Below are 72,089 nucleotides of genomic sequence, written 5' to 3'. Positions count from 1 at the left end.
ATCTGGCCATCACTAAAACGGCATGGCCGGGTCGGGAACAGAACTTGCTCCAAAGAAAAATTCTCCTTCTTTGCACCATTGAGTTTTTGGAATGATTTATGGGTTTGAATAAGGTAGAGAGAGAGTTTGAAACAACCTCACTAAAAAAAACAATGATGGTGGTGAGGTGGGGGCAGTGGCAGTTCGAATTCTTTGATTGTTGGATGTTTTCGGTGGTTGAAAAGGTATGAAAATGGTGTGGGAGAGGTTTGGAGAAGATTTGAAGTTGATTTGAACTTTGGGCATGGGTGTATTTAGGTTTTCTTTCTTTTTTTTTTTAGTTAGGGTTTAAAGCTTTGTTAATGGCGGAAGTGAAGAAGGAAAACTCGCGAGCTGTTTGGTTTGGAAGATGGAGACGCACATGCATGCGAGATTGGGCTCAAGCCCAATTCGATTTTTGAATTTCGTCGATTTTTCGCGCAACTTCAAACTAAAATTGCCGCTTCATTACCGGTCCGATTTGTGTGAATGAGATATAGAAATGATCAGGAGAGAATTTCCAATCCAATGATCTATAAAACACTATATTCCAACCGACGGTGACATATAAGAAAATGGAGAATGCCTCAAAGTGCGTGCATGACTTAAGTTATGCGAACGAATGAAATCTAAATTCATAGATAATGTCAACCTGAATCGAAATACGATTAAACGGCCTAAGCAACACAATTGGAAAGTTGAGCAATCAAGGATGGAAAAACGAATACCCCACCCCCAAACAAATTTCATACAACAGAGTTTAGAAAATTGTTTAAACGTGGGTCTTTTAAAGTCAGATTCCCCTGCCTTCCTAAATTACTATTTTTATGGATTTGATATGTTTTACTTTTTATGAATAAAATTTAATATAAGAAAAACGAAAAACAATAAGGACATAATTTACACCATAGAGGAACATGACTCAAAAATCGAGAAAACATGCAAGAGTGGAAAATGTGAATTATATTATACGTAGACTTAGGATCCGGTACTTACAGCCACACACTCCATAGAGAGGGCCCGGTTGCCTGAATGGTGCACTTACCAATATATAGAATTGTAAGGAAGTACACCAAACAACAAAATGAGTTGTTTATAGTCAGATACTCGAGACTTTAACAAATAACTGGATATATATATACCCTGCAGTTTTCCATATATTAACAACCTAAAGAGTTGTGGGTCTTTCCATAAATAAATAACATGGAATGCACCCACAAATAGAATCAAGCACCAAGATTTTCTATGACGCAACTTATTGAAATGAAAGCGAAGTCTGATAGATCTAGAACGTAACCAAGCATGCACCTTCTTTTTCATCTTTAAATGAGACGGTGTCCAAGTGAATGATCGTGAGAAAATGGATGTTTGTGGAAGATATGTTGGATATGGATAAGTTTTAGAAGTAAGGAATAGAAAAAATGAGAATGTGGGTTTAGCACAAAACTCATTCATGGTGTAGGTGGGAACTGTCTCAATTCTAAAAATGAAGGTGTCAAGTGCCTTTCCCTTGGGAATTATTTCTGTATTAAGAGGATTTTGAAAATCATTAAGCACAGAAGAAGCAAGAGGGTCAAGCACAAACTCCAGGTTCCTTTGAAAAGGTGGAAGGTGGGGAAAATTGGTGATGGAAGATGAATGAGTATCAGCTAGAGCTCTCAGGTCTAGATCATTAGAAGCCTTGAGATATGCCAGACATTCCTCAATAGGTGGGTCAAAAGAATCACTGGGATAGAGGGTGAAAAATTCATCTTCCGTCATAGCGTCAAGGGATGAATGGATGTTGGCAGGGTGGGACTCGCGAGGTGGCAAGGAAGAGTTGAAGGAAATCTTCCTCAATTTCATCTACGTCCAAGGAGTCCTTGTCGAAGTTGGAACTTCCAAAGGAAAGGAATTTGTGCATCTGGTCATCCGAAAATGTGGTTTTGAAATAATCACGAGCTAAGCTCTCGATCATGCTAACCTCTCCATCGATATTCGTATCAGGAAACTTATTTGATCATTTTAAAAACATTGACCTCAACAGAAAGATGGCCAAAGGACAATGACATCGAACCATCGCGGCAGTTTATAAGCGCATTGGCAGTTGCCAAGAAAGGGCGCTCTGAAATGATCGGAATCAGAGTCGTTAGTGACTTCTGTATCGAGGATAACAAAATCCGCAGGATAGTAGAAATCCTGAACCTTAACCAGCACATTTTCCAGTACACCCTTAGGATACTTGATAGACATATCAGCTAATTGCAATGTCATTGTTGTAGGTTGCATTTCCTGTAGACCTATTTGTTTATATAAATAATGAGGGAATAAGTTAACACTCGCCCCCAGGTCAAATAAAGCAGTGGTCGTGTGAGTATCCCATAAAGTGCATTGTACAGTAGGACGACTAGGGTCCTTGTACTTAATAATTCCATTGTGTTCCGTTAAAGTTGGAAATTGTTCAGTTAAAAAGGCGTCTTTAGGAATCTTTGTCTTACGCCTAGTAGTGCACAACTCTTTGAGAAACTTAGCATGGTGAGGTAACTTTTTAATTGCTTCAAGGAAATGTAAGTTTATCGTTAGATTTTTAAAAACTTCTCGAATCTCATCAAAATTTGTATCCTTGTTTAACATAGTTAATCTCTGAGGAAATGGTGGTTTCTCTCTATATGTAGCATATGGATCAACAGGATGTTTAACCTTGGCTTTCTGTTTCTTAGGTTATGGTGTAACTGGTACCTCTACAGGGGTAGGATCTTTAGTTATCATTTCGGTATCTAGGTCGATATCCGGTGTAGGGACTACTTGTGGTGTAACTATAAGCATAGTTACATTACTATCAACCACTCTTTCAGAACGGAGAGTGGTGATGGCATTTAGCTCACCTACGTTTACATTATTCGTACTAGTATTACCGTTTACCTCAAAGGCTGTGTTTGTTGTTTTAAGATTAGGTATTGCTTGACCCGGAAACACACCTTTGGGTTGTACTTTCTCTTGTGCTAACTGCTGTAAGGAAAGTTGGAGGGCTTGTAAAATCTGTTGTTAGGTTTGCATAAAGGCATCAAAACGATCCAGTTGTAGAAGAGTGCTAGCTATAGGTTGTGTGACAGGAACTATGTCACGTTGATTATTAATGGGTGGATTTTGATAGTTATTATTTACCAGAATGATACCTCTATTGTTTGTTGGCCTAATATTTTGGTTATTAAACCTTGGAGGTTGTTGATAATTTTGCCAACCGAAGTTGGGGTTTTGTCGCCAAGCTGCGTTAGGTTCGCTATTATTGGAACAAACATTATCTTGTTGTGATTGTTGGTGTTCATAGGCGAGAGGACAATAGGAGTTGGGATGCTCTGGACTCAAACATAAATTACATGGATTGGTGTTGACATTCATGACGGGGATAGGCTTTTGTTGAACATAGATAACCTCTACCTTTTTAGTTAGAGATTCGATTAAATTTTTTTGTTCAGGATCGGGTTTCATCTCAAACATACTGGTAGCCTTAATTGTTGAAAAAGAACTAGCGTTGCGGGAGATATCGTCACTCCCCCCCCCCCCAGTTATTATTACGCTTTGTTTAATCTTCTAAAAATTTATAAGTCCTGAGGCTCCCTTACTGAGGAAACTATCCCCATTCATTATATCAAGCACCTCTTTGTGGTGGTGTAATAGTCCCTTGAAAAAGGCACGAACTGGTGTGGACACTCTATAAGAAGATCGGTGAAACGATTCCAAGCCTCTAAAAATGATTCATAAGGATTTTGTCGAAAGAAATGAATCTTGGAAAGCATTTCATCGGTCTTCAGTGGTGGGTAAAAATATTCTATAAATAGTTGAACAAGTTTGGCCCACGAGTTTACAGAATTAGGCGTTTTGGCAATTAACCAAAACGCCACCTTATCGGCTAAAGTGAAAGGAAACACCCTCAGTTTAATTTGTTCAGCACCAACCGTAGAATGGTGGAATGTAGTATGGACTTGGTCAATCTTATGCATGTGCTGATAAGGCTTTTCATGGTCTAACCCATGAAAAACGGGTAACAAATTAAATATATTTGGGGGGATTCGGAATCCCCCACTGGGTCTAATAGAACGATGCAAGATTTGGGCTATCGTTCAAGGCTTTGTAAAAGTCAGAGAGAGGAGACTCTCTTTCTTCAGCCATTATTTCAGGTGTGGTGTATGGTATATTAGCTAGAGGTGTAGTGAGTGGTATACTAGAAAAGCGTGTTTGTTGACGTTACCGGTTGATTACGTTAGGCATTTTTCTTCGGCTTGACCTTAATCTCATGCAAGGCTAAGACCAATCTTAACTAAACACGACAACACTCCAAACAATCCTGATATACTAGTATGAACCTCTAACAGGTGATGCAAGGTGTGGAAGAAAGAAGTACCTAAATGCCTCCTTGCTTCGCTTATAAATAGCGTCTTGTATATGCGAGCTCAGTGTATTTAACAAGTTAGAACACTGAATAACTTGAAAGAAATGGAAGTTTGAACTAACCTGTAGAAATCGGGCGGTTCAGAGTAGAAGGCGCAGGTCGCGCTCAGAATTAGCCTAGGTAGGGCGGGTAGCGCCAGTCCAACTACTCCAGCGCCTGGGGGCTTCGAAGTTTTGCCTTGGTGGTAAGCAGGTCGCTATTTTTAGGTAAAACTCAAGTTCCAGCGCTTCAACGCGGGTATTTCGAAGTTTTGCCTTGGAAAGGCGCGGGTCGCACTCTGGTAAAGCTCAAGTTCTAGGCACTTAGGGGTCGAGTTTTGCCTTAGTAGGACACGGGTCGCACTCCGTGTATTCTTGCGAGGAAAAATTCAGTTCTGAAACAAACGACCACAGTTAGAATCAAACAAGGGTGGGTGGGTTATGGGACTTTTGAAGACTAACAATACTAAAGAAAACAATACTAACGGGAATTAAGATGGCAGCGGCGCCATTTGATAAATGTAAAAATGAATAGTTTTACCTACGAATAAGCAACGAAAAACTAAATGCAAGTAAAACTAAAACTGAACTCGTGTTTGTTTATCAAAGATTTCTACTCTCGATTCTATCGAAATAAAGTTGGAGTAAAAGATTCGTTCCACTCCTAGTTTCTTAGTATTCAATATTTTCTACGACTATCGGTCTATCCAAAGTTAATGAGAGTATGACGAATTTCATACTACGATGCAAATTATACTAACAAGATATGAATTTATACGACTACGGAATACTAAATTGATACTAGATAAAGAATTAGGGGGGATTGATTCCACCTTAACTCGACTTAATTAACTAGCGAATATTCGTCATAATCCGAATTGCAATGCTTTTGCATAGCAATTGGGTGTTCCTAATCCCTAATTGTTCATGATAATCTCTACCAACTAATAACTAGCATATGAAGCAATCAAACCTATTCTAATGGTGAACTAATCACTTTCTAGATTGGAATGGAAAATTACGACTATGTTACGCTAATAACAATCAAGCTTTCATCAAGGCTTCCTCAAACCCCTCTAATGGAGGTTTAGCCTAGAGTCATTAAACTATCATTTCCAATTGAATTTAAACAGGACATCATATAAAGATTATAAATTTACTAATTTCAATTCAAATGGAAATCTAATCATGCAATATTTAATTGAAACTAATAATGATAAATAACTAAATCTATGAATTGAAACTACAATGATTAATGAAAATGAAACTAGATTATGAAGAACTAATTAACTTTATTGATCTAATGAATAGCAATAACAATAATTCAATAACTGAATTTAAAACAAGATAGTAAAACTAATTAATTAATGGAGTCTAAATCTAGATCTAAAGCTATGCTTTAATGGCTACCTGCTACCTAACCTAATTCTTTCTTAAGAGTTAAGTCTTCTCCTTTGAAATTGAGGAGACCAAATCCACATTTTCGTGCATGGGATGAGGAGCCATGTTTCGGACCGGAAAATCGAGCCTAAAACCCAATTTCTTCAGTCCATAGAGGCCTTTTCAGCCGGATTTGACTTCAGCAGCCTTTTCGTCCACTTCTGCTCCTCTGATTGGGTCCAAAGATACGGTCTTTGGAAGTTCTGCTGACTTTTGTGTGCTGTTTCTACCCGCGTTGACTTTGACTTTTCAGTTTTGACCGGGCTTTGTAAAGGCTTTTTCTCCTTGAATCTTGGCTTTTAATCACAGAACTCCTTAGCAACCAACCCTTGCTCCTTTATCTCGCCAAAGTGATACATTTCTACACATAATTGACTTCAAAGCCTGAAATACATAAAAATATGTAATCGGCATTAACTCTTATTTATTACTCGCATAATTGGTCTAAAAGTATTATTGTTAAGGGGTTAAAACTACAATTTTGGACTCTTATCAAGCACTAACTGTAGGATGATGGAATGTGGTAAAGGACTTGTTCAATCCTACGTATATGCTGATAAGATTTTTCATAATCTAACCCATGAAAAACGGGTAACAAATTAAATATATTGGGGAGATTCGGAAATCCCCCACTGTATCTGCAAGAACGATGCAAGATTTCGGGCTATCGTTCAGGTCCTTGTAAAAGTCAGAGAGAGCAGACTCTCTTTCTTCAGCCATTATATCAGGTGTGGTGTGTGGTATACTAGTTAGAAGTATAGTGAGTGGTATACTAGAAAGGCGTGTTTGTTGACGTTGACGTTTGATTACGTTAAGCATTTTTCTTCTACCTGACCTTAATCTCAAGCAAGGCTAAGACCAATCTTAACTAAACACGACAACCGTCAAAACAATCCTGATATGCTAGTATAAACTTCTAACAGGAAGTGCGAGGAGTGGAAGAAAGAAGTACCTGAATGCCTCCTTGCTTCGCTTATTAATAGCGTCTTGTATACACAAGTTTAGTGTGTGTAACAAGTTAGAAACACTGAATAACTTGAAGTAATGGAAGTTTGTACTAACTGGTGAAAATCGGGCTACTCCATAAGAGGGCGCGGGTCGCGCTCAGAAATAGCCTAGGTAGGGTGCGGGTCGCGCTCAGGAGGAACTTGAGTTACAGTGTTTTAAGCGCAGGTGGCGCTCAAATTTTGCCTTGTATGGGCGCGGGTCGCGCTCCTTCCTAGCTCGAGTTACAAGCATTTCAGCAGCAGGTGGCGCTTAACTTTTGCCTTGTATGGGCGCGGGACGCATTTAGGCTTGTTCTTGGAAAAAAAAATTATGAACCAAACAATCACTGTTAGAACCAAACAAGGGTGGGTGGGTTTAATGGGACTTTGGGAAGACTAACAATACTAATGTAAACAATTCTAAATAGAACTAAGATAGCAGCGGTGCCATTTGATAAAATGTAATACAATTAGTTTTACCTACGCATAAGCTGCGAAACTCAAATGCAAGTAAAACTAAAGCTAATTTCACGCTATGTTATCAAAGTTTTCTACTCTCGATGCTATTGCAATATAGTTGGAATAGAAAGTTCGTTCCACTACTAGTTCTTTAGAATTCACGTTAACTAAGATTATCAGTTCTATCAAAGTCAATGAGAGTACGGATTATGTAATTATGCTACGATGGTAATTTAACTAATCAAGATACAATAATTCAACTACGGAAATACTAAATTGGCAATATGATAATGAATTAGGGGGATTTGATTCCACCTTAATTCGACTTAATCAACTAGCGAGGAATTGTCGTAATCCGAATTGTAATGCTTCCGTATAACAATTGGGTGTATCTAATCCCTAATTGTTCATGGTAATCTCCACCAACTAACAACTAGCATGTGAAGCAATCAAACACATTCTCATGGTGAACTAATTACTTTCTAGAATGGAATAGAATATTACGAACTATTCTACGCTAACAATAATCAAGTTTTCATCAAGGCTTCTTCAAACCCCTCTAATTGAGGTTTTTGATAGGGTTATATACTAAAAGCATTACTTTTGTATTAACTCTAATTCTTTATATTTTGAATGAGAATCATATGGGCAAATGTTATGCATATTATATATGTTATTAGTTATATGCATGTGTCTAATATTTTATGTTGTAGATGATATGGTGTGAACACACAGAAGATCATATCATCAGTACCTTATAAAGTATAAGTAATCCTTCACAACCTAGATGGATTTGGAGAAACCATTGGTACAGTTGTAGTATAATCTGGAATTAGTCTATCTTTACTATAGGATTACACTAGTACACATTGTGTGTATTGAACAAGACCAAGTGAGGTTGTTTCTTTTTATACTGACTATATAAGATAACAAATGCCTCTGTTATTATGGATACTTGTCCTCTTAATCCGGATATAATAACGGGCACTTACGTGCATTGTACATTGCTTTAAATCATCAATGAGTGAGATTCATTTGTGAATCAACAAACTCGATGGATTAGATAATGACATTGTATGTAAGGTGTGCTATTGATTATAGAAGGAATCCGTGTTCCGCAAGAAGTCGGGCTGATTATGTCCCCTTGAGGAGCTCATAAGGATTGTCATGTAAACCCTACAGGTGGATTTGATCTAAAATGATAATGAGGTTGAGTGGTACTACTCAAGGACATAAGAAGTTGATTGATGTTGTTGTCAGTAACTTGACTTAATCAACAGACAATTCGATATCTTAAACATGGGGAGATTAACGAGCATATAATATGGAGCCCATAAACGCTAACACGTAATTTGGGATTAGGGCGGTAGTGCAACAATGGCTTTTAGTGGAATAAGCCATTTGTTGACGGACTTGGGCCGGGTGTTTTGGGCAAACATGGGAAGCCCAATCCCGTCAGGAGGCCCAACCCTAATTTCTCCTCATGGTCCCTATTGTAGCCTATAAATAGAAACCTTTCTTCTTGGCCAAAATTCACTATTCATCTGAATTGAAAAGAGAGGCAAGAAAAGATAGATCCAAAATTGGTTCTAGCTTTGTGAGAAAGAAAGGGGTCGTTGCCCACACAACGTCCAATCTATTGAAAGGAATACAACAGAAGATCAAGGGGTTGATTGTTGATTCGGATTCATAGCTATTGGATTCTCAGAGATATCAAGAACCGGATTTACAGGTATGTTTTCCTATCCAAAACCGTGAACCCCATTAATTCCGCTGCGCGTGGTTTTCACGGTTTGTAGAAATATTCATTCTGAAATAACGGTTCTTACAGTTTTAGCCTTGAATCATTATACTATCATTTCTTAAACAAGAACAAATATAACAAATCATTATTGGATAAATGATTAAACTTTGTAATCTAATTTAACAATAGTCTAAGATTCAAAATGGATTAAACTGAATTTAAAACTAATTTAGAACTAAGATTATGAATACTAATTATCAAATTAAAACAAACTAATTATGAATTTAAGACAACTAAATCTAAATAAGAATTGAATCAATAAACTAAATTGAAATAAAAAAACTAATACTTTATTATAAAACTAAATATGATTCTAAATAATCATCTACTTTGTTCTAAAACTAATTAATTGAATGTCAAAACTAGATCTAAAACAAGTTATTCGATAAAAACTGCTAAGTAAAATGCTAGATGCTTAAGAGCTAAGTTTTGTGTCTTCAAATGGAGAAGACAAGATCCACTTTTTCGTGCATGGGCAGAGGAGCCATGTTTTGGGCCGAAAAATCGAGCCCAAAACCCAATTTCTTCAGTCCACAGAGCGGTTTTCAGCTGGATTTGACTTCAACAATCTTTTCATCCACTTTTGCTCCTATGATTGGGTCAAGGCTTGGACCATTAAAAATTTTGTTCTGAGCCGGTCATTTTGACATAAGGTAGGCCCAATTCCGAGGTCTTAGTCCAAAGATATGGCTTCCGAAAGTTCTGCTGACTTTTGTGCGCTATTTCTGTGCGATATCTCCTTGGATCTTGGCCTTTAATCAAAGAACTTCTTAACAACCAACCATTGCTCTATTATCTCGCAAAAAGGGCGCATTTCTGCACATATTCGACTCCAATGCCTGAAATATATAAAAACACGATAACAGTACTAACTCTTACTTATTAATCACATAATTAGTCAAAAAGCAATATTGTTAAAGGGTTAAAACTATAGTTTTGGGCTCTTATCAGCAGTGGAATAACAATCTTTTACTCCTACTTTAACTAATTTTGCTAGGAAGAAGTAAAGCTGATTTTTAGTTCTTTATATCAAAATTTCTACTCTCGATTATCATATAATAAAATTGGAGTCAGAATTCGTTCCACTCTTAATTATTAGAACATAACTAATTCTACTTGTGATTAACAATTCAATAACTTGAGAGTAATTATTCTAAATATAACTAATATGATGAAAACTATGATTTGGTGTATTCTAAATTTAACTATGACAATGAAATAAAGATGTGAATATGAAGAAGGAATTAGGGAGATTTGAAATCCACCTTGATTAATCCCTAATATGCTAGTATAGATTTGTTGCAACCCTAATCTTTATGTTTTCACACAAGGTTTAACATAAAGGTTAGGTATTTTTATCCCTAATTATTCAAGGTATCTTTAACCAACTAATAATTAGCATGAGAGGCAGTTGAAACCCATTCTCATGGTGAATGAACTACGCTATAGAATTGAAACTCTTAAATACAACTATTTTATATTAACACCTCAAGTCTTCATCAAAGTTTCAATCAAACCCCTCTAATGGAGGTTTAGTTATGGATCATTAGACTATCATGGAATAAATAATAAGAAGAAGAAGACATAATGAAAGAACTACTCTACTAAAAATAACTTGAATTGAATTAATGGTAGCTAGGCTAATAAAACATAAACTAGGTTTTAAATAAAGAGAAAAGCTAAGAGACAAGAGGTAGGAGAGGAGTACTAGAGTTTTGCCTTAGTCCTCTTTATATAGGAGAGGGCTAGGTTTACAATTTCGTGCATGGGCTTTGGAGCTATGTTTTGAGCCACTAAATCAAGCCCAAAACTTTTTTTTTTTTTTTTTTAATAGAGTAGAAGGTTATGGCTGACCCCAACCTGCATTAGTTAAAATCTTAAGTACAACCTCACATTCTTATCCTCCTCAGTTATAGTCGTGAAAGTTAAGCACAAAGCACAAAGGAGGGACAAAATAGTTAGTTACATAGTCATTTTCTTGTCCTGTAAGGAAGTCTGCAGCTTTATTCGTTTCCATGAACACATGCACAAAGCTTACTGATGTAAAATAACCTAGTGTAGCTTTAATAGCAGCAACTAAGTTTGCACATTACCATGGCACCCTCTCCTTGTCTTGGAGAATTCTTACTAATCTCAAAGAATCAGAAGCCACTATAATCCTTAACTTTTGAAGCATCTGGCATCCTTTCAATCCTTCATAAATAGCTCTCAGTTCTTGGAAAAGAATTGTCCTTAGTCCACCACCACCAGAGTATGCGAGTAGGACTTGGCCCAAAACCTAATTACTTAAGTCTAAAAAGGGTTTTTCTGTTAGAAATTACTGTAGCAATATTTTTGTCCACTTTTACTCCTCTGATTGGATCAAGGCCTAGACCATTAGAAATCTCTTTCCGAGCCGATCGTTTTGACATATAATAGGCCCAATTCCGAGGTCTGAGTCCAAAGATACGCCCTGCAGAAGTTCTGTTGACTTTTATATTTTTTTTTCTACCCACGTTAACTTTGACTTTTCAACTTTTGACTAGGCTTTAAAAAGGCATTTTCTCCTTGAAACTTGGGCTTTAATCATAAAATTTCTCTAGCAAGCAATTTGACTCATTTCTCTTGCAAAAGTGACGTATTTTTTCACATAATTGAATCCAAGGCCTAAAATACACAAAAATACGTAAAAATTACTAACTCTTATTTATTATAAACATAATTGGCCAAAATATAATACTATTAAGGAGTTGAAACTACAGTTTTGAGCTCTTATCAAACTGACCAAGAACGGATTAACTATCGATTTCATTTAACTGCTTCTCTTGATGTTATCCGATTTCTTTTGCACCAAGGATTAGCTTTTCGTGGTCACGATGAATCTGAAAGCTCTAAAAACAAGGGAAACTTCCTTGAGCTTTTAATATTCTTAGCTTTTCATAATAAAGTAAGTTGTTGATAGTGTCGCCCTTAACAATGCTGCGAAAAATCTCAAATTGACATCACTTGATATTTAGAAGGCTTTAGTAAATGCAGCTGCTGTTGAAACTATTAATGCTATTATGAAAGACCTTGGAGAAGAATTATTTGCCGTTTTGATTGATGAAGCTCGTGATACGTCGATTAAATAGCAAATGGTTATTTGTTTGCGATATGTTTACAAGAAAGGTTGTGTGATAGAGCAGTTTGTAGGCATGATGCATGTCCCTGATACTACATCAGCTTCACTCAAGACTTCACTTGAAAAATTCTTTGGCATACATGAATTGATGATAAAAGGAAAAACGATAGTTTTACCTATGAATAAGTAATTAAACTCAAATGTAAGTAAAACTAAATTCAATTTTATGCTAATGTATCAAAGATTCTACTCTCATTATTAATGCAATATTTGGAGTAGAGAATTCGTTCCACTCCTAGCTCGTTTAGATGTGAACACTTCCTAGTTTATGTGATTCTAACAAAAATAAGTGGGAGTAATGGAATTAAATTTAACTACGATGGTGAATTAACTAATCAAGATGTTATAAATCGACTACGACAATTCAATACTAAATTGACAATATGAGAAGGAATTAGGGGAATTTGATTCTACCTTGATTCGACTTAATAAACTAACATAGAATTGCTGTAATCCAAATTGCAATGTTTTCACATAACAATTTAGACTTTCTAATCCCTAATTGTTCATGGTAATCTCTACCAACTAACAATCAGCATGTGAAGCAATCAAACCCATTCTTATGGTGAACTAATTACTTTCTAGAATGGAATAGATGATTACAATCATTTCTACGTTAACACAATCAAGTTTTTATCAAGGTTTCCTCAAACCCTTCTAATGGAGGTTTTAGCCTTGATTCATTAAACTATCATTTCTAAAACAAGAACAATAAGAACAAGACATTATTGAATGAATAACAATTACTCTATTAATCTAATGAACAATAGTTTAATGATTCAAAATGAATTAAAACTGAATTAAAACTAATTTAGAACTTGAGTTTATGATTAACTAATTATGAAATTAAGACAAACTAAAGCTAACCAAGTATTGAATTCTAAAGATCTAAGTTTATCAATTATCTAACTAAATCTTAAGAGCTAAGCCTTAGTCCTCTTTATATAGAAGAAGCTAGATCCACAATTTCGTGCATGGGCTTAGGAGCCATGTTTTGGGCTGGAAATCGAGCCCAAAACCTCATTACTTCAGTCCACAAAGGGGTTTTTAGTTGGAAATAACTTTAATAGCCTTTTCATCCATTTCTACTCCTCTGATTGGGTCAAGGCTTGGACTATTAGAAAGTTCGTTCCGAGCCGGTCGTTTTGACGTATGGTAGGTCCAATTCTAAGGTCTGAGTCTAAAGATACGACCTGCAGAAGTTTTATTGACTTTTGTGCGCTATGTCTGCCCGCGTTGACTTTGACTTTTTAGCTTTGACCGGGCTTTAAAAAGGCTCTTTCTCATTGAATCTTGGCCTTTAATCATAGAACTTCTTAGCAACTAACTTTTGCTCCTTTATCTCACAAAAGGAACGCATTTCTTCACATATTTGACTCCAATGCCTGAAATACACAAAAAACGATAACATTACTAACTCTTACTTATTAATCACATAATTGGTCAAAAAATAATATTGTTAAAGAGTTAAAACTACAGCTTTTGGCTCTTATCAATTGAGTTTCTTGAGACTACATGGTCAAGGGTATGATGGGGCTAGTAATATGCAAGGGTAGTTCAATGGGCTAAAAACGCTCATTTTGAATGAGAACAAGTCTGCAATCTATGTACATTGTTTTGCACATCAATTTCAGTTGCCACTTGTCCATGTCGCAAAAGATATCAAAGAGATTGCTTCATTTTTCACCTTTATTAGCAATGTGGTGAATGCTGTTGGGGTCTCTTGCAAGCGTAGGGAGAACCTTCGAAAGAAAAAAGCTGCTAGAGTGTTTGAGCAACTTAGAAATGTTGAACTATCAAGCGGTAAAGGACTAAATCAAGAGCTTAGTGTTAAAAGACCTAGCAACACACGTTAAGGCTCATATTATGGTACATTAGTTAATTTCATTGTTATATTTCCCTCTGTGGTTGAAGTTCTTGATGAGGTGATGGAAGAGAGCTCAAGTTCAGATAAAAAAGGAGAAGCACACGTTTTATTAGATTTGATGCACTCGTTTGAGTTCATTTTCATCTTGCATTTGATGAAGAATCTATTGAGAATCACTAATTATCTTTTGAAAGCATTGCAACGAAAAGATCAAGATATAGTGAATGCTTTAGCTTTAGTAAAAGTATGCAAGGAGCGTTTGCAGAAAATAATGGAATGTGGTTGGGATTCGCTACTAGGCAAGGTTTCTGCATTTTGTACAAAACATGGTATAGACATGCCTCAAATGGATGTTAAGTTTGTTCATCGAGGAAGATCCCGAAGAAAAACATAAGTGGCAACTAATTTACATTATTATCAGGTTGGATTCTTTTATGGTTGTATCGATAAACAACGTATTGAGCTTGATAACTGTTTTGATAAGGTGAATACGGAGTTGCTTCTTTGTATGGCTTGCTTAAACCCTAATGATTTGTTTGGTGTATTTGATACTAACAAGTTGATTCATCTTGCTGAATTTTATCTTGATGATTTCTCCGAGCAAGAGCATATAGTCCTTCAAAATCAACTAGAGATTTATGAGATTGATATGAAATCCAATGATGCCTTTAGAACACTTAAAGGAATTAGTAGTTTGGCTAGAAAAATGGTTGAGTTGGGAAAATATATTATTTATAACTTGGTATATAGGCTTATAAAGCTCTCAATGATATTACCGGTTTCTATTGCTACAGTTGAGAGATCATTTTCAGTTATGGGCATAGTGAATGAAGAATCGTCTAAGGAATCGAATGGCAGACGAGTGGTTGAATGATTGTCTAGTGACATACATAGAAAAAAATATTTTTGATAACATCAGCAATGAGGCAATCTTGAAGCGTTTCCAGGATGCGGATCGTAAAGGGAATTTATAACTTTCATTTTTAGAATTGTTAGAGTTCAAAAGAGCAAAATGTATTTTGACAACTTTAGCTTTTTTTTTGTATACTACAATGGTAGTCTTTTTGCGAAATAAAATTGTGTGTTGACGAGTTGTACACTAGTACTTGCTTAAAATTAGAAAATTATTAGCATATGAGTTAGTGAGTGCCCTAGGTGAGGTAAATTCCTGGCTCCGCCATTGCTAATGTCGACAAGTTTAATTTGTGATACACCATATGCATTTTAAAATGCAAAGCAGATGGTTGGTTATAAATGAATTATAATATTTTAAAATGCATTGTAAAACATTGGGATCAAAATAACTTAATGAATTTTAAAATGTTGAGTTAAAGTGCAATAGTAAATGTTTACTTTCAAATGCATTCTAAAATTTATGAAATTTTAGAGATTGTGGGAGAGGAAATATAGTTGTTCAATAGGTGCAAATAATTAAAAGAGGGCATTTTTGTCAATTGTTGTAGAAAATGGGTTAATATGTGTCAAATTATGGTTTTGGTGTAGAAACTAAAAATATTATGCCTATGGCTTTTGAATCCAAACAATTCTTAACTGACTCCCTTAAACTAATTTTTTGAAACCTAATATCAGTCAATCAAGAACCGGACAGTAATAATAATATGTAAGCCTAAACATCAGTAAATCAAGAATCCTAAAAAGAGTATAAATTAGACAAAACAACAAAAGAGTAGATTCACACCCCCCCTAGCCATCGAACAGGTCTCAAGCCACAGTCCAACAATTTCATAAATATCTTGTACATGACTATGTGTGGACACCCGTGGACGCGAAGTACATGCCCTTTTGGATTCCCACGACAATTGCATTGGCAGCACTTGGTGGTATACTCGTCCTCTTATGTGTATTGTTCATTTTATACCAAAAGTATGTTGCTACACGAGTAAACCCCCATGTGTTGAATTATAGTCGAAGCAATTCCAATTCTTGTCTGAGCATCAAATACCACTTCCTCTTGATGCAAAAACTTGCTCCATCTGTCTGGGAAGACTTGTCGCCAGTGCCGAACTCACAATTCTAAGTTGCAAGCACTCATAATGACATCCAGGAGAGACATGTTTATCTCTCATTGTGGAAAGTGGATGGTGTTGGTCGTGTCCCTCCACCGCTCAACCAAACAATAAAAACCAAGAAATGGGCCTCAGCCCCCTCATTTCGGTTCAGTTACATGTAAACCCCCTGCTTACAGACGTATCCATAAAACCTCCCTATTATTCACATCCAACCAATTAACCTCCCTGCTTTCTATAATGGATGCAAATCTTGCTATAATTTTTATCTCCATACTTATCTGTTTCCTTTTTTGCCCTTCTCAATAAATAACCACCATATATTTTTTCTTTGTTGAGTTCGCTCTAACGAAGAAGCCAACGAAAACACTGATTTTAACTCCGTTTCTTTCCCATTGAAGAGAGCCACTAGTATTTGATTCTTATGTGAAAATACTCTTTACCACATACATCTTCATGATGATATTTATAAGCCAATAAGACATTTTAGGGACTTTGAACCAGGGGGTTATTAGCACTTGATGATTGATGAGAGATCAGTAGATTGAGTGGAATTTGTTTGATGAAATGTTTGTAGGAAATAAGTTGGATTTACGTGATTTGAAGAGGTTAGTTAAGTAGCTAGGAGATCTTGTATGGGAGAGAATGATCACTTTAATCTACTCAAAAGTAATGGGTAAGGAGAAACCAAAGCAAATGCAGAGACAAAATTGGAGAGTTGAAATTGTCTGATGCCTTGACAAAATATATGTAAATATATATTTACATAGTAACTTGACATATGTAAATATAAATTATCATATGTAAATGCAAATTCACATATGCAAATACAAATTTACATATGAAAATAGAAATTCACATAGTTTATTTAATTTATATGCAAATACAAATTTGACATATGCAAATTTGAATTTACATATGAAAAGTTAAGTTTACAGAGTAGTTTGATATAAGCAAATTGGAATTTACATATGAAAATTTAAGTTTACATAGTAGATTTATGAAACAAAACAAGCCTAATGAAAAAATGTATGAAAATTTTATATTTTCATAGTTGTTTAACTTATGTAAATTTGTATTTACATATGAAAATTTAGATTTTCGTAGTAAATTACTAAAATAAAACAATTCTAATATCGGACGTATGCTATGAAAATCTTAATTACATAAAAGATTAACCTATGAAAATTTTAACCTGCATAAAATGTAGAAGTTCTTTTTGTTCAAGATTAACATGAATTTTCACAAACGTTTTTTTTTTGTCATCTGACAGGTGACACACAGTCTATACAAATCGGAATTTACATATGCAAATATGAATTCTCATAAACGTTTTTCTAACATGGCTATAGAAATCTGACAAATTGACAAACCCATCAAGCTCATTTTTTGTATTGCATCCAGAATTCAAAGATCAAGAATTCAAACAAAATTAGTATCCAAAAGTTACATTCAGAATTCAAAAACAAACTGACATTACATAAAAGATCAAAGATTTATATCTATAATTCAAACAAAATTAGTATCCCAAAGTGATGTTTTATGTATCATCTTTCTTTCTTTTAAGTTGTACATCGAATTAGGTTTTCCCACTCCATTGTCCTCTTCCTCCCCATTCAACTAAGTCTCTCTAATGTCCTTTAACAAAAACCATAAAAAATGTGTCCAAAAAGAGTTTCTTTCGCCAAGGGCGATATGAACATCTCTAATTCTTCCTTTGAACTCTTGCAAAAATGCTAGTATAAACAAAGCAGTAGAACGGAAATACCTTAGTAGAGCTAGTAGGTTTTATCTTGGAAGAAAGGAGGCGGCGAGAAGAAAGAGAGAAGAGAGAAATTTGAGATCTAGGTTTCAGGGGTCAATTATGTGTGGGGGTATTTTAGTCAGTTCGGGTGTTTTAGAAAAAGAGGGGGTTTTTATGGGTTAGTCGGTAGTGAAGGAGTTTTTATATAGGTTGTTCATGAACCAGGGAGATCACATCCAAAACCTACAATAAAAACATGATGGTGGTTGCACATACATGGGTTTTTATGGCCCAACCATGTTTGATAATCCAATTGGCAATTCAACATAACCATGGTCCGCAAATGATCTGACCCATGTAAACAGTGTGTCTTTTACTTTCCCCGAACCCTAAACGGCTAAACCCTCTTAAAAAAACGTTTCTCTCAAACCGACGACGGCTTCTTACTTGTTTACGTGCTGACATGGCAGAAACAGAAGAAGAACAAGTTAACAGCTACAACGTTGTTGTAGAATCGAAAAAGGACAAAAAAAGAAAGAGAAACAAAAACAAGAAAAATAAGGATGAACCTGAAACACTTGTCAATGAAGTGGAAGAAGAAAAAGAAGAAGAGGTTGTGGAGGAAGTGAAGAAGAATAAGAAGAAGGGTGGCTCATTTGGAATAATGAGTACAGAGACATTTTCTCAGTTGAATGTTGGTGACCATACTATGAGTGCTATTCAAGAGTTGGGTTTTCAATACATGACTCAGGTACTTTACTGCCACTTTTATTGTTATATTGTTTGGAACTTTACTACTATAAATTATTATTCACATTTGGGTTTGCAGTTTGCTATATGTAGAAGAGCATTGTAAAAGGATTGCATTATTCTATTTTTGCAAGTTTGATGTTTTTTTGGACACATCCTTAACATATCGTTAGTTTCGTTGACCCCGGAGGGTGGGAAGGATGTTTTATTCTCTGGTGACATACCGTTTCAAATCAGTTTGAGATATGTGGTGGATCATTTGAATAGAAAGTTGATGGATGGCAGGCAAGGGGGTAATGAAGATTGGTTTGTTCCCATTAGTGTGTCCTTTCCAATTTTACAGTGTATTATACAACTTATAGGATTGAGAATATTATCATGAACTTTCCATTTTTGAATGACACGAGGAAGGGATTTGCAACTGTTTGTTCTTTATGTGCAAGAATTCTGTTTAATCGTGTAATTGAGAATCTAACTTTTAGGTAGCAGAACTTTCAAGGCTCCTTGTTCAATTGGGGTGCTTGTATATTGCATTTTTGATGTATTGATTATTGTAATGGGTCTTGGGGGTATTGAAGGAAACTAGAGTAGAGATGCAAATGACGAGTGGCTAACGGGTGCAGACCAAGTTGTGATGTCATTGGTTTCGTTTTATTTTTCCAAATCTCATTGATTGGAGAGTTATTACATGTAAAGCTGTGGAACTTACGTTGCTTACTACATATAGCTATCATCATTCTTGACAAACTCAGAAGGTGGTGGTTATGTCTCATGATCAACTCCATTTTGAATCTGACCCTAATCATCTGAAACATGGTTAATATGACCTCCATCAATGAGATCTCTAAGAAAAAACTATACAGTGGGTTATAACTTGTAACACTGGAAAAGTAAACTTTTTATCATGATTCAGTCCTCTAATGAGGAAAACAACGAAACAGCCCATTAGTCCCATGTGGATGCCTGTTTGTACCCTATCTGCTATCGTTGAATTTTTAAAGGTTTCATCAAATGAACTTTGTATTACCAATCAAAAGTAAAAATTCGTCATAAAGAATTAAATATACTTTGGGCTCCTTGGGGCAAAAAATAGAGGTGTCTTTTGAGGACTACCCATACACTTGTATGCTTCTAGAAAGTGGATCTGGAAGTTTGTGGTGGAAAGGGTCAATTATGGATGAAAGTTGTCTGTGGTTTGGTTTGTCTCACCTTGTTTGGGAGAGTGGACCTCTTTTATTCCATTATGGATGTGGGTGTATGGACGGGAATTACGAATATTTTTATTTATGAAAAGTTGGTTTACGTATAAGTTGGGACATGGGACTTGGAGACAGTCATAACTGGAGTGATCCTTGGCTTGAAATAGACTTTTAAAGGAGAATGAGACGTTGTTAAACACATGTGATCTTAAGGTGCACACAATCAGAAATTGGATGGTTAGGCTAATGGTATTTTCACTTGGAAGTTTTGTATTTGATTTCCCAACAAGGGATTAGCTTTCTCATGGCTTGGCTCAACTGTATTGATATGAACTGACAGGATCATGATTAAGTGGTATGTTAATCTAACAAGAAAGTTATTTTCTCCAACAGGTTGTCCACTCCATGCTTCATTCTTGATTCGCCCCATTAAAGGAATTCTCAGTCTCACATTATCTAACTTTGCTATGGCTAGGATTTGATGAACTAAAGTCCATACTGTAGGGCATTAGGACCACTCCCTCTGTGGACCGTGTTCCTTCCAATGGAAACCTTAAGAATACCTTTTTAGGGGTATCGAGTTGGAGTTTTCAAAACAGAGGAGTTGTTTATCCACGTCTTCTTTGTGCTGCCCGTTGTCCTATTTTTCACGGGGAGTTTGAATTAGCCCTCTTTGGTGGATCTCCTTACTTATTGGTGCACATGGACTTCTTCCTCCAAAGAATGTCGATTTGGAGCTTGGTCCAATTCCAAATTATTCTGGGAATGCGGTTAGAACGAGACAAGTACCACTTAATAAGTAACGTGCGGGATTCTGAGGAGTCTTAATGGCTATTTTGCTCTTAGAGTGAAGTCTTTGGGGGAACAATATAACGATTGGTTATTTTGTCCTCATGGGGAAGTTAACTATTTTCAGTAGTAAACTTGTTGAAATATATATATATTTTTAGGGAGGCAGTATGGATAGGATTGTTCAATGACTTACCCATATGAGCGTAAGGTAGTACACAGGTTCAGCGAATCCAAAATGTTGCAAACTAAGTTCTTTTAACTGAAGGAGTCGACTATTCTATCTTCTTCTTTTTAAAGTTGTTTGTGATTGAACTTTTCACTGGAGCAATGAAAATGGTCAAAGCAGAGCATTATATTTTCAGCCCTTGGTAGATTGATGGAATTTTACGTTCTTTAAGAGGATTTTACCCAATTGGCATTTGCAAAGAGTAGTTATGCTTGCAAGTTGTTTCTTGGGCTTGTATTCTACAGCCTATCTCGAGTTCAGCAATGATTTCTCATATGATGGTTTCCATGAATTTCATCTAACCCTTGTGGCATTATTTGTCATTTTGAACTGCAGATTCAAGCTAGGTCCATTCCACCACTTCTTGAAGGGAAAGATGTTCTCGGAGCTGCAAGGACAGGTTCTGGAAAAACCCTGGCCTTTTTGGTTCCAGCTGTTGAACTATTGTACAACATACAATTTTCTCCTCGTAATGGAACTGGTGTCGTTGTTATCTGCCCAACCAGAGAGCTAGCTATACAGGTATGACACTCTATGTGGTGGCCAGCATATCGTGCTCTATCCTGAGGAAACCTTCACCTTGCTCGGGAAATTTTCTTTATTGTAGTTTAAGAATAAGACACTTATACTATCAAATATTCTGAGGAGGGGCATTCACTTATAAAATAATGCCGTAGTGGGTTTTGACTATTTCATGTTTCCTTTTTGAATTATGTGCATGCATAAATTATCATTTGAAAGCGATGTAGGTTAATTAACCATAATTTGTGGTGCTTTCTGCACAAAATAAATTTGGTTCATGAGATTAATTCTTTGATTGAAAAGTGCAGACACATGCTGTTGCACAGGACCTTCTCAAGTACCATACACAGACTCTTGGCTTGATCATTGGTGGTGCAAACAGAAGGGGAGAAGCAGAACGTCTTGTGAAAGGGGTTAACCTATTAGTGGCCACCCCTGGTAGATTTCTCGACCACCTCCAGAATACTAAAGGTTTTATATATAAAAACTTAAAGGTAAGATCTTCTTCTTTTTGTTTTCCTTTTCAAATGAAAATAAAAATAAATAAATAAAAAGAAATCAGATCATTGGCTATCAGAATCTGGATACTCATTCTCTTTTTTATTTGGATTAGTGAATCTTCACTGCTCTCCTCGCGTTGTGTGTGTGTGAGGAGGGGGGGGGAGTAGCTTTTTTACATCTGTGAACAAGACTTACTCTTTCATCATGTTATCTCGTTTAAGTTAAACGCTCAACCATAGTTGTATATGGTATTGTTTGAATTAGATTTTTGTACTTGTGTTAATATTTTTTCTTAGTCACATGGACATGGGTTCACATGTCAGTGTCCAACATTGATACGGAGTGTCCGACACGGAGACCTATATGAAGTAGGACACAGACACAGATAATTAAAAAGAAAACTACTACTATTCTTTAGTTACAAAACTGATTCTTGGGCTCAAGAGTTGAAACTTCCTTACAAATAACATGATGTATCTTGTTAGCGGAAACTTCAACAATTGATAAATATCAATAAGATTTTATAAAACAAACACCTAAAACTAGAAGAACAATTTTCTTAGAAATAATAGTCAATAAAAACCAATCTAACAATGAAGGCTTAGATGTCTTTATATAAGAAAACAACTACTAAATCTAATTGGATTCCAAATAGAAAACCATCCTAAATCGTATTCCTAATTGAAGTAGGAAACCGAAGAAAATAGAAACTACTAATTAATTAATTAATCTATGCTCATGCATCCTAACATTGCTATGGAAGTGGCATATTATGGAGCTGTAACTATGTTGATAGATTATCTTCTTAGTCTTTTAAGATTTAAAACCCTAGTTTGAAATCTTAAATGCATAACATGTCTGTGTGTCGGACATGGATTTTATAAGAATATGAAGTGCCCATGTGACAGAGTAATTTTTTACAGACTATATTCTATTGTTTTCTTAATTTCTTGGATGTGCAGTGCCTCATTGTTGATGAAGCTGATCGAATTTTGGAAGCAAACTTTGAGGAAGAAATGAGGCAAATTATCAAGCTTTTACCTAAGGTAATTGTTATCAACTTTTTACACATGTATTATTACTTACATGAAGTGAGACTTGGAGAACTATAAACCCAAATTTTGTCATATCAGTCCTACGTCTAGCCTAGCTGTTGTTTCTAAAAAGCAAGTGCAGTGAGACTCATGGACTAGATGATTTTTGCTCTTGAGATTCTACAGTTCCTTTCACCTAGGTTGTTGTAGTTTATGATTTGGACTTGATGAAAAAAGTTTTTAACTTGCGGGGATTATAAGAAATTTCTTCATTAGTTACATTTTCATAATCACGTGGTATTTTCAAATCGTTGGTACCTAGGAAGGAAATTTCAAATTTAGAGAGGAGAGGAGCGCTCCGTTAGCTTTGTTCCTGGTATGGCAATGAAAAGCGACAGAGTTCTCAGCTCTGTTAAGATACAGACTGAAGTTGGGTCACAAGAATATGCAGTAGACCAGTAGTTTTCAACGAGTTCAGAAGAGGTGAAATGTTGCCGTGACAGATCCCCATCACATGAAAATTGGAATTTCATCTAGTCTCAATGGTGGAAACACTTACACATTACCTCATTCTTTCTTTGTTTTATTCCATCTTGCGATCCATTCATTCCAAACTCACCCTTTATGCTGTATTTGCTCTGCTTAATAAATATTTTTTGCATGTTGTTGTATATTGCTGGTTCTGGTGTTGTATTGCTAATCTTCTATTTTCTCGCAGGAGAGGCAGACAGCTCTTTTTTCTGCTACACAGACTAAAAAGGTCTGTAGATACTGTCCAAACTTTCCTTAGTTACTGGCTTGTGTGATCTAGGTTGGCATTAATTATTTCTACCTCTGCTAATGAACTTTTTGAAATTAATACATTCTACAGGTTGAAGATCTTGCACGGTTGTCATTTCAAACCACTCCAGTCTATATTGGTGTGGATGATGGGAGATCAAAGGTAAGACCATGTTGAAAAGTACAAATTTTTTTGTTTTTTTTTTTTACTGGAAGATGCCGACAGAGGGCTTTCATTGTAGGTCACTGTAGAAGGGTTGCAGCAAGGCTATTGTGTGGTACCAAGTGCCAAGAGATTCGTTCTTTTATATTCTTTCTTGAAAAGGAATCTGTCAAAGAAAGTGATGGTTTTCTTTTCTTCATGTAACTCGGTCAAATATCATTCGGAGCTTCTCAAATATATTCAGGTGGATTGTTTTGATATCCATGGAAAGCAAAAGCAACAGAAACGTACCTCCACCTTCTTTGACTTCTGTAAGGCAGAGAAGGGCATCTTGTTATGTACTGACGTTGCTGCTCGTGGGCTTGATATTCCTGCTGTGGTATGCTTTTTCGACATGCTGCTATTTGATTTTGATAACAACCATTTTGTCAACAAGTCGGATTACTCACTTTAACAATTTCTTTAATTTTATCCAAATACGTAGGATTGGATTGTGCAATTTGACCCTCCAGATGAACCTAAGGTGCTTACCCCTTCCACTGCATTTTTTGTTTTAATTCTTGTGGTTTGATCTCATCTTAACTTATTTTTGACTTGATCTGCTTCAGGAGTATATTCATCGGGTTGGCCGAACTGCTCGTGGTGAGGGTGGAAAAGGACATGCTCTACTCTTCCTAATACCTGAAGAGTTGCAATTTCTCCGTTATCTTAAGGTCTAGTACTTTCTGCTTGATGAACAAGTCGTTGTCAGCAATTTTCTTTTTTCATGTAATTACTGATAAATTATTTTTTGTATATATTTGGTATATACTTGCAGGCAGCTAAAGTACCGGTCAAAGAATATGAGTTTGATCAAAAGAAGCTGGCAAATGTGCAATCCCACTTGGTAATAGTTTTGGTTTTCTCTTTTCCTCCTTGTCCATTCATGAGGTGATAGCATGTTTTTTTGGGAATTGCATGTTTGTGTTTGTGTTTGTGGGTGTGGGTGTGGGTGTGTATACCATGGTTGACTGGTTTTCTTCTTCCAGTTTATGTTCTAAAAGAATAACAGAGTTTTAAAAAAAAATCAGTAGGAAGTGGGAAAAATAATTTGTATAGAGCGAACTTTTAGGCTAAAAAAAGCACGAACATGTTCACGTAGTGGAAGTGAGAATATTAAGGTGGGTGATCAGTGTGATTAGAAAAGACTAGGTTACAAATGAAAGTGAGAACAAAATTAAGACGGTCACCTACTGGTGAGAAAATACGATAATGCCGATTATATGTTTTTACCTATGATGCACGGATACGGCACTTTATGCCTTGTACCTGTGTGACACGGGCACGATACCGATACGGGTATGGGATACAGGTCGGGTACGGCACATATACTTCCCTCAGGAAAAAGAAAAAGAAGAAAAAAGAGACAGGAGGAAAGAAAGAAGAAGATAAACAGGTGCTTTCATCTGCAGATCTGGAAGAAGAAGACGAAGTTGTTGTCAACTGTCAACTGGTGCTTGCAGATCTGGAAGAAGAAGAAGAGAAACGTGTAAAGTGAAACATAAAGATGCCCACGTGACCAGATTATATTCAGCCCAATTGTTTAAGTTATAATGAGCCCATTTGTTTAAGTTATAATAAGCCCATTTGTTTAAGTTAGCTTTCAAGCCCATAAAATTAATTAAAGCCTGTATAATAGATCTGGACATAGGCCCATTACAAATAATTAAAGTCTGTAGAACAGATCTGGACATTGATACATAATTACCAACTTTAAGGCACATTCAACAGATGGTTCAATATGAAAAATCAACATGTAGTTGTTATTTTAAATAAAAATAAGATTATTTACATTAAAAATAGTCGTATCCGACTACCGTACCCGTATCCTAATTTTTAAAAAATCCCGTATCGTACCCCGTATCTGTGTCCCCGTGTTTGTACTCGTACCCGTATCCGTGCATCATAGGTTTTTACCACTAGCAAGGAAATGTTTTGCGCTTGTGCTATATGCATCCCCATGTTCCTCGGATTTTCTTTTTTTGACTTTCTTCTAAATTGGGATTCCCTAACTTTGTAATTGGGCACTGGTGCACCACGTATTTTAGTCTTTTAATTTGGTTGTTATCTTTTTGTACTTGGGGGTTTCCTCCTTGGCAGCCTTGCTGAGGAGGCAACTGCTTTGTATGCGAGGGTGAATGGCCATGTGTTCATACTTGATCTATATCATCATAGGCATGAAATATTGTTTTACTGATAAAGAAGAATGACCAGTTTCATGGTTCAAACGGTCCAAGGCTCCTACTAACCATAGCTGCATTTTAGCGCTTTATTCTTATCTTTCTCCCTTCTTTTCACCTATAACATGGCTTAATATCAGTTTATAATCAGCATTTTCACATTCCAAGAGTGGCAAAACTCAACATGAATCATCCAATCGAAAATATTGCATCTATAATGGGCAATCCAACCCAATTGAAATGCTTCTGCATGATCCAAATGCTGAATGGGTTGGTATTGCTCCTAAGCTTGTAATAATCTAATCCGAGAGGACTGGAAACCAGAGGTTTAAGGTGTCTGGTTTTTTATGCAGGAAAAATTGGTGGAAAACAATTTTTATCTGAAGAAGTCGGCAATAGATGCATACCGGTCATATATATTGGCTTACAATTCTCATTCTATGAAGGACATTTTCAATGTTCACCGTCTTGACCTTCAGGTATTTTTCACTGCTAGTCATCTTCTCAAATATGTATCTTATTGTAATTATGGTATATCTACAAAGATTATTTACACTATGGCCTTTGTGGATTCCTCTTGGTCAGGCTGTTGCTACTTCATTCTGCTTTTCTAGTCCTCCAAAAGTCAGTCTGGGCTTAGACAGCAGCGCATCAAAATTCAGAAAGAAAGTACACAAAGTTGAAGGAAGGCGACATGGGATTAATGAGAGCAATCCATATGGAAGAAATAGAGGTGAAGATGATAAGCGGCAATTTGTAAGGTATTAGCAGAGTAGGACTTGTGCAAAAATATTGGTCTTTACTAATTTGAGCGGTGCCCCAGATTAGTTATTATCCAAAGATCACAATGTTGTGGATTTAATTATCACCGTAATCAATTTTGTCTCCAGATGCAAATTTCTTCTTTTTGTTTGCCCCATAATTGACATCATAGTGTGCTACTCTGCTACTTTGTCTTTTTATTTTATTTTTTAATTAATTTGTTTACAACCCTCTTTGGGGATATATAGGATTCTTCTTTTGCTGGTTTAAGATATATTTTAGGGTGAACTAGTGTTACCCCCTACTAGATGAGCCATTTAGGATTTCTCCCCCACTCGATGGGAAATTAAGGTCTCCCCCCTAAATACACACAAAAAAATTTTGGTCAACCCACTTTGACTTTTTTTTTTTTGTGTGTATTTAGGGGGAAGACCCTAATTTCCCATCTAGTGGGGGAAATCCTAATTGGCTCATCTAGTGGGGGTTAATACTAGTTAACCCTATATTTTATTTGTTTCTTTAACCTTTCTTCTGATTGGGTATGTACTGGTAAGTGATGGTAACGTTCTTATAAATTGCATTTCGCGTTCATACTTTATTAAGCTGATTAGCGAGTCAGGATATTACAAATTAGAACAATCTGTAGGCTGTGGAGTTAATATCAGCTTGAAGAAGTAAGTCGTATGAGTTGAAAGGGGCAACTTGTACCTCTTGAAGTGAAACTGCAGAAGTGCTTCAGAAATTTTCAAAGAATAGTTATACTTGAAAAAAAACTATGCAATGAGTTGAAATTCAATTGTTTTGGTAGACGAAAACATGTTAGAAAAAAACTTGATGTGTGAAATTGTAAATTTAGTGACAATATATTTATTTATTGAATTAAGTTGCATTTTCATTTGGTTTAGTACACTGCGTGATGTTCGTTGCTTAGTTTGTGCTCACGAGTGCACCAAAATTATGTCTCCATCAGACAGCCTTAGCAAGTGTTTTGATAATTAACGCATTAAGCTTACTCCTGAAGAAAATAACATCAGATAGAGACGTACTTGCTAATTGGTACCCATGAAATGGAAAACCTTGGCAGTGCTCCATTCGATATGTTGTCTTGAGTCTTTGATACAAGTCTTTGTTGATAAAGTTTTAATGGGTAATTAGGACTGTAGGCTTTCAGAAAGTCAATGAAAATTTCCCTTAGATGCTTCTGTCAATTGCGTTTTAGTAGTAACTTTCAAGTTTTTAACTCTAAAATGTATACCCCCTACATCCAAACTAGTCAAGCAGATTATTAAGCTTAAAACTCTCCAGGACAAGTACTTCAGTTTAAGCTGCCAAATACAGCCCAACTGGCCACACACTGGTTTAGGACTTCATTGTAGGATAGATTAAACTGTGAGATACTGAATCACTGATTTATATAGAGATCCCATTGTCATCCATGTCATAACAGATAATATTTCATAAAATCATAAAACAGATTTTAAAATATATAAAGTTCATCACACCAGTCACCAGACATTGTAGAATAGTTAGGCTACTGTTTTTTAAGTTTGTCTGTCAAAAGAATTGGCCGGAGAAACCAAGCAGATATATAATTCAATTAGAACAGAACATCGAATGTTAAGAAAGAAGGCCTACTTATGATATTGATTAATAATAAACTTCTTGCAAATAACTCAGATGACTCTCTAATAGTCTTAGTAGTTCTTTCACAATACCATAAGACAATACATTGTTTCATACTCTGATACTAAATAATAACAGACACTAACCAATACACCAAAACAAAAAAATAATGGAATTCCTTACTACGAACTTATGCTGATATCCTAACAGTCAATTTTAGACCTAAAATTGGCAATTAGTTCATAATCTAACCTACTGCTACCAAGAAACCTGAAACACTTAAGAAAACATGAAACCAGAGAAGAATAACATAACAAACTGCAGGCCAACAAGAAGAGAAGTGCTCCCATCCTTTAGAGCTACACCACTTTTGTGGTTTGGATCGACTGGTGCTGTACCATTCGTTCCGCCAGGAGGAGTGTTTTCAATATCCAACACTTTGATGATCATCTTAACTCCTCTCTCACAATGTCCACTGACTCCGCTTATGAAGTAATACAGGTCCGGATTATCAAATTTGAAATCAGTGTCTCCATTGTTAGAGAAGAAAAGAGGGTGAACTGAACGACATCTATCGTACTCTTCTTCACTCACAACCAGTACTGAATCTTTATTGTACTTGAAATCTGTAAACATCAAAAATAGAGAAAACCTGAATAAATCTGTAACCATCCAACTGCAAAATGAAGGAAAGAAAAGAAACATTTAAAGAGATAGCACCTTGAGAATATTTTTCTTGCTAATTTGTTAATAATAAAACAGTTCAAAATGAGTTTGCTCAAATTATACTCTCTATTCACCGTGTAAAGTATAATAGACAAACTCTTACAAACGAGCAGGCGGACTGACTTGGACTGCAAGATTTTTCTCTTATACTGAACAGGACCTTTTTGTATTAGAACGTACATATGCATGTTAAACCAAAAGAAAAATAAAACAAAATATAGAAACAACCTTCAAGATTGCTCTAGGGGTTAATTTTTCTAATGTATACTGGTTGTACACTTTGGTACTTACGGATGGTATCACCGACTAGGAACCTGTGCTTCGACGCCCACTGGTTAAAAGTTTGATCATTCTTTGAAGATGGAACAACCCAACCATTGTCATCACCAACTTCAAACTTCACAGATTGCACCAAGAGGAAGTGAAGGGAAAAGAAGACTGTCAAAAAGAGAAGAACATTGCAGGAACTCATGATGGAAAACGAGGCCATTGCTATAGTTTCAACTTGCTCTAACTCTCTGTTGTGTGTGAAGAAATGTTCTTACTCGGTTGGACTGTAAGGGGTTATAAATAGTGGACGTGATAGTAGTGGTGCTTTAGAGTTTGTTAGCAAAAAAGAGGGGGGAGAGATATATGGGGGAAGTTAGATAGGTAGAAAATGGGGAGAGTGGGATCGTTGGAGGTTACCATTTTGCTAAGGGCCTATCCTTGACTTGGTCCAACTGTTTTCAAAAATTGAAAATGGTTAGCATGGTTGCCAAACGATCAGCTTCTCGTGAGTTGTGAACTTATGGTGTGCGCTTATGGCAGTTTGGATTCTACTATTCAACCCTGAACAAGGAGTTTAATTTGAAATGACCTCATTTGCCAAAATGCATAATTAATAGCAACCCAGTTCAATAGTAATAGTTTTTAGTGATGGTATTAGTGATATTACGAATGAATAATGTATTGCATGGTTGAACCAGTGTCATGATTTTTGTTGATAAAAAAGATTTATGCACAAGTTACTTACTCGTTTTCAAATGTTACTTTGTTTTCTCTTTCTGTCTTAACCGCCATTCGGTTCCATCTTTTTTTCTCTCTGTTCGCCACAAATTTTTGCAAATAGTGCCAATGAAAATGATACATCAAATTTTATAACTCGAATTTGAAATGTAGTCATGTGCAAGGTACTACAGTCAACGAGGCTTCACAGTGCTGTTTTGTGCTTTTGTATGATCTAATTTGGAACTAACAAGTTGCATAACCTTCGCCAAAAAGGTTTATAAAATTAAAAGACCATGTATATATATGGCATATTTGCATGTACTGTATTTTTCGGGTAAAATTCTTTTGAAATGTTGAAGTAACAAACCATTGAAAACATGAATTAAATAATTTTGCCACAAATTTTAAAAATCAATCAACGACAAATGACGCAAATGTTGCCAATGCCATCTGGCATTGTGCAGTCACACAACAACAAATCCAGATTCATCATGACATTTACCACTGAAAATGGTGATACAATTTATTTTTAGATAAAAAGAAAACGCTTCCAAAATTTAGGAAGAGCATCCTACAAAGTTTACATCATCCACACATATGACATAACTTGAATATGAGATTTTGGCGTAGTAGGATTCAAACTAAAAAAAGGAGCTCGCCTACCGCTACTATCTAGTGCATGAGCAGCAAAACTAGAATCCCTACAAATAAAATGAAAAGTACAAACATCCAATAATGCAATGGAGACAAAAATGGAGAAGGGCATACAAACAACTTCAAGAGGTGCGTATCATGCACACTTACAGAGAAGTGAACTTTGCAGCTGATGCAGTAGCTAAAAAAGGTTCACAATTGGCTAAAGATGCAATTCTCTGGAGTTGTACTACGCTTGACTTTGTGAAATCTCTTGAATGTCCGTATAGAACTTATTTTAGGTTTACCTAAATATGACTGAATGATGTAAAAGGCTTTCCCTTTCTCTGTGTCTATCTCTTTTTCATTAATAAAATGACCTTACTTGAGTGGAAAAAAAATATATCCAATAGTGTAAAGTACAAGCACAAATATCATGTGCTAGTGAGGCAGCTCCCAAAAATAAAGTTGTTATCCTGTGTTGCAAAATTTCAACTAAGTTTTTGGAGTCCGTCAAAATCTGACAGCCTTATCAATCAATTTCTGCTGAATGGTGATGCAATTTGTCATTACCACAATTGCTATCAAATTGCTGTCAAAGACAACTTTATCAATCAACCGCATAGTTCAAGATTTTGGAATTGTCGAAATTTTTCGATAAATCTAAAAACCGAAATTATGTTTATTATTCAGCTATATTCCGAGTGCATTTCCAAATTTTATATTTTTTGACTCTTGAATCAGAATTCCAAATTTCTCAAAAACCATAATATTTATCGGAATTCCATCGAAATCACGAACTACGACCGTAAGGCATGAGAAATAGTCAATATATTTAATTTGGTGAATTTTTTTTCCATCATATGCCGATTGAATTGTTTTTTTAAGGTAAAGAATTGAATTGTTTTTGCTTTCTTTGCCATTAAATTGAATTAAACCAAAATTACAAAAACAAATAAACTACAAATGAATTTTACCAGGAAAAAAGTTATATATGTCTATCAACAAATAATACAAACTCCTCAAAGAAACTCAAGAATATTGTATAGGACTCCGACAAATTGGGCACATCCATTGAACAATTGTATACTTCCACTTAAGAATACACCGACTATGAAAAATATGTGCGCACTTCAAACGTAACAACTTCTGCTCTTTTATCAATTCGTCCAGACAAATTGCACATTCACTAATCTTTGATAATGAATTAATAACTAATGGATCATCGATGTACGACGACAAAGTTGGATTTCCTTCTAAGTTTGCTTCAAGATCAAGTTCCTCAGTTTCTGATAATAGAGGACGAGCTGCTTCAGATTGATCATAATCTTGTTGATCATACCAACCAAAAAGACATGTGATATATATATAGACAACAAATAGTATCCCTAGAATGAACAAGTACAACTTCAATTTTTCCTTGTCATCAAGATGATAATCGGCAGACAAAAAGGAGTAGATTGACGACATTGAAAACATTAATTCTACTTATGGTTCTACGTGTTTAATTTTGCACATAGAAAATAACATAGTATTCGATTGATTACTTTAAAATTGTACTACGATACACTAGTCCAATTTGAGTTTATAGTTAAACACCAGGGTAAGAGTTGTAACTGAACTTGGACAATTATTACCGCTAAACGACTTGTTTACTTGTTTCTATTTGCACATGCATGGTTCAATAGAATAACGGGTTAGCCCGAAACCCAACCCGAGTCCAGCTCAAAAAATTTGGGACTTGACACCAAATTCCAAACATAAACCCCGACACAAAAAGCCTGCTAATTAACCTGAATGCAATTTGAGCCCGAGTAGTTGACTCGAATTTGATTAGTTAATGCACTCCTCGACACTTTTTTATTATTATTATTATTATTATTATTATTGACAAATCTGTTTTAAATGAGATCAATAATTTTTTGATGCGGGATTTGAGTCCTAGACCTCTAGTATCATCACCCAAAGATTTTATCGACTTTGCTAGTTGGCATCTGCCACTCTCCCCACTTTCTGATGTTTTATCCCCACTTTCTGATCCCCTAGAACCCAAAGCGGGAAGTGTTAAGGGGGAAAGTGGTAATTCAAGAAGAGCCGCCAATGCCAGAAAAGATGTTGGAATCCTTAAAAGAGTATTGGAGGAATGGACAATATATAAATGGGTTGAGTGGTGAACATGCTGGAAAAATGTCTTTTGTTTTTGCATCTGATGTAGCTAGCGTGCTGAATAGGCTTTCTTTCCAATTGAAGTTGAACAGTTTTAAACTGAAATAGAAAAGATCTATGTACAGGAGGATTAAATAAAAATGTTGGTTATTGTCGATAATCATGATTACTTTCCATCATTGACATTCAAATATTGTGTGAGTGGATAGAGTTCGTCAAATGACGTGGAATTGAACCTAGTGTCCTTGAACTTGAAATCTGGTCACTTCGACTACAAGAAGAACAAGATGGAGAACAGAAACTATGGGCATCATTGTCCAAGGAAGGATGATTAGTACAAGCAACTTCCAGCACTAGTGGAGGCAGCGACGAGGCTATCACAATTGGTGGCAATGGCTAGTGTCTAGAATGCGCGAGACATAATCAGATTCTTCTGTGTATTTTCCCAGGTTTTTTTGTTTGTTATTTGATACATTATTTTTCAGCCAAGAAGTGTGATTGATCAGGATAGGCTGGATCTAGGTGTTTGATAAACTTCAGAAGTTCAGAGTTTGAGATGAGCTATTTACAAAGACTTCCAGTTTTGTGTCTGTTATGTAATGTAATGGCACATTGACACTGTTTCTGCTATAACGGAAAAAACAGTATGTCTTGGTAAAGAAAGGGATGCGTATTCTCCTGTTTCTGGCTTTACTGTCCTGTCTCTATTGATGGCCCAAAATATGGAACTAAAATTTAAATTCTTTTTCCTATTTTTTTTCTCCTCAATTAGAGACAATAATATTCCTATTTTTTTTCTCCTGAATTAGAGACAATAATAACTGCTTGTGATCATACAATCCACATTATCTGTTTATGCAATAACTGAACTTCAATTCTAAAAGTGGCCTGCCCTAGCTTGTGTGAGCGGCTATTTTATCGAAATTTTAGGGAGTTCAGTCAAAACATTCCTGAGAATAGGAAATTTCCACCGCCTCTGCGGTGGCCAATGTTTTCGGATACTTCACTTCTTAGTGCGATTAAGCCCAAATAAACGGGGCATTGCTGGTGAAAGTTACTCGCTCCTTAGAACTTGGAGAGAATCTGGACAACTGTCAAACTGAAAGAGTATCTGACTTTACAACAGTGTCAGAAAAGAAGTAGAACAACAATTAGCTCTGTCACTGGTTTCCTATTTCTTCAACATTAAATCTTTCCCCACAGTTTCCTATTTCGATCACTTCTCTTTCTTTCTCTCATTCCTTTAACACAAAACACACAAGAAATCTTATTACTTGCACTTCAAGAAACCCTATTTCCTCTCCACTACTAGTTTCCTACTTTCATTACAATAACTTCTCTAGTTATTCCTTCATTAGTTCATTGCTCACCAGTTTAATCAGCTATCAGTTCTAGTATGAATTGTAGAGAGAAGATGGGTGATCTGGATAGCTATTGGGAAGCTTCTTTAACTCTTACTGGGGATGAATTTGTTGAGATTACTCAAGCAGAGGAGCGCAAAGTCAATGGCCTATTGCCTACAACAACTTCATTACAAAGATACCAAGTAAAGGCCTACTTTGACTGCATCGATGGTACTGGAAAGCAAAAACAGGATACCAGAAAACATAAAACAGCCAAGAAGGTTCAAACCCTTCAAGAAACAGTAACCGATCCCCCAATTAGGGCAAAGAGAAAGCGAACACAGGTTACTAACAAGCACATAACAGAAAAGAAGCTACAAGTCGTCTCTCCCACACCCACATTGCAAAATCAGCATCAAAACAACATATCAAGAAACAAAACCCCAGAGCCGCCAATTAGGGCAATGTCATTCAATGGGAAGGACAATGCTGTGACTCAAGAAAAGCCAGTAATGCCGAAAAATATGAAGGAAACAATAGAGAGAATAGGAGGAAAAAGCATCACATGGTTGCACAGGAAAAACGTATTCAAGTCTGATATAGACCGTGGACAGAATAGGTGGTTGTTTACTGTTACAAGAGAAATTGAAAAAATTCTAACTGATACTGAGAAGATTTGTTTGATGGGTGATAATAATTACGAATTGAAAGTGTCAGTTGTCGACAACCTTGGTGAGTTTCCATGCCTAACTTTTACGTATTGGGGTGGTGCTGAAAAATTTGTCTTTAGGACTGAGTGGATGAACTTCGTCGAAAGGCATGGGCTGAAACGACCTAATCTCCACGAACTTCAAATCTGGTCGTTTCGAAAAGAAGAAGAACAAGGTGGAGAACAGAAACTCTGTTTTGAAAGACTAGTCGGAGCAGCAAGCTAAGAGTACTGGCTATGGATAGTGTCGCAGATGCTTGAAACATAATGCAGTTTCATCTCATTCATATATGTGTTTATTAACTTCTCCTATTAGGGTTTCATTCTTTTGATTATTTTCTGTTTATTTAGGTTGAGGTTGAGGTGGTTTCGTTGTCCCTATACAGTTATTCATAGTTTTAGTCTTTTAGATTATTGTTTATCTCAAGCAAGAAAAGTAATTAGGATTAGGATTTGATAGTCTCTTGTTAGTCGTTGTTTCCTATTTTAGGGATTAGTAGAGTTGTTTCTCATTTTCTGTGAAGAGGAAATAAATAGATGAAGTTTAAAAGGTACATACATTGTCGTTTTATAGTGTTCTTTCAATTTTATGTACATACAACTTTATATTTTTTAGTGCTATAAGCCTATAACTGAAGCAACATAAGGCACCATAATGCAGAAGTGAAAACATATTGTCCTGCTAGAATTGACAGCAAGTTTTCATTTCCACTTTTGTTGCATCTTTGATATAAATTCCTTTCTCCAAATGGACAGTTACACTAATGGAAACAATCAATCTTTGTTGTTTTTCAGGTCTCGTTTCTTCAGTTTTGGTCTGTTACCTGAAAAGACCAAAAGAACTGTTTAAATTCTTAACTACATAGAGAAAATGGTATATAGGTTGACTAGTATGTTTGAAGTGTCCCATTTCTAGGCTTTTTTCTTTGATTATGAATGGTAGCAAAGAGGAAAAACTGTAGCTTTCGATCTTGACAATTTGATAGTAGAGAGTTTTCAGTGTATATATTCTGTAAAAAGAACGGTGAGAGATGTTTTAGTGGACAACTGGACGTCAACTGTTTATGTCAACCTCTGTTTTTTCTGGATTACTTAAATTTAAAAGACAAGCCTTACTCGTAGTCTTTCTTGGACAACCGACAGCATTTTAGATCTGGACAATACATTTGTAGTGCCATGATCACTGGATCAAGTCCCATGACACATGAAACGATACCTACACTATTGTTTCAAGTGTGGAGTGAGAATCACTTAATCAAGACCCATATATGTGAGAACAATTAAGTAAGAACCACTGGATAATTGCTGTACTAATTGATAACCCGATACAGAGTCCCTTGTTTCTGGTTTCTTGGTCTGGAATTGCTACAAAAATGAATAACCATGGACTGTATCACCCTAAAAAAATATGTACTCACTATTGAATGTAAATTTTGTAGAACCATTTGTATTTTTTCTAACATGTTAGAACAATCCTTTTGTTCCTTATCGGATTCGGAGCAAGGAATGCCAATACGTATAAAAAAAAAATTAAAATATATGTACTCTTGTTTCTCGGCCTGTAATCTATGATATTTCTGGTTTCCACTTCCAATCATCTGGCTGAAGCAGTGTAAAACTTCATAAATTTGCAATGGTTGACTGCAGACTTTATCATGCTCCTACGCATTTCGCCCACTTGAAACACCGAGCAACTTTTCTTGGCAAGGAATAGTCCGCAGTGAGGGACTGGTCGCCCAACACATCGTCAGAACTGGACCATACATATACACCTCGTTCTTGCTTGCTGCCAGGAACTGTGTTATCCAACACAAATGCCAGAAAGAATGCCGTCACCATGCTCATTGAGAGAAGACCATTTATGGCAAAATCAAGCTGATCCATCCAAAAAATAACCTTCTATCAGATTACAGAAATAGTTGACCCCAAATGAAGAGAAAAAATAAGAGCACATGTAACTATGATGCATAGGAGTCTTACTTGTTTATTGCCAGTGTGGATTGGTCCATTTGATGCAGCAGCATAAGGGACAAAATAACTTGGCAGAATGATGCTGGAAGTAGGTTGATATTGTTGAAAATACGCAGGAATGGATAAAGAGAAGAACAGGGAAACACCAACAATTGTTATATTTCTGAAGCTTCTTGTTTGACTGTATTGCAACGTCGATAGACCCAGTGCAACAATTAATGCCCACATGAAACACAGCACAGCAGCAGCCAATGCTTGTGGGATGGAAGCAAGAAGAGCACCCACTTTTCCTGTCCAAAAGAAGTCAATAATAAACACACCATGTATATAGACAGACACATGTCTTTGCAAAAAAGCATGCTACATACACCTGCATATGAAAACATAAGGATTACAATTGTGGATAGAAGCATAGAGCGGCATACCCATAAATGAGAAGAGGATCAGACATACTGCACCAAGTTCCACGACTCTTCGACTTGCCACCTTTGTTGTTTCAATGGTATGCATATTTTCTGTCAAAGTTGTAGACCCTGTACCTGTTCCCCAAAGGCCTGCCAATATACTACAGAAACCTTCCAGCCCTAATCCCCTGCTAACAATTCCTGGAGTAGGTGGCTTTCCATTTACTAGTAAAGATGCATAGTGATATGTTCCAACCTGGATGAGTTACAGAAAGTGCATTGGGATTAGCTTTAGAAAGTCACTTTCTAACTTCAGTTGTTTTCCTTGATAGACGATCATAAACATTTGTTTGTTCGCAAGTATAATTCATTTTACATTCATCTTCTAAACTACTCACCGAATCCACCGATGCAACCAGTGACACAATAATCATGATAAGTGAAGTCCTGATATGGAAAGTAGGGATGCCCCACTGAAAGGGATAGGGAACTCTAACCCAATCAGCAGTTTTCCATGCACTAGAAGCATCAGTTCGGCAATGCTTCATGGTATATGCATGTCCTCTGCACGCATCAGATAAGATGTTTGAACTGGGTATGTTGGGGTTGCAGCCTTTGTAGTTGTATGCTCCAGCAGCGGTCAAAAAGAAAGCATACACCCAAACAATTGTAACAGAAAGAGGAACCTGCAATGATGAGATATATTAGCAAAATGGTTCTCTGGAGCTACTCTCTGCAGCTAAAAGCTACAGAGTACTGTGAAATCTGAAGTATACTACGTGTTGAGTAAATAGATCTGGTTTCTCAAGTTGAATGGTATGAATTCATCACTAACCATTGCAAAATTAAATATAGAAAACCTAAACTAGAATCGAATTTTGTTGTTACCGAATTATCTGTTGTTACTGAACTGCAAATAAAATGGCCTTTGGTGCCTTATGCAGAAAGCTATTGGGAGAAGCCATGGGACACTATCTTTGGAGAGCAGTAGCACTCGATCTCAGTAATCATTTTCATTGGAATAAAACCATGCCACTTCTGCTAAATGGAGTTCAGCTCACGAAACCATTGTAAAGGTTTATAAATAATATGAAATAGCTAGCTTCTCACTGAGAAATACCGAGCAAAAAAAAAGAAATAGCTAGAGCTTCTATCTGAGAAGCCCAAAAAAAATGTAAATTCCATTGGACCCACTAAACCCACATATGTTTGCTAATCCCTTAGTATATCTAAACCACATATAGCCTAAGCAATTATTATATAGCTGTGATATTTCACAACCCCTAAAAATGTTACTGTAAATGAACGATAAATTAATGATAAACAAAGGCTAGTGAATCACTAGTGAGGCTAGCTTTCAGTTTAGGCACACTAGATCCGAGTGTCCGAGAAATGGTGGATTAAGTTTCTATGCGCCATTGGCTCCAAAGATTTAAGGAGTGAGGATCAAAGTCACAATCCTGGTCTGGGGAACAAAACTTTCATCAATCATGTAAATATTGTGGCCATGTAAACAAACAGAAAAACTCCATAGGATAATATTGAGTATAAAGAATACCGCATACACTCGAAATATTCGATGCCCAAATATGGAAACTCCTCGAAGGTACTGAAATCAAAGGTCAGAATAAACAACAAGTGTCAATTCAGGCATATTGTGAATTATTGACTCATCAAAATAGATTTAGTTGGTGAGTTCCTTACCAGAGTGAAAATAAGAACCAATAGTATCAGTGGAATGCTGATCTCTACACAGCTACCAGCCTGGGGAAAACCGTAGCTAAAAAATGCTAAACCTACCGCAGCAACAGTTGGTGCAACAACAACTGGGTTTATCATTCTGGAACACAATATTAAACCAAGATAGATTAAGCGCTTAACAACTATAATTATCTAAGATACATATGTAACAGGTGCAAATTTGAATCCATTAAACCTTGAGGCTCAAACTGCAAACATAAATATGGGAGGATCCGAGTTAAAAGACCTAAGCAGTAAGCACTATGTTTGGCAGGCAGTTCTTTACAAAGTTTCAGCATAGAGCTCCCATACTGTAAATGATTTGAAGGGCATGGCATGCCAAACTAAATATAAGCAGAACAGCAAGATTGCGTTACTCCTACAACATCACTTAATCAAATGAAACTGAGTGACAAATCAAGAATGCGTGTTCATATGAAAATAAAAAATAGGCAGCAGCCCCTGAATGTACCTTAGAAGAAGAGATGTTAAACCGCTGTATCCTAAAATGCACTGCAAAACTGACCCAACAATGATAGCCCCTTGCAACTCCTTCATTATGTTCTTAAATTTCTGCATTCATGTAAAATATGCACTAACCAGTAAGCAATTGGATGTTTCTATAAAAGAATAAAGAAGAGGAAATAACAAAAAGGCTTAACAAAAAGAAAGAAGATTAAAAACAAGGAAGTAAGGAAAGATGAACTTCATTAAGAAAAGTATCCCATAATTGTCCCTGGACCATAAATTGGAGATATTTTTTTCCTTCTCTATGAAAATGTCCAATCAAAAATATTTATGTATTGTCCCTTTATTCTGGCTTTCTGCTTCACCAAATCATCAGTCATGTATCGAGAGAACAAACAACCTTAACTAAGAAACTATTAGCTAAATTGACTACTATTTTTAAATGGAACTATCATTTTCAAGTTTCAGTAATGGGATTTCATGAATATTTGACTCGAGAAATGTCTAGCTAAGCCATCCGTACATTATAAAACATCATCATCGTCATCGTCATTGCCTTTGTCCTATATTGATGGGGTCGGCAACATGAGTTCTCTTTCTCAAGTCGTTTATATTATTTATTACTTATTAGCCATTTTACATACTTTATTTAACTACTATAAATTGTCTCTAAGAACTCCAAGTCTTCAACCACCGTTAGTTTTAGGAGCCTTTAATGTAAGCGAGATTTCCTCTCCCAACTGGTGCATTGGTTGGTCAACTCGTATATGTCCATACCATCTAAGTACCACCATCTTTATTTTAGAATAGTAAATGTTGTGAATAAACAACTGCGGAAACAACGTTATCCACTACAAATAGATCAACCTTACACAAGGATTGATCTTTCTCACTAGACAAGACTTCAACACCCTCCAAGTACTATCCCAACGCTTCTCATTAACAATTTAACAAGCATATAAAGTAAAGATAATAATGCAAAAGAGAACCAACCACAAGACAAAGATATATCGTGGTTCGGCAATTTGCCTACGTCCACACTGCGAGTTCCAAGCTTTCCTTGATGTCCAGAGTAACAGATTACAAGATCTGTCAATTCACTCACAAAAAATGAACACTCAACTCACAAAAAATTGCTCTCTTATAATCTCTCTCTTTCTTGGTTTTGGTTTTTTTTGTTTTTCCAGAAAAAATTTATATTTATACTGTTTCCAAAAACTTTCAAACAAATAATTCGTCTTTGAAAACGATTGGAGGCGGGGCCGCAAAAACATTGGAAGTCACCAAAGACATGAGCGCGTGCGCTCCCTTGTTAAGGCATACATAGGGTGCGGGCGCGCCTTACACCAAATAGAGAAAAAACGTCTTTTTTCTCTACATTCTCCAATCCGGTGAGATTTTAACACATAAAACCGAGCCGAACACATCGAGCAAGAACACATTCATTCGGAACTCGCAGTCAACTGTCCCGAAGGGCTATGCCCACAAAGGGCTCGGATTTGGAACAAGTCCAAACAGTGTTGGAACTTAACTCCGGTGACAACCTTTGTCAGTATATCAGCAGGATTGTCATAGGTGTCCACTTTCTCAAGTGCTACATCACTATTCTCAACAACATCCCGTATAAAGTGATAATGGACATCAATATGCTTGGTCCGAGCATGATGAATCTGGTTCTTCACCAAATGAATAGTACTCTGACTATCACAATACAAAACAACACTGTTCTGCTCAATACCCATATCTTCCAGAATACCTCGAAGCCATATTGCCTCTTTCACTGCTTCTGCCACTGCCATATATTCTGTCTTAGTAATAGATAGAACAACTGTAGCCTGTAGCATAGACCTCCAACTAACCGGTGCACTATGCATCATAAACACATAACTAGTAGTCAATCGTCGTCTATCTAGATCACCTGCATAATCTGAGTCCACATACCAACTGACATAACAAGTGCCTCCACCATAAACTAATCTCACATCCAAGGTACCCTTGAAGTACCTTAGTACCCATTTCACTGCCTCCCAATGCTGTTTCCTAGGATTTGTCATATACCTGCTTACAACACTAATTGGCTGTGAAATGTCTGAGCGTGTGCACATAATAGCATACGTCAAACTGCCCACTACACTAGCATAAGGAACATTAGCCATACGCTTTTGTTCCTCCACCGAACTAGGAGAGAACTTAGCTGAAAGCCTAAAATGCTAAGCCAAAGGAGTAGAAACCGACTTTATATTCTCCATACCAAAACGAGAAATTACTTTCTGAAGGTATTTTTTTTGAGATATAACTATCCGTCGTTTCTTCCTATCTCTGTCAATCTCCATGCCCAATATCTTCTTGGCTCTACCTAAGTTTTTCATCTTAAACTCAGAGCTAAGTTGAGATTTCAACTTGTCTATCTCCACCATGCTTTTGGAAGCAATAAGCATGTCATCCACATAAAGCAGGAGATAGATGAAGTTATTACTACGAAGCCTACGAAAGTAAATACAAAAGTCATACTTACTTCGGGTGTACTCATGTTGCATCATGAATGTGTCAAAACGCTTGTACCATTGCCTTGGCGATTACTTTAAACCATATAGTGACCTATTCAACTTGCATACATGATCTTCTTTTTTAGCAACAACAAACCCTTCAGGTTGTCTCATATAGATCTCTTCCTCCAAGTCCCCATGCAAGAAAGCAATTTTCACATCAAGTTGCTCTAACTCCAAGTCAAAGTGAGCAACTAAACTCAATAACACACGAATGAAAATATGTTAGACCACCGGGGAAAATACCTCATTGTAGTCGACTCATTCTTTCTATGAGAAACCCTTTGCTACCACTCTTGTTTTGTACCTAGTACTGTCGGACTCAGGAAATACCTCTTTCTTTCTAAACACTCATTTGCTGCCGATAGTCTTTTTGCCCTTTGGCAATAAAACTAGGTCCTATGTGTGATTTTTATCAAAAGACTCCATCTCTTCTTGCATAGCAACCAACCAATCTCTGTAATGAGCATCTCTAACAGCTTTCTTAAAACTATCTAGCTCATCTTCGATATTCAGTGCATATGCCACTAAATCCACCTGACCATAGTGTTTCACCGGTTTCTCGTGCCCATACTTGTGCACTTCTTTAACTAGTCTCTTTGGCCTGGGTCAGCCATTACAAGTTGCGGATGCTCTTGCTCTTCTTTCTTCTGTTGTTGGTGGTGGTTCCATGATTTGGTACCTCATCATGAACCAACCGGTCATCTCACAGATAGACAACTCAAGCTCAAGAGCTTGAACTTCTATAGACTTCACCATTTACGCCTAACTCTTCCCGCCATCAAAGATAACACAGAAATTTCATCAAAGGTAACATCTCTGCTGACCAGGAACTTGTGGTCTTCTAGACACCACAATCTGTATCTCTTTACCCCATTTGCGAAACCTAAGAATATGGCTTTCTTAGCTCTAGGATCTAACTTGCTCTCCCTCACATAGTAATAAGCAGTCGATCAAAATACTCGCAAAATACTATAATCAGCTAGGTTACCTGACCACACCTTATAAGGTGTCTTGCAATCTATAGCTGGAACTGGTGACTTATTATACAGGTAACACGTCATGGACACTACATCTGCCCAATACTCTTTACCTAGACTGGCATTAGAAAACAAATAGCTCGTTCTTTCAAGCAAGGTTCTATTCATCCTCTTTGCCATTCCATTCTGCTGAGGTGTGCCCCGATCGGACATCGATGTCCGGTAACGGCAATTCCATACAAGACAAAACTCTTGGAAAGGCCCATAGGTATACTCTGTACCATTGTCAGACCTTAGTGTCTTGACCTTCCTATCTGTGCGATTCTCAACCCTTGCCTTCCACTTCTTAAATGTCTCAAACACTTCATCTTCCGTTTTCATTATATACACCCACACATAGTGAGTATGATCATCAATAAATGAGACATAATAGCGGTTACGTCATTTAGAAGCCACTCTGGAGGGTCCCCAAACATCGTATGCACATAGTCAAAGATGTTTGTTGTCGTGTGCTTGCTTGACTTGAACTTGACTCTGCACTGCTTTCCATAGACGCAATGCTCATAGAACCCCATACTTGGCTTCTTCAAGAACTCTTATTTGCACAACTCAGACAAACCCTTTTCACTCATATGCCCTAGTCGCATATGCCACATCTTAGTGCACTCAAAATCATCACTACATGCAACCACTGCTATATCGCCTATCACCGTACTATCTATCAAAGTATACAAGGTTCCATGTCTTTGACCCTTCATAACAACTAAAGAGCCACTGACAATCTTTAGGACTCCACTTTCCCCCACAAACTTGTGGTTTTTAGAATCCAAGGTACCAAGAGAAATAAGGTTTTTCTTTAGCTCAGGAACATGTCTCACATCGATTAAAATCCTCACTACACCATCATGCATCTTGACCTGTATAGTTCCAATTCCTACCGTCTTACAAGCAACGTTATTACCCATCAAAACGGAACTACCATCAATGCTCTTATAAAAAGTAAACAACTTTCTATTCGGGCACATATAGTAGGAACATCCGGAATCAAGAATCCACCTTTCGGCCATATAGTCTTGTGTGGACACACAGAGACTCAACTTGTTCCCTTCAGAACCTGAAGCATAACTTGCCTCAATTTTAGCCTTACCTTTCTTCTTACCATCTCTCTTGTTCTCTTTCTTCGGATGAGGACAATTACTTACGTAATGTCCATTTTCATTGCAATTGTAACACTTCACATGTGTCAAAGGCTTCTTTGACTTGGACCTAGAATTCTCATTGCTTGTAGAAGCCTTTTCATGCGACCTTTTTCTTGCCACTAGCCCTTGTCCTGCATAATTGCTATTCTCTACACGTATCTTTTTCATTAACTCGTAAGAAAGAAGTGCACTATGAACTTCGTCAAGATCAACATCTTCTCTGTTCATAAATGTAGTCATTAGATACTCATAACTTTCTAGCAAAGAGAATATTAAACATGTCGCTTGATCCTCATCATCCATCTTCATGCCAACATTCAAATAATCCGCTAGGCGTCGACGGAACTCACTAACGTGTTCTTGCATCGTTGAACCATCCACCATCATGTACTAATAAAGACGCTTCTTAAGGTACATCTTGTTCGTCATGCTCTTAGTCATATACATAGATTCTAGTTTGAGCCAAATACCGGCAGCGGTATTTTCTCCCATCACACTATACATGACCTCATTAGCAAGACACAACCGGATTGATGAACAAGTATTTAACAATCATCATCACTCATACTCGCCGCCTTTGCTTGTTTCCCCTTTAAGGCCTTACGCAAACCTTGTTGGATGAGGAAGTTTCTGACTTTGACTCTCCAAATCCCAAAGTTATTTTTCAAGTTACACATAATAACCCAAAAAACAATTTCACTTCAGAATTTTATCGAACACCTTGTCTACACAAATTTCAAGTACTATGATTATTCACCAAAACTCAAAATCCTAGGTCGTATACCTACGCTCTGATACCAATTGTTATGAATAAACAACTGCGGAAACAACGTTATCCACTACAAATAGATCAACCTTACACAATGATTGATCTTTTTCACTAGACAAGACTTCAACACCCTACAAGTACTATCTCAACGCTTCTCATTAACAATTTAACAAACATATAAAGTAAAGATAATAATGCAAAAGAGAACCAACCACAAGACAAAGATATATCGTGGTTCGGCAATTTACCTACGTCCACATTGCGAGTTCCAAGCTTTCCTTGATGTCTAGAGTAACAGATTACAAGATCTCTCAATTCACTCACAAAGAATGAACACTCAACTCACAAAGAATGAACACTCAACTCACAAAGAATTGCTCTCTTATAATCTCTTTCTTTCTTGGTTTTGGTTTTTTTTGTTTTTCCAGAAAAAACTTATATTTATATTGTTTCCAAAACTTAGAAAACAAATAATTCGTCTTTGAAAAAAGGGGCGTATAAAAACACCGAAGTCGCCAAAGACATGAGCGTCGGTAAGCTCCCCTTGTTAAGGCATACATAGAGCGCGGGCGCGCCTTACACCAAATAGAGAAAAAACGTCTTTTTTCTCTACAGTAAAGAATTATACGCAGTTAATATCAAGTTATGTAAGATTTGAGAATACCCATACAAGAAAGCGAGATCAATTATGTCTATATAGATAGTGTCCTAGTGTCCTACTAATTCTACCAAAAAGACTTAAGACAAATTTTTGGTTATTTCTACTGGAGAACGCGGCAAGTTTTTCAGTAGAATAAAACCTACAACCATCAACATGATTACCAATATAGTAAAAATACTACAACATTTCAACAGCTGAAAAGTCTTATGTGTAATTCAGATATGTGAAGTTATATAACTCTACTTGATGAAACGAACTTACATTTTCTGTGAGGTTTCTGTGTTCTTGAGAGTTCAGTACAACTAGAGCTGGGGCCAAGTATACAAATGAGCTACCCTGAACTAAAGGAAGCCGTGTACCAAAGTAAGAGTGCATTATTGTTGAAATGCCAGACACCAATAACATGGTAGAAATCCACAGTCGCAGTATCCTTCTGCCACCACAAACACAAAGAGTAAACCATTGTCATTTATTAGTTTTTCTAGGAGTAAATAAAGCTAAAAGATATGATGCGTACATCAGTTCCACCCATAGCCGGTACAATGATCAGTGGAATGAAGATAAGCGACCCAGCCAATGATAAATAGTGCTGCAAACTGTAGTATATAAGAGTGGCTGCAGGTTGCAACATCAGAAAGATCAAGATTTATGGGATCAAATTAATCATGACGTAATTCTTGACTTGATTCTTGACTTGAATCACTTTCAAGTTTTTTTGCTTTCCTTTTTCCTTTTTTGGCCATAGAAGTTTTAAAACCAGAAAAAGCAACAGGGCTGAAGAACAGATCTGTGCATTTGAATGGAAACTGGAGACAGAAAAGTTGTGATTCTGCAACAGGGTAATGAAAGGCGTGCTAACTTAGAGATCTTGTGAAAAAACATACTAGCTGAAGTTAAGCTACATACTCATAGTAAACAACTCTATCTTAAAACTCTTGATTAATGTGGTTGTAATACCTCCACTATCTGGAGCATTGTAACCTTCAAATCAATATTCTTATAAAATTTCCTACTTGTATGCAAAAAATAAAATAAAAATCTTGCTTAACATTAACTCCTGAAAATTGTATTATTTAAATCGAAGTACCCATACTACACCAAATACAGAATGATACCTACAGTTGTTTAACCCCTTTACTCTTGATCTATGTTACATGGACACACCATATTTCAAAAATAATAATCAGGTCGGATATCGCATCCACGTGTCCATATCGCATACATAACACATAACACATATCAGGTGTGATATACCTAATGGTAAGATACCCCAACCTAAACTAGCTTCTTTATCGATTTTAAGAATTGTTGCCCCACTTATGTTCTATCCCTAAGCCTCCTCTTGATATACAAAGAATCTGCGCTCTTGACAAGTTTGAGCTTATGGAGAAATTGACAATTTGACATGGTATCAGGGCTCACGTTAAAAGAGGCTTGAGTTCAAGTATTGCCAAAGGTGAATGTGTACAAAATTTTTAGTATTTACCTGTGTTTATTTCAAATGTGTCCTTGGAGAGATTGTTCTAATCCAATTCTAGGTGGTCCTATGGAGAAATTGGCAATCCAAAAGCCTGAGCTTATGAAGAGTGGCACATCCTATATCATACATTGTCAGGAAGCTTCATTTGTAAACATGCACCACTTGTTGTAAGAATGACCATAGATGGATCCCTATGTCGCCTAAAAAATAAATATTACTAAGTGAATGAGTTTTTTAATCTTTTATAATCACAATTGTTGTGACAATTATATTGAAATCACATTTACAATTTCAATGCTCCATGAACCTCACCGATATAAGTTCACCTGCATTGTTTTTATGGTTACTACAATACTCGAGGGCACGTCGAAAAGAAGAACCTTCTTGTAGGAAATCCAAATTTAAAATCCTACTTCATTAGCAAACTCCAAGCAATAAGGTGACCACAACATCTACGATCACTGGTCAGACCAAGAACACTAAGAAAGGACCATTGTGCCCCCTGTTTCTGTTGCTTCGATCCAAGTAGTTGCTATGTGTCAACTCCATCAATCTTATTCAATATTGATTAAGTCTGATCCTCCAACTATACTTTTGACGTTATCTAATCTGAAAAAGATAAAAATATATAACTTTGAACCAATTGGATCCCATTTCTAGCTACAGACTGTGAATCCAATATCTTGAATAAAACCTACTCAGAAAAGTAATTAATAGGAGTGCCACACTTCCACACCCTATTATTTACACTGAATAATTGATAGGTTCTTTCTCCTTCTAATTTGGGGAATCCTCACCCTACTCTATCAGTCACTGCATTAATAAATTTAGACTAGTGTGTGTAGAATCCATGATGCAGCTCCACTGGAAATCATTGAAATACACGATTTGTCTAAATTTCATAATATATCCATTGTAGTATTTTATGCTTAAGAATAACACTAACAAAGTTATCAAGCTAGTATGATAAAAGAAAAAAATTATGCAACTATCTTAAATCACATTTGCATTTGCAACATTACATACTAGCATTCCAATAAGTAATTGAGAAACTTAAAGCCTACTAACCGTAACTCGGATTTTCCCTTAGCCCCCACTTCATTCCTGATGGTTTGCCTGATCCCCGGTGTTCAGGTTCATAATCGTCCGAAAACCGGTCAATATGAACTTGTTCCTCATCCTTATTCACCTCTTTCTTTGTTTCTTCAGTTGGAGTAATTGCTGAAACTTCCTTTTGAGTCTCTCTCTCATCCAAAACAGGCTCAGCCCCAATTCTCTTCTTCTGAATTCCCAAAACAGCCCCACCTCCATATCTCCTCGAAACCGGTTCAATATCACTTCCTCTATCCTCTCTAGTCCGGCCCAGTATTGGATCAATCTCGATTTTCGGTGAAGAAGACCCACCCTCTAACTCACTACCCTTCTCCAAATCAACACCAACATCTCTATCACTTACACTACTCACTGTCTCTCCAGAAAAGTTAGGATTAAAGCCAGTTTTTTTAGCCCAAGATTTCAACTCTCTTGGACTGTGATCAGTTCTTGGAACAAAAGGACCAGGTTTTGGTCTACCACTTTGTGTGTCAGGCTTGTTTTGAGATTCTGAGGTTGACCCAAGTTCCATTGTAGCTTTTCTGAGAAAGGGTGTTCAATGTTTCAAAGTGAAAAGGGTCTGTTTAAGAAAGGAAGTTCAGCTTAGAAGCAAAGCAAGAAACAATGAGTGGAGTGAACTGAAGAGTGATGACTGTTTACAGTTGTTATCAGTTGTTTGAGTGGGGTTAAAAAAAAGTGCACGTGTACGTACACTCGTTAAACACATGGAGGTTGGAACTTTGAAATTGCAAGTGCACTCTTTACTCTTTAGTGCTGTCTTAAAAGTCTCGAAGGGAAGATATTTTAAGAAGAAATGACTCCATCTTTCAATATCTTATGGGTACCCATATAATATATATTATATGTTGTGTTATTTTGAATAAAACAAGAGGTGAGTTTGGGCTTGGGCTCTCTTTGATTCTTTATCTTCTTTTTGGTAGACCATTTTCTTTAAACTGTTTCCGAATAAGTTTAGAAACAGAATTGGATATGGATTGGGAAACAAATGTGATAGACTTGTAAAATCCAATTCTTATCGGGAAACTGGATTAGTACCCTATCTGGATCTACTAAGTGCTCTACGTTTTTTCTCTATAAATACTCCTAGAGCAACAGCTAATATGATATGCGAAAAGCTATTTTCTATACTAAGTTGAGGGCTTTCATAAGATCAGTATCGTGGTTCTTCTTTTCTTCTTTGATTTATCTACAGTAAACAAATGAGAGACTATCTGGCTGTTGTATCCTGGAGGTTGACGCGCTTTGTCTGCATAAAGAGGAACAAACGCGAAACAACCTTAAAGAAAGCGTTTGATCTATGCCTCAGCCAGCTTTCTTATTCACAGTTTGTTCTTATTGCAGAAATTGTTACCAACATTATATATATACATTGACTCTAAACTTATTCTACTAATTAAAAAATGAATGAATTAAGGGCTAATTTTGTGTGTAAGACTGTAGATATATATTTGATAATTGAAAATACCCTCTAAAAAAATCGGCTTAATTGAATATAGTTAACTTTGTCAAAAGTTATATCGAAATTAAAGAAAATATAGGTCGTTGGATAATTTCATAACATTCTAATGAGCTAATTAAAATACGAGGTTGTACATCTTCAAATGAGATGATTTTTTGTGAGGACGATCTCTATTGTGTGGAGAACATCTCTACAAAAAATCAGCTTCTAATTCATTGATTTTAGTGGTGAAGTTCATTTTAGTGGCCGATGCTCATATAAGGCTATGGTACCAATAGTCGAGCCCTTAGCAACCTAAAGCGTTGGTCTAGTATACTGCTGATAGTCTAAATCCTCGCACTGTCGCTTTGGGAGCAAAGTCGTTTGAAAAATGTGCTCTATAGTAAACAAATATGTGTTTTGTTATGTTTGGGAAGCGTGTGTTCTATAATGTCTGCAAAAACTATTGTCTTCTAGGGTCTTGTAAAATTAATGCTTTATTTTGACCCTTGCTACGAACAAAGTGATTTGCAGTTACTTTTTGGGCTTGTTGTAGTGGCCTAATAAAGAGAAGTAGACTAGATCAATGGGACAAAGAACGGCATGTCACATAATAAGGGGATTCGGGAAGCAGTGGATCGTGACCGCGGAACCCTAGACTGTGGACGTGGCATTTGTATGGCGAGAAAGAGAACCGCGAGATGAGGAGACAGATGGACGATCCTAATGCAGGGTGGAAGGGGTATAAAAAGAAGAGGATGGAGAGAAAAAATGGAGGCCGCACAGTGAGAAAAGGGGAGGAGAGAAAAAAGAGAGAGTGAGTCTGAGTGAGGATTTTAGCTCTTCAATTTGTACTTGAGATTTTAGGTTCATACATTTGGCGGCGTCTGTGGGGAGAGAGAGATTGTGTAATTAAAAAATGGCACCAAAACTGAAGAGAGGGGTAGGCAGACCAAGGAGGGCAGTGGTACAAGAGCCAACACCGGAGGCGATGATTGATGAAGAAGAAGATCAAGAAGAGGAGCACGAAACAGAAAAGACCCGGCTTATGCAAGAGGAGATTGTGAGGCTGAGAGAGGAGAACAACGAATTGAGAAAAGAAAAGGAAAGGGCGGAGGAAGAAGAAGGGGAAGAAGCAGGTGAGGAGTCCGATGAGGGGGAGGGTGGGCCTAATCTGGTTGAAAACCCGGTGGTTGGCTTGACCATGGAGCAAGTACAGGAGATGATAGATAATGATAGAGAGGCAAATCAGCGGCTGGCAAAGGATCGTGGCGGGGGGTGGCTAGTCAGGTGGTGGCCGGATTGAACTGCAACCCATTAGCAGATGCCATCTGGGCTTCAGAGGTCCTAAAGCGTTTCACTCAGCCGAGGTTTGAAAGATATGAGGGCAAAAGAGACCCTGCGGATCATATCCATCATTTCCGACAATAGATGCCTCTTTGGCAAGAGGCTTGGTATGATGGGCTGCTGTGTATGATGTTCCCGGCTAGCCTTAAAGGAGAGGCGTCGGATTGGTATTACAGATTGCCGGCAGGAAGCATAAGCAGTTTCCAGGAGTTGGAACAGGCGTTCATAGACCAGTTCATACACCAGAAAAGGTGAGTGGTGGATATCGCGGCATTATTCAACGTGCGATAGAGATCTGCAGAGTCAGTCAGAGAGTACTTATGTCAGTTCAAGGCCGAGACATTGAAGGTTGAGAATCTGGATGAGAGGATCGCGAAGATTGCATTTGAAAGAGGATTACGCCCAGGGACGAGAGTGCATCAGTCCGTGGCAAAGAATGAGATCGCAACCTTGCACGAGCTATATCTTCGGGTAGAAAAGTATATAAGGTATGAAGACACTATGCATATGGATTCCAGGAGGTCAGGGAAGGCAGTGTTAGATTTGGAGAAAGACAAGGAGCACCGAAGAATAGAGACATCTGAAAAAGAAAGCTGGGGTATCGTGGATACCCCACACGGGCAGAAAGAAGCCAGGAGGGGATTTGAAGGGAGAACAGGGAGAGGAAGCCATACCGCGAGCTAGAGGCGACACCGCTGAATAGACCCCTGGGTGAGATTTTACCCTTGATTAAGAACCTGTAGGGGTATGAAGGCTGCAGAGCACACCGATAGAAATACCGGCCAAACTTTTTTGTGCATATCATTAGATACGAAATCATGAGACTAACGACTGTTACACGCTAAAGTGGCTGATTCAGAGATTGGTGGAGAAAGGGAGGATGAGGGAGTTTGTGAGGGGCGCACAGAATGAGGAGCGCTTACCGCATCAGGATCGAATACTGGGGACTATTAATGTGATTTTTAGTGGGGAGGTTTTAAGTCACAATGCACATAGGGATATGGTAAGGAGAACCGCGAGCATCCAACAGGTCAATGAAGGGACAAACAGGCCGTGACCAAAGATAGGGTCAGCGGAAGATAAAGACCGAATTGTCTTTAGCAACGCGGATCTACGGGCGGTGGATTCTCCCCATGAAGACACATTAGTCATCACGGTAGCGATGAACAACTATATGGTGAAGAGGGTGTTGATTGACTGTGGCACTGCAGTGGATTTATTGTTCAAAGGAGCTTTGGAAGAAATGGGAATTGATCCTAGGCAGCTGAGACCACCGCAAACCAATTTATATGGGTTCAATGGGAGTATGACGGAGCCCATGGGAGAACTCTTATTGCCTGTGACCATGGGTTCGGTGACGGTCTTCGCCTGGTTTATGGTGGTGGATTCCGCTTCTCAGTACAACGCGATTTTAGGGAGGCAGTGGATTCATGAGATGAAGACTGTCCCATCGATGTATTACCAAGTGATACGATTTCTTACCCCGACTGGCATGTATGAAGTTCGCGGCGATCAGGTGACTGCTAAGAACAGTCATCGAGGTATAGTGAAACGATTGATCCGCGGACCAGAAAGAGAGACTTCAAACCCAAGGAAGAGGCAAACATAGCAATTACAGTGTACCTCTGTAGAGGGGAAGGAGGAGTCAACGGCGGATCCGAAGACACTTGATGAGATTGAAGTAGTAAATATTGGGGAGGGGGAGGAAGAGAGGTTCACGTCGGTAGGGTCCAGTTTGCCGGAGGAGTGGAAGAGTAAGTTGGTACAGTTCTTGTCTGAAAATAAAGATGTCTTTGCTTGGGTAATTGAGGATGTTACTGGACTAGACCCTAGGGTTCGCATGTCATCAGTTACACATGAAGGACGAGGCTAAACCGGTGAGGCAAAGGATGCTAAACATTAGACCAAAGTATGCCGATGGAATTCGTGAAGAGGTCGCGAGGTTAAAAGGAGCTAGAATAATACGAGAAGTGGAATTCACATATTGGTTGTCCAATGTTGTTGCGGTACCAAAAAATAATGGCAAGGTTCGTATGTGCGTTGATTTTACAGATGTGAATTTAGAATGCCCCAAGGATAGCTACCTCATGCCGCGGGTCTATGAATTGGTAGATAGAACAGTGGGATTCAAAATATTTTCATTCATGGATGGATCTATGGGGGTACAACCAGGTCGCGATGTACGGACCGGATCAGGAGAAGACAACATTTGTGGTAGAAGGCGGCACGTAATGCTACACGAGGATGCCATTTGGATTGAAGAATGCTGGAACTATCTTCTAGCGGTTGGGAGAGAAAATGTTCGAGGGCAAGAGAAAAATGTTACATAGATGAGAGCATTTGGCAAGACTTTCCTCTAAAAGGAAAGTGAAGTTTTCCGAAGAAATGAAACCTTACATAGATGACATGGTGTTTTTAAAAAAGGGCGGGATGTTAGATTCCGCCTCTCGCATGATTTTCGTTTTTTTCGATTTTTTTTAAATTTCAGACGGGATGTTTCATTCCGTCCGAGTGTTTTTTCAATTTTATGTCCGGCCGGAATCCAACATCCGAGATATTTTTATCACCTTTGCATTGCAGCTTCACCTTGTTTATCACCGGGTTGGGATTGAAAAAGAGACATGATAGGGGGTGAAAACTATAGGAGGAGAAAATACTACGAAAATACAATTTGAAGTTGAATCTGGAGAAATGCACATTCGGAGTGACCACAAGAAAGTTCCTGGGCTACATTGTTACTTATCGGGGAATAGAGGCTAACCCCGAACATATAAGAACTTTAGTGGAGATGCCATCACCGCAGAATGTCAAGGAAGTATAGCGGCTGGCAGGTAGGGTCGCGATTTTGAATAAGTTTTTTCCAAGTCATCTGACAAATGCAGACCACTGTATAGATTACTAAGAAACACACTAGATTTCTTGTGGACATCAGAGTGCAAGAAGGCATTTCAAGAGTTGAAGAGGTATTTGGGCAAGGCTCCTTTGTTGTCACGATCGGAGCAGGGGGAGAAATTGTACTTGTACTTGGGGGACACCGAATATGCAGTTAGCTCAGTTCTCGTCCGGCCCGTTGACAAAGTGGAGAAGCCAGTGTATTTTCAAAGCAAAACATTATTAAATGCGGAGACGCGATATAGTAGAATTGAGAAATATGCCCTGGCGCTAATCTTCTTAGCCCTAAAGCTGAAACCCTACTTCAAATCACACTCAGTAGTGGTGGTGATGAACCTACCTCTAAAACAAGCTCTAAGGGCAGAGAAGTCAGGCAGAATGTTGAAATGGGCAGTGATACTTAGTTTGTACGAGATACAATATCAGATAAGAACCGCAGAGAAGGCGTAGGCGATGACAGAGTTCCCCGCAGAGGATCCTACTTGGGGAGAAGAGATGGTCATGGAACCAGAGAAGGAGGTAGAACCCGACCTCTTGGACCCTTAGGATAAGAGGAATGGGTGGAGAGTATTCGTAGATGGATCGGCCACTGACGCATGCAGCGGCATAGGGGTTGTATTGGTCACACCTGATAATAACAGAATAGAACTGACCATGAAGCTAGGATTCGCGGTATCCAGTAATAAAGTAGAGTATGAGGCAGTGATAGCAGGACTGAGAATGGTCGAGGACTTGGGGGTGACCGAATTGACCGTGTATTCTGATTTGAACCTAGTGGTATGTCAGGCAAATGGAGGGTTCGCTGCCCAGTGCCCCCAAATGGTGAGGTATTTAGAGGTGGTTCACAAAAGAGTTGTCGAGCTTGCGAAGCTTAGATTTGTGCACTTAGGTCACGGTGAGAACATGCATGCAGACGCCCTTACGTATGTGGCTGCAGCCATACCTGGGTAAGAGGAAATAATGATACGAGTAGGAAGATTGGAGAAACCAAGCACAGAGGAAATGATAGAGGTGTGTCATATCACAGAGGAAGAAGGGGGATGGATGGATCCCATTAAGTGTTTTCTGGCGGGAAAGGAGGTGACAGATAAAAAAGAAAGAAGAAGATTGGAACAGACGTCGCAGAGATATGTTCTGCTGGAAGGTGAACTGTACCGAAAGAACTTCAATGGACTATTATTAAAATGCCTAAGGCCGCGGTTAGCTTTAGAAGTGTTGGTAGAATTTCATGAAAGGGACTGTGGGAGCCACTCCGCCGGAAGAACTACGACACATCGACTGTTGACACAGGGCTACTTCTGGCCCCATATGAAAATGAATGCAGTAGAGTTCGCTAAAAGGTGTGACAAGTGCCAGAGATTTTCACAGTTGATATTCGCCCCCGCAGAACCCCTACATAACGTCTCTAGTCTATGGCCTTTTGCTATGTGGGCAATGGATATCGTAGGACCGTTGCCCATGGCTAGCGGCAAGAGGAGATATATGCTAGCAACTACGGACTACTTCACCAAGTGGATTGAAGACGTACCCTTGCAACAAGTGAAGGAGACGCAGGTGATTAAGTTCCTATGGGAGAACATTATATGTCGGTTTGGACTGTCGTATGTCATCATAGCGGACAATGGAACACAGTTCACGGGAGCAAAGGTGGCAGAGTTCATACAGGCTTACAAAGTGAAACAGGGGTTCTCGGCCCCCTACAACCCCGAGGGTAATGAACAAGCTGAGTCTTCCAACAAAACGATAATGAACAACCTTCAGAGGAAATTGGAAGATAAGAAGGGGGCGTGGGCTGATGAGTTGAACCATGTTCTTAGGGCGTATCGAACTACTCCTCGGACGACAACTAAAGAGACCACATTTGCCCTAGCCTATGGTGTTGAGGCCGTGATCTCTTCATAGATAGTAGCAGCTACAATGCGAACCAGGGCCGTGGAGGAGGGTTCGAACTGGAGCATCTTGGTAGGGATCTGAATTTGGTAGAAGAAAGAAGAGACTCAGCCCGCATTCAGTTAAAAGAGTATCAGAGGCGCTTACAGAGGCAATACAACAAGCGGGTTAAGCTGCGACAATTCCAGATAGGAGATTTTGTGCTCCGTCGAGTGACCCCTAGTACAAAGAAGGAAAAGGACGGGAAGCTGGGCCTAAATTGGGAAGGACCATACACCGTGGTGGAAGTACGAGTGGCTGGTACTTACAAGTTACGAACAATGAAGGGCAACTGATAGAGAAGCCATGGAATGTGAGAATGTTGAAATTTTTTTACAGTTGAATGTAATGAAGATGCAAAACAATGTAATGGAGGCCCAGAGCAAAGGGCTAAAGCTGTTTGTAAATATATAATACCATGACACTTTTGTGAAAATAAATTTGCTTACTATGTATGATGTCTAAGTCAGAAGGTGGATAGCGGAGTCGTATAGACTTTTTGCGGAAAAGATCAAGTGACACGTGGGGCAAAGAGAGTGGCCCCCATCAGGCTGTTGAGCCATGTGGAGGGAGAGGCAGTGAAGGGGATGAGCCCTTCGCCGACACTGATGCCAGAGGGAGCCTGGAGCAAGAGGAGTTGTTCCAACATGCTTCATGTCCTGGTTGACCCCGCGGAGTGGGATAAGCCCTTCGCGGACAAGAAAATGCGAGAGACACCTGGGGAAAATAGAGTGGCCCCATCAGGCTGCTGAGCCATACAGAGGGAGAGGTAGTCGAGGGGATGAGCCCTTCATTGACATTGATGCCAGAGGGAGCTTGGAGCAAGAGGAGTTGTTCCAACAGGCTTCATGTCCTGGTTGAGCCCGCGGAGTGGGATGAGCCCTTCGCGGATGAGAAAATACGAGAGACACCTGGGGCAAAAAGAGTGGCCCCTATCAGGCTGCTGAGCCATATGGAGGGAGAGGCAGTGGAGGGGACGAGCCCTTCACTAACACTAATGCCAGAGGGAGCCTGGAGCAAGAGGAGTTGTTCCAACAAGCTTCATGTCCTGGTTGAGCCCACGGAGTGGGATGAGTCCTTCGCGGATGAGAAAATGTGAGAGACACCTGGGGCAAAGAGAGTGGGCCCCATCAGGCTGCTGAGCCATACGGAGGTAGAGGCAGTGGAGGGGACGAGCCCTTCACTGACACTGATACAAGAGGGAGCCTAGAGCAAGAGGAGTTATTCCAACAGGCTTCATGTCTTGGTTGAGCCCGCGGAGTGGGATGAGCCCTTCGCGGACGAGAAAATGTGAGAGACACCTGGGGCAAAGAGAGTGGCCCCTATCAGGCTGCTGAGCCATATGGAGGGAGAGGCAGTGGAGGGGACGAGCCCTTCGCTAACACTGATGCTAGAAGGAGCCTAGAGCAAGAGGAGTTGTTCTAACAGGCTTCATGTCCTGGTTGAGCCTGTGGAGTGGGATGAGTCCTTCACGGACGAAAAAATGCGAGAGACACCTGGGGCAAAGAGAGTGGCCCCCATCAGGCTGCTGAGCCATGTGGAGGGAAAGGCAGCGGAGGGGGCAAGCCCTTCGTTGACACTGATGCCAGAGGCAGCCTGGAGAAGCAGGAGGAGTTATTCCAGCAGGCTTCATATCCTGGTTGAGCACGCGGAGTTGGATGAGCCCTTCGTAGATGAGAAAATGCGAGATACACCTGGGGCAAAGAGAGTGGCCCCATCAGGCTGTTGAGCCATGCGGAGAGAGAGGCAGCGGAGGGGACGAGCCCTTCGCTGGCACTGATGCGAGATACACCTGTATGTAAATATATAATACAACGACACTTTTGAGAAGAGAGCATTAATAGTAAGGAAAATTGTCCAAATCAGGCCAGGGATAAAAGGAGTTGTCCCCGACAAGCTTCCAGGACCAATAGAGCCCACAGAGCAGGAGGATCCCTTCATGGGCATGAGGTGCAAATGACACATGGGGCAAAAAGAGCTTCCTACATCAGGTTACACAGCCCATCAAAGAGAGTGACAGCAGAGGGGGCGAGCCCTTCGCTGACACGAGGCCCAAGCTGAACCTGGGGCAAGCGAAGTTGCCCCAACAGGATTTCTGAGGCAATAGGTCCAGCGGAGTAGGATGAGCCCTTCGTGACCAAGAGATGCAAATGACACATGGGGTCAAGAGGGCTGCCTGCATCAGGCTGCACAACCCATCAAAGAGAGTGACAGTGGAGGGGGTGAACCCTTCACTAGCACAGTACCAAAGGGGAATTTGGGGCAAGACGAGTTGCTCCAATTGGCGTTCTGAGACCATGAGCCCTTCACGGACAAGGTATGCACACAACACTTGGGGCTAATAGAGCTTCCTTCATCAGGCTGCACCGCCAACCCAGGCATACTGCATGACCCAGCAGAGGCAACAGAGTACCCTAATGAGGTGTAGAAAGCTTCAGGGGGTGTAAACTTTGAGAGTGCACTAAGGAGAGGGCAAATGACTGACCGGAGACGTGAAAAGCTATATGTGGAGATACTTTGCAATTTAAACAAGTAGATAGAGTCAAAAGATAAAAAGACAACATTTACACTGAGCAAAATCAAACATCATAGTCGCTAAACAAGGAGCGAAACAAATCACGAGTTTGTAATAGTGTCTTAATACAGAAAGATTTCTAGGGCATCTCCAAGGTGGGCTCATCAATGGTCATCTCATCAGTAGCTTCCTCAATGGCTGCAGCGGTGGTCTCATCAGTGGCGCCGCCTAGGTGGGGGTTTCTTCTATCACAGGGTGTTCTGGAATGACATCAGTGGCTGATAAGAGCCCAAAACTGTAGTTTTAACCCCTTAACAATCATACTTTTAGACCAATTATGTGAGTAATAAATAAGAGTTAACACTGATTATGTGTTTTTATGCATTTCAGGCAGTAAAGTCCATTATGTGCAGAAATGTGCCACTTTAGCGAAATAAAGGAGCAAAGGTCGGTTGCTAAGGAGTTCTGTGATTAAAGGCCAATTTTCAAGAAGACAAAGCCTTTGTAAAGCCCGGTCAAAAGATGAAAAGTCAAAGTCCACGCGGGCAGAAACAGTGCACAAAGTCAGTAGAACTTCCGAAGACCATATCTTTGGACTCAGACCTCGGAATTGGGCCTACCTTACGTCAAAACGACCGGCTCGGAAAGATATTTCCAATGGTTTAAGCCTTGACCCAATCAGAGGAGTAGAAGTGGACGAAAAGTCTATTGAAGCCAAATCTAGCTCAAGAGCCCTTTTCGGACTAAAAGAATTGGGTTTTGGGCCCGATTTTCCGGCCCAAAACATGGCTCCAAGCCCATGCACGATTTTTGGATCTGAAGCATATAAAAACAAAAGCTTAGCTCTTTGTTAATGGTAGCTAATTAGACCTAAACTATAGATAATTCTAGATTTAGTTTTAATTGTTTTTAATTAAGTTTAGTTTCAATTCAATTCTTGTTTTAGATTAAACTCTTAAATCATTGTTCTTCATCGATTAGATAAATAAAATAGTAGATTCTTGTTCATTTCGATTTTGTCATTTACAATTGTTTAGATTTAAATTTCTTTATTACTTGTTATTCATTTCCCAGTTATTACCTAAGATTTCAATTATTGTTTAGACAAATTGCATAAAGATAGAATTTTTATATGATGTCTAGTTTTAATTCAATGGGAAATGATAGTTGTATGAATCAAGGCTAAACCTCCATTAGAGGGGTTGAAGAAGCCTTGATGAAGCTTGATCTTGGTTAAACTTAGAAATCGTCATGATAGTTATTCCACTCTAGAAACGATTAATTCACCATGAGAATGGGTTTAATCGCTCACATGCTAGTTATGAATTGGTAGAAATGCCATGTATAATTAGGGATTAGAATTACTATTTTGATATGCGAAGCATTCAATTTGGATCACGAGGAGTCTTTGTTAGTAGGATTAAGTCGAGTTAAGGTGGATTCAATTCCCTTTAATTCTTTATCTAGATTCAAACCCTTAGCATTATATTATTTCGTTATTCATAACTTGTTAATTGAATTCACCTCGTAGTATAGAATTCCCCTCATAAATCTCTCATTAGACTTATGATTGATTAGTTGACACGAAACCATCGCATGCTAAAGAACTAGGAGTGGAACGAACTTCCTACTCCACTATATCTTAATTTGATTGAGAGTAGAACAATCTTTGATAAACTAGGCACGTAATCTAGTTTAGTTTTACTTACGTTTTGAGTTTTATCGTTCATTTCATAGGTAAACTAACATTTTTACGTTTATCAGTGGCCGACACTTCTTCCATTGCGACTTCAGGGGATTCGATCACGGGGTAGCAGGCCTTTCGGGGAGAAGCTGACCTTCCTGTATGAGTCGTGCATGTTCGTCTTGAATTTTCTTGGCCACCCTCTTGTTGGCCAAGAGCTTGAAGCGGTCACGAAATACAGTCATGTCTGTTTGGTGCTGCTGCAGTAGTTCGGCGATAGCATCCTGATGCTTCTGATTGAGGGCGTCCACGGATTCCTTGTGTTGTTGAGTGAGGGCATCTAGATTTAGCTGGTGTTGTTTGAGGAACACTTCCCTTTGATGGCTTAGGCGTTCGTTGACCTTATCCATGTATTGTTCGTGAGATGACTCCGTGGACTTGAGCTCATCCTGGGCCTTGAGTTTAGCCAAATTAGCAGCTTCTAGATCCGATTGGAGGTCGGAATAGGCAGCTCTTAGTCCAGCAGGGCCGTTAAGTTCTTTCTCCACGGATGCCATCTTGGTCTTGGCACTAAAAAGGCCACAGATCATGAAGGAGATATCCAGGCTCACCTAGGATAAAAAAGGAAGATGGATAAAAAAAATTAAAAAAAAAAAGAAAAAAAGAAAAAAGAAAAGAAGAGGGAGGTTGTACCTTCTCCCAGTTGGTATAAAGAGAAGTACGGTGCTGATCAAACGAACCCCCGTCCGCATATGCTATGTCTTTGGGCAAGTGAGCATTATAAAATAGAGAGGAGGCTACAGCCACATTGTCCAGAGCGGAGTCCGCAGTGTTCACCCTATGATTATGCACCTTGAAAATAGGACAGAAGTCCTCTGCAGTTGCAAGCTCGGATGCCGGGGCAGTAGGCGGAATTGGTTCTTTGCCAGACCGGCGTGGGCTGGGGGAAGAGACATCAGGATGAAGGGGTGAAGTGATAGGGGCAAGTTCTTCGGATGCGAAGGTCCCCTGAGTGGTAGGGGGAGGTTCTTTGGATGCTGAGGTCCTCTGCCTCTTGGATGGAGGCTTGTCAACAGGATCCCGCACCTCTATGGAAGGAACCTCCTTCACCTTATCATCATCGGAATCACTGTCGAATAGTTTTTGTTTGTGGACATCCATATCGTCGGGAGTGGGGAGAGGTGTAGTGATTGTCCCAATTGGAGATAGAGCGGTATGAAGGGACGTCTTCAGGAGCAGAGGAGTTGGGAGGATAGTGAGATTCAAGGGAAGCGGGGGAGTGTGATGAGGTTCAGGGATGATGGCGGTGGGAGGTATGGGTGTGAGGCCTTTTCCTTGGAGGAGGAGATGCTCTAGGTTTTCACTCCTTGGGAGGGGGAGAACGATAAAATGGAGCGGAGAAGCCGCCGATATTGTGTAGATCGGGGATTGGCAACAGGGGAGTAGCGATAGTGGGATGGATACCCAGGCGGTCGGCTTGAGCAGGACCAAGTTTGCAGAGCCTTTGAAAAATGGGACATGAGATGCTGGAGTAGATTCTAGACTTGGAGTATGGCCGCCAACCTGCAAAACAAAGAGGAACCGCGGTTTAGTGATAACAGGGGCAGCACATCAAGAGAGAAGGGAAGAGATAAGACACTCACCATGGGTTATGAAGGCGCAATGGTTAAGAGCTAAATCAGAAGGAATGTCCGTAGACAGAAATTGCCCTGATACGTATAGCAGGTAGTGATGCCACACTTTATCTGAGGTTGTGAGACGGAGTACGAAGGATTGCTTCTGAGGGCGTACACAAAAGGACTGGTACCCCACACCGACATCTTTTGTACTTTTCTTGATGTAATATTGGGAGAAGATATCGCGGCTCGTAATCTTAGGTTATCCGGTCTTATTATATGAGTTCGCGGCATACATGATTCTCCAAAGCAGCATACATGATTCTCCAAAAACTCCCTATGCCTTGGCAGGGGGGGATGTTGAAGTGATTACACACCTCGACGTCAAGTAAGGTGAGTGAAAACCGTAAATCGGCGACAATTTGGCCTACAATGATGACAAGACACCCCGAGCGTTGGGGAACCAGGTGAGGGTAATGGGTGATAGGAGGCACATGTTCTAGAACTATGTTGGCCGGAATTTTGTAGGCAGCCCTAATTGCACCCAAATTAGGTATAATTCACCGAGAAGGAGGCGGCAGTAAGGAAACCTGGCAACCAGAGGTGGAGGGGACTGTAGCAGGGGCAAGAGGGGGTGGAGACGCTACCCTATCAGACCGGGAAGAGGAAGAGCCATTGGATTCAGAGCCCGACATGGGAAAAGGGGATGAATAGACGCGAGAATTTGAATAAACTCAAATATACAGTGCAAGCAAAAGAAAGAAGGGCTTAGAGAACGTACCGATGAAAGTAAGGAGAGGAGTGATGAGCCCGAAGAGAATGCTGGAAGGGAAGGAAATGCGCAGGAGAAAGAGAGAACGCGCACGCGAGCCGGAGACTAATCGAAGATGGGAGAGTTGGCAGAGCAGCAAGAGAACAAAGGAAGATGGCGAAAGCAGAAATGAGAAAGGGAAGAGAATGATAGGAGTTTAAATAGAGGAAGGGCAAAAGGGTAATTATAGAGGGTTGGGAAAATCGAAGAGTCGGGCAAGTGATCCAGCCAAAGGGTAATGCGTGGAAGCTCGAGATACGAGGGGCTGCAGAAAACGCGCATGATGATTGCAATCACATCACTGACCATTGCTTCTTTTTGTGTGTAGATGAGATATGGGATATGGATAGATGATGGTTGTTGAACAAAATAGAAGCGTATCAAAACCTAATTATCCCTCAATAAGTAAAGGATGAGTAGGGTATCGTTCCACTTTTAAGTGTATGTTTATATGAAGGACAGGACTGGAAAGGGGGTTTGAGGGATTAAAAACTATTATTATATATTTTAGATTCTAATGCTAAACTAAACTAAACTAAACTAAACTATTGAGAATTTATAAGAAAGAGAATTCATGAGATTAGAATCCACTAATACTTTTGATTCAATGACCTTTTGCTTCATGGTTGTTCTCACAAGTAGACTACAATTAGGCAATCGAGCGAGTGCCGATGCCCTCTTGGACGAAACATCGTTAACGAATAACTCTACTTAAGGTTGTTCCTATGTTCATGTTACTAGTATCTTCTTTCCTTTTATGTGAGTTTAGGCAGCTATTCAATGAATCACCATCTAAGGCAAACACAAGGAATACTTCCCTTACTCTAAAACACTACATAACTAGAAGAAAAGTAGAGAATAATAGTATAATATTCAATTACAATAAATAAAACCCTATTCTAACATTATATTCAATTGCAATAAATAAAAACATGTTACTAACAAATATTCAATTGCAATAAATACAACTCTAAACTAGCATGATATTCGATTGCAATAAATAACCCCTTAATCTATACTTCCATCCCCTGGTCTGGGCAATAGAACTAATAACTAAAAACATAAAGAACTAACCTGATTGAAGAACACCATGGACCAGAAGAATCATTAAACTTTAAGCACCGGCTTCATCTCCTCCCTTGAAGGAGAAGATTAGCCTTCCATAAAGAAGGAAGAACACAAAGAACGAGAAAAAGAAGAGTCGAAGAAGATAAGACTAGTAAGACTAATTTATTAAGACTCAGCTAGTTAAAACCGATCTTTTATTATTAATCTCTCTCTGCCTCAAGTTCTGGAGACAAAAGTATAAGTGAATTGGCAAATTACATGAGGCACTTAGGTCCTCTATTTATAGAGGTTACAATGAGCTCTAAAAGCATTCCAAACCGTCATTTGTTTCCTAATACAAATAGACTTCTTTCAGAGTCCAACTTCGTCTCCAAAACTGAGAAGAAATTGGCTACAGTGTCGATCCATGCATCTGGACGCACTATTCATGCGTCTCAGACGCGATTAATGCGTCTGGTCGCTCGATCCATGCGTCCCAGATCGTAAGCCTATTTTGTCTCATCTGCTCTATCCTTCTATCTTCTTTTGCGGGCTTTGGTCCAAGCAACGAATCTTTTGGCCTTGGGCTTCCAAATAGTCTTTAAAATAGGTCCAAGTTGCATCTTTAATAGCTCTAATTCCTTGGCCTTCTCCATGATTGTCCACGGGCCTCCCATGTGATCCTTAATACTCCGAATTGCTCCGTTTTACCCCTTTTTCTCTAATATTCCACAAAACTCTCTCTTTCACCTGTAGAATCATAAAACATAACTTACAAACACTATTAGTCCACTAATATGGCTAAACAAGAGGCTTAATCGAGGGTTAAATAACACTTTTTGAGCACTTATCAATCACACGCAAATCGATGAAGGAGATATTAGCAGCACAAAGAACGAAGCGGTGGGAGTTCTGGACCCCAGGTCTATCAACAGGACCGCAGAGTCGAGAAGGGGCATTTGTAGTGGCCTCATAAAGAGAAGTAGACTAGGTCAATGGGACAAAGAATGACATGTTACATAATAGGGGGATTTGGGAAGCAGTGGATCGTGACCGCAGTACCCTAGACTGCAGACGTGGCATTTGTACGGCGAGAAGGAGAACTACGAGATGAGGAGACAAATGGACGATCCAGATGCAGGGTGGAAGGGGTATAAAAAGAAGAGGATGGAGAGAAAAAGTGGAGGCCGCACAGTGAGAAAAGGGGAGAAGGAGAGAAAAAAAGAGAGAAAAAAGAGAGAGTGAGTCTGAGTGAGGATTTTAGCTCTTCAATTTGTATTTGAGATTTTAGGTTCATACACTTGTGATTTCACTGATTTACAACACTTAGCGTAATTTATTGATCTCTACTAGTAGTATCTCCTATAATCAACCTGGCCTCTTAAATTCATCCGGTTATTTTTCTTAGACATAATACCCCTAAATGAATAATTGAATTAAAACACCCAAATACTATTTAGACGGACAACTTGGTCTTTTTCGCCTTTAGTGAATTTATAGTACCCATTTTCTCCTTAAATTGAAGTATTGCTTAACACTTTTGAATTGGAGTAATCAGTCCTTTCATGTGGTGGTAAATTAAAAAACCAAATCCATGCCATCAAATTGAATTGTACGTAACCATAAGTACAATTAATTAGCAATTTAATTAAGTAATTAAATAAGGAAATTAATTAGACGTTTAGAAAATGAAAAGACTAGAGAGAGAGAGTACAAAGGAAGTAAACCCATCTATTATTTTCTTCTCGCTAACCCAAAATCTACCCACTCTTCCACTCCCTAATATCTCTGTTGCCGATTATTGAAAAGAAAAAAAAACTTGATATTGATCTTTTTTGATATTTTTGTTAGTTCCCATTTTGAAGATCCAAGAGATTGTTGTGAAAGTTGATCTCGCTCTTTTTCTTTCTAACTTATTAATGGACACAATTTGAAAACAAACAAGCAAGCTCAGAGAACACGTCCCCAAGCAACAACAACAGGTACCATCTCTCTCTCTTTTTATTTTGGTTCCCTTATATATTGGAATTATTGAAACTACTAATAAAGTTTTGCTACTTTTTCAAGATTTCCATCTTATTCCGATCATGATTTTCGTATGTTGTATTCAACAATCTTAGTTGAGTGATTTGGATTTGTGCGGAGAATTGTTGTTTAATTAATCGATTTTGATTATTTGTTAATCAATGGTGTTATATGTGTACTTTGGTTTTGATTAATAATTATTTATAGTGATTACTTTACCGAACAAACACCACGTACTCTGAAACGATAACAAATTCTCAATTGAACCAATTTGTTTTCTTAAAAGTTATTTATCTATTATTCTCTCGCCTCGAACAGTTAAGAAAATGGAACGAGCGGTGGGTGATCTTGGACCTAACCACTGGGAAAATGGAATACAAGTATGCTACTTTAATAATAATTTTGAAGAAGAACTATTGATATGTTGACATTGTGTTACATTTTTTTTTATTCCAATTTATCTATGTACTTAGGACAAGAAGAAATGAGTCAATTGTGAAGGGAATCATTACATTTGATACAAATAGCACATTCAATGTAACCGGTATGGGGGCGCATCGGCGAGAGCCTTCGGGCTAGGTTCCCTTCAGGGAATGTAAGCCTTCGGGCTAGGGTCTTTTAATGTAACCGGTGTGGGTCTGCTTTAACCCTCTAAATATTTCAAAAAAAAAAAAAAAACTTATCTCTTGTAAACTTCTAGTAAGTTTGGCATTCAATATTTGTTTTAAGGAACAACTTTTATGAATTTTAAAGTGATTTAATTTCTTACCTCAGGTCGTTTTACAATGGACTGCCAAAGTATGATGGTTGTTGTTTCTATATCCTCATGAATAATTATTTCATTAGCAATATAGAGAAGGATTTTTCTTTTGCAGTTTTTAGTTGGATGTATTACTAGATATTATTGGAACCCCGCAGAAAAAGGATTATTTCTTATGTGCAGAAACTCCTGGTGCTGTGAAAGCATGGGTATCAACGCTATAGTAAGCTTACTTTTCTTTTTGCTTGGCGCTGTATTGCGCTAAATATTGTATTGTCTGTTTTAGGTGGTGAATACATCTCTGACACTTTGCACTCGTATTGGTGACTAGAGTCGAATACACTTGTATATATCTTTGCTACATATGTTACTTGGAACACACAAGCTACAAAACTATTTACAATTTTATTGTATATAATTTCACTTATGATGTTTATTTTATTGGTTGAACTTTGTCAAAGCATGTATGACACAATGCAATATGTTTATGATCAAAGATTAAATTGTTCGTTATTGCAACATCACTAAACCTCACCCCTCCCGCACACACACCACCACCACCCCAGAGTTTTTTTTTGCATTTTCAATTTCACGAACATGTTCTTTTTTGTTACTGTTCGCAAAACCTCCAAACAGGGTAACACAATTAGTGCTAAAAACATATAAAGAAGCTGTAGATTCATTAAGTGGGAATGGTTATGCAAAACTGGGAATTGTTGCCGCAGTGGTTGCGGCGCCGGCTGCCAATTTGATGGCCTAGGAATCAACTAAAGAAATTGAGGCGGCAATGAAGATATCTATGAGAACGGCTCTAGGAATTGAGGCGGCAATATAATAGGACAATTGAAAGCCCAATGGATGACTTGGCAATTATAAAGGTACTTTAATTGATGGATACATCTTTTCTTTTCTTCTTTAATTGAAATCAGTTCCTGAATATCCTCAGAGACTCAAGACGGAGAACTCTTTCAGTGGATACCATATCCAATATGTATTTTGTAACCTAAAAACTTTGACAGATGCTGCACTTCAATCTGAGATTTCTGAAATGACTGGACAAAACTGGAAAATAGATGCAAAAAAAGAAAATTAGAAGGAAAAGCGGTTCCAGTAAACTCTTTATACTTCTCCCTTGCTTTGGTTTGATATATTAACACAATTGGTTAATGTGGGTTTTATATTTGCATTGTTGCATTGGTTTTAGGTATATATCGTCCTTACTCATCATTCACGATGCACGTATTTTGTCGTTTATATGGAAACATTGTTATTATGTATTATGATGTCAAATGTTATTTTTTACGACCTAAATGTTTTTTTTTTATTAAGGATAAATCTCATTCCTGGATGGTTATGCTACAACATCTACTAATGAGGCCCAAATAATGAAGCTATTTTTTTTTTTTTTTTTTTTTTTTTTTTTTTTTTTTTTTTTTTTTTTTTTAAATATTTGGACCGTCTGCCTTGATAATTGGTGTATACACTGTTCTATTCACCAACAATAAGACCAATTGTTGACTCTTTATAACCGACTTGATAAAGTAAGTTCTTATTTGTCCCTAGGTAATAATGATCACAAAGCTCATATATATATATATATATATATATATATATATATATATATATATATATATATATATATATATATATATATATAAAATTATGTGACTTGAAAAAAAAAGATAATACATCAGCCCAGTGATAGTTGTGGTTTTGGTTGTGGACTGTGGTCATAGGGGTTTTGGTAGCCATGATGGATGTGTTTTGCTGCTATCTAAGAAATTGTTTTCTTGATTACAAGTATAGGCATTCTAACGAAGATAATCATTTTTTTCCTTTTTTTTTTGTGCACTTTTGTCATCTATAGTGTTTTGGTTTGATATTTTTTCAGCTCTTTTGATGATGATTGTTTAAATACTTCTTAAATCATATAAATGAGGTTCAATCATACATTATAAACTGTTGTAACTGATCTGTCTGTAAAACAGCGGTTGGGTTTGTCATTTCGTTCGCTTTTCAATAAAATTGCAAAATGTTATTTATAAACAAAACTAATATGATCACGTGAATTTGTGAAAGTGAATTTAGGTGAGAAAATGATGAAAATAAAATAAAATAGACTTTGATTTCGAAGATAGAAAATCCATTTGAGAGAATCATATCTCCGTTAAAAGAGTTAGTCTCGATTTTTGATCCCTAATAACGACTCTTTATCTCTGAACGAGTGTTATTAGTGTGTGGAATCAATTCAGAACCCCATCTCTAGGTGAACTGACTCGGTTCCTAATCGTTATAATTATTAAAACACCCTCCCTAACAGAGACAATCCTACTCGAGTAGAGTTTTTACTCCGAGATCATAGAACTAAAGTGTTATTCTAATTAACAGAAAATAAAACTGAATTAAAAACATTTTAATTAAAAACTAGAAATTAAATTCTTCATTACACTAGGAAAGCAGTAAACTACTCTACTCATACTGATGGAATGCTAACCATTCCATGAGAAAAACTAAAACTAGACCCTTCTATTTATAGTTGAATGGACGGTCGTGATCGAATATCAGAAATCTGATCCAACGACTGAGATTTGATCACTATTCAACTTTTTGACTTTAAGGAATATTCAACACTATTTGACACTATTCAACACTATTTGACACTATTTGGAACTATTCATCTTTTGACTTTACAAAAAGTTAAATAATAAAAAATATAAAATATCTACGTCGTCTTCGATGAATAGTGACATACTTGGCTTTATCTATGATTTCAAACCATACATCCATTTTGTAGAAGCAATATACCGTTGCGTAGAGTTTTCTGCACTAATCATTTTGACAGGTCATATGCTTCAATCAGAGTTAGGAGATTGAAGCTATCGTCGTTTGAAGTTTTCTCCTGTCTTACGGGCTGATTTAGGTCAGTTTGACCAAGTTTTTGACCCGAAAATCTCTCATTTAGTTGGCTGGCAGTTTGGAGCTTTAAATGAGCTGATACTGAAGATTTCAAGTCCAAGCTTTATTCGGCTGTATTTCTTGCTAAAACGTAGGTTTTGTGTGTATTTTATCGTTCTCTGTTGAAACCTGTGAAAACATGAAAATACAATTAATTTACATTTATTAAACACATAATTGACCTAAATATAATATCTTTATGGGGTTTAAAACATAGTTTTTGGTACTTATCAACCACCCCCAAACAACACTTTGCTTGTCCTCAAGTAAAGAAGAGACACTAAAACAGATAAATGGCCAAAAATGTGTAGTCCTAAGCTAATTCTCATTTCGCAGAGTACGATTGCATTGACCGTATGCAACAAGGCCTTAAACCACTAGGCATTCCCTAGTGGACGAGTTTTAGCCTCGTGAGAGTTTTCCAGAGAAGATACCCACAAACTTCACCTATACTACAACGACTCAGTAACAAAGGCTTGTTCCATAAATTAGATATAAGATATCTATACAACTCACTAGCAGGGAATGCAGATTAATTTCTTTGAAACCTACGTTAATAAATGTACAATAATCAAAACATCCACATATGAATATGCATGCAGTGAACTTTACAATGAAATGTACAAACAAGGCCATTTCTGGATCCTTAGGAGAGCGTCCTTAAGGAGATTCTCACAGGTATGTGTCGAAACACAAATTCTCTCATACTTTTCACTCAAGTTTTGCTTACTCCAGTGTGCAGTGGGCACATGTTTTCTCACATTCTCAATGACATCCAAGGAAGCCGAGGTCGATCAATCATGTTTACCACTTATTATCACACTAATCTATTCTAATTAAGCTAGATGACTTTTATTAGGTATTACGGGGCTTAGGAAATGGTTTAGAAGGAATGATAACAAACAATGAGTTAGAAAAAATATGGTCTTCAAATATATAATTATTGGAGAAAACCTAGTGTTCTTATGTTTCAAAACTGTTCCATACTTCGCCCTTTTTGGCTTTTCTACTCCATTTGATTTTATTTTTGGAGTTTAGAACTTTTTTTTTTTTTTTTTTATTTTTCAGTCATGGAATTTACTTTTTCTTGGTTTTGACACAACTAACTGGATTCATCAATCGGTGCTAACTGATAGAACGAATTTTCGTATTTGTATAGGTCTTTCTCTTCTGTTTTATGCTTTTCATCATATTTTTCGAACTCATCAGATATGGATATGGGAAAGGAAATAATGGTTGAAAAATGAAATGGCTAATATAAAAGCTCAATGGGGAAAACTAGGGGAAATATATTTTTTTGGGTTTGTATATTTTTTTATTTGGCTATATTGGTTCAAAGAATGCCTAAATTCTCGCCTAGGATATGGTATAGTGATCAAGCAAGTGGACGTGTAATTTTTTTCTACTTGGAATTACTTCATCCTTGGGTCATTACTCAAATACACTTATGTTGAGGCTTTTTGGCTAGATTCTCACTGGATTTGGAAATTAAGTATTCTAACAGTGGATCCTAGAAAATTACTGCTATGTATAGTCATTGACACTAATTGTATGAATATTCATGAAAAGATGTAAAAACTATCACGTACGTATTAACATAAGTTTATAAGAACTAATCCTAATTCTAATACTAATGTGAGATTTCTAGATAATTTTCATCACATAAAAGGAAATAAGACCTTTATTACTAAATACGACTATTTTTTTTTTAAGAAAAAAATAAAAGTAAAAAACCTAAAAGTGCCTAATTTTTGCAAAATGTTTATCTCCAACCCCCAAACAGATGGATGCTTTATCCTCAAAGTATCAAGAGAGATATGGAAAGAAATTACCTGAGAAACGTGAGCAAAAATTCGGATGAAAAAATTATAGCATGCAACAAGAAAATTGAAAATAGAAAACAATAAAAAATACACACATATATAGACATAATAATTTAGGTCGTTTATAGTTAGATTTCTAAGACTGTTATCAAACAGAAGGGTTTGTAGAAACCCTTGGCATTCGCACCCAGATGGTGGAATGATTTAGCAAATACAGATTATTCGCTAATATGTTGAACAAATAAACTCACGTCATTGATAAACATTACCCTATCACCCATCAGTTACTAAATTGGAATACACGAGTTATTTGGACGAAGGAACCGACGCTTACAACTATCACTCCAAATAGAAGGGCGCGGTGACCTTATTGTGACATTACTTGAATGTAACGGAAAATGAGTTGTTTAAAGTCAGATACTCAAGACTTTGGGTCTTTTTAAGTTAGATTCCCGAGACTAGGTACGTGGGGTCTTTTTTCGTCAGATTCCCCTAGACTATGCACACCCCCAAACAGGATGAAACTGGAGTATCATGTTCCTCGATCAACTATAAGGTAATAGTTGAATGATTTGGGGGTTTAGCAAGTACTCCCCAAAAAAATGGTATTTTTACACACCCGTGTCGAGATAAAAAATGAAAATGCATCAGAAGTTGTACTTCATTAGGCTTAGATATGTAAAATAGGACAAATTAGCATTTTTTTAGTTACTCATTCGAAAGATTGGTCTCAACAATGGAAATGATTGATTTATCTCTTGTATGCAAGGGTAAAGGTTTGTTACTATTAGGTTGGTCTACATTTTGATTTACCGTGATGATAGGAACTTTTGCATGTGGTAGATTCCCTAAAAGTATGTTTCAGG

The 72,089-nt window shown here is 37.9% G+C and overlaps 4 protein-coding genes across 6 annotated transcripts; 2 read left to right on the top strand and 2 right to left on the bottom strand.

Annotated features, from left to right (window-relative positions):
* The first annotated feature begins 13,789 nt into the window (after positions 1-13,789).
* LOC147492602 (uncharacterized) lies at positions 13,790-15,015 on the top strand. The gene is made up of 4 exons (XM_086567558.1): positions 13,790-13,813; positions 13,909-14,077; positions 14,189-14,445; positions 14,563-15,015. The coding sequence occupies exons 1-4, from the start codon at positions 13,790-13,792 to the stop codon at positions 15,013-15,015; spliced, it is 903 nt and encodes a 300-aa protein (XP_086423684.1).
* Positions 15,016-18,117: 3,102 nt separating this feature from the next.
* Positions 18,118-27,103, top strand: LOC147492601 (P-loop containing nucleoside triphosphate hydrolases superfamily protein). Its single transcript, XM_086565549.1, has 12 exons — positions 18,118-18,663; positions 21,216-21,401; positions 21,710-21,895; positions 22,865-22,948; positions 23,655-23,696; positions 23,808-23,879; positions 23,959-24,258; positions 24,364-24,402; positions 24,488-24,592; positions 24,697-24,765; positions 26,452-26,577; positions 26,684-27,103. Exons 1-12 carry the CDS (start codon positions 18,376-18,378, stop codon positions 26,864-26,866), a joined length of 1,680 nt encoding a protein of 559 aa, XP_086421675.1. The 5' UTR covers positions 18,118-18,375; the 3' UTR covers positions 26,867-27,103.
* Positions 27,104-28,477: 1,374 nt separating this feature from the next.
* On the bottom strand, positions 28,478-29,829 carry LOC147492600 (early nodulin-like protein 6). The gene is made up of 2 exons (XM_086565550.1): positions 29,501-29,829; positions 28,478-29,109 (listed from the first exon to the last, which is right to left on the bottom strand). The coding sequence occupies exons 1-2, from the start codon at positions 29,697-29,699 to the stop codon at positions 28,763-28,765; spliced, it is 546 nt and encodes a 181-aa protein (XP_086421676.1). The 5' UTR covers positions 29,700-29,829; the 3' UTR covers positions 28,478-28,762.
* Positions 29,830-36,443: 6,614 nt separating this feature from the next.
* On the bottom strand, positions 36,444-49,085 carry LOC147492599 (Xanthine/uracil permease family protein). 3 transcript variants are annotated; one of them, XM_086564889.1, is made up of 10 exons: positions 48,337-49,085; positions 46,306-46,403; positions 46,050-46,221; positions 39,638-39,738; positions 39,130-39,265; positions 38,984-39,034; positions 37,824-38,111; positions 37,447-37,681; positions 37,031-37,311; positions 36,444-36,925 (listed from the first exon to the last, which is right to left on the bottom strand). In XM_086564889.1, exons 3-10 carry the CDS (start codon positions 46,191-46,193, stop codon positions 36,704-36,706), a joined length of 1,458 nt encoding a protein of 485 aa, XP_086421015.1. In that variant the 5' UTR covers positions 46,194-46,221; positions 46,306-46,403; positions 48,337-49,085; the 3' UTR covers positions 36,444-36,703. The 3 variants fall into 3 exon arrangements, with proteins under 3 accessions (XP_086421015.1, XP_086421016.1, XP_086421017.1); XM_086564890.1 differs by lacking the exons at positions 46,050-46,221; positions 46,306-46,403; positions 48,337-49,085 and adding an exon at positions 45,376-45,533; XM_086564891.1 differs by lacking the exons at positions 39,638-39,738; positions 46,050-46,221; positions 46,306-46,403; positions 48,337-49,085 and adding an exon at positions 39,362-39,509.
* Between the last annotated feature and the right edge of the window lie 23,004 nt (positions 49,086-72,089).

This window comes from Coptis chinensis, chromosome 6 (assembly GCF_015680905.1).
Source record: "Coptis chinensis isolate HL-2020 chromosome 6, ASM1568090v1, whole genome shotgun sequence".
Classification (NCBI taxonomy): domain Eukaryota; kingdom Viridiplantae; phylum Streptophyta; class Magnoliopsida; order Ranunculales; family Ranunculaceae; genus Coptis; species Coptis chinensis.
Note: the sequence above shows the minus strand (reverse complement) of the source record. Positions and strands in the feature narration are given on the sequence as shown.

Bases quoted from the DNA above. Each gene is read 5' to 3' on its own strand.
- LOC147492602 (XM_086567558.1), top strand. From the start codon at position 13,790: ATGGTCAAGGGTATGATGGGGCTA. The intron at 14,078-14,188 runs GTAAAGGACTAA...CTGTGGTTGAAG, and splicing joins AAATGTTGAACTATCAAGCG to TTCTTGATGAGGTGATGGAA. The intron at 14,446-14,562 runs GTTTCTGCATTT...CATTATTATCAG, and splicing joins GGGATTCGCTACTAGGCAAG to GTTGGATTCTTTTATGGTTG.
- LOC147492601 (XM_086565549.1), top strand. From the start codon at position 18,376: ATGGCAGAAACAGAAGAAGAACAAGTTAACAGCTACAACGTTGTTGTA. The intron at 21,896-22,864 runs GTAAGATCTTCT...TTGGATGTGCAG, and splicing joins TTATATATAAAAACTTAAAG to TGCCTCATTGTTGATGAAGC. The intron at 24,593-24,696 runs GTCTAGTACTTT...ATATACTTGCAG, and splicing joins AATTTCTCCGTTATCTTAAG to GCAGCTAAAGTACCGGTCAA.
- LOC147492600 (XM_086565550.1), bottom strand. From the start codon at position 29,699: ATGGCCTCGTTTTCCATCATGAGTTCCTGCAATGTTCTTCTCTTTTTG. The intron at 29,110-29,500 runs GTAAGTACCAAA...TGATGTTTACAG, and splicing joins CCTAGTCGGTGATACCATCC to ATTTCAAGTACAATAAAGAT.
- LOC147492599 (XM_086564889.1), bottom strand. From the start codon at position 46,193: ATGTTATTGGTGTCTGGCATTTCAACAATAATGCACTCTTACTTTGGT. The intron at 38,112-38,983 runs GTATTCTTTATA...TCATCATTGCAG, and splicing joins GAATATTTCGAGTGTATGCG to GTTCCTCTTTCTGTTACAAT. The intron at 36,926-37,030 runs GTAAGACTCCTA...TGGATGGATCAG, and splicing joins TCCACACTGGCAATAAACAA to CTTGATTTTGCCATAAATGG.